Source organism: Bos grunniens, chromosome 27, assembly GCF_055505025.1.
Source record: "Bos grunniens cultivar Pamir isolate PY7600 chromosome 27, Bosgru_T2T1.0, whole genome shotgun sequence".
NCBI classification, from domain to species: Eukaryota; Metazoa; Chordata; class Mammalia; order Artiodactyla; family Bovidae; genus Bos; species Bos grunniens.
This window is the reverse complement of record NC_141191.1, coordinates 8,649,401-8,721,489: the sequence shown is the minus strand read 5'-3', so window position 1 is coordinate 8,721,489 and position 72,089 is coordinate 8,649,401. Positions and strand designations below refer to the sequence as shown.

Genomic DNA, 72,089 nt, shown 5'->3' with positions numbered 1-72,089 from the left:
CCCCATGAATCCCAGCATGCCAGGCCTCCCTGTCCATCACCAACTCCCAGAGTTCACCCAGACTGAAGTCCATCGAGTCAGTGATGCCATCCAGCCATCTCATCCTCTGTTGTCCCCTTCTCCTCTTGCCCCCAATCCCTCCCAGCATCAGAGTCTTTTCCAATGAGTCAACTCTTCACATGAGGTGGCCAAAGTACTGGAGTTTCAGCTTTAGCATCATTCCTTCCAAGGAAATCCCAAGGCTGATCTCCATCAGAGTGGACTGGTTGGATCTCCTTGCAGTCCAAGGGACGCTCAAGAATCTTTTCCAACACCACAATTCAAAAGCGTCAGTTTTTCGATGCTCAGTCTTCTTCACAGTCCAACTCTCACATCCATACATGACCACAGGAAAAACCATAGCCTTGACTAGATGAACCTTTGTTGGCAAGGTAATGTCTCTGCTTTTGAATATGCTATCTAGTTTGGTCATAACTTTCCTTCCAAGGAGTAAGCGTCCTTTAATTTAATGGCTGCAGTCCCCATCTGCAGTGATTTTGGAGTCCAGAAAAATAAACTCTGACACTGTTTCCTCATCTATTTCCATGAAGTGATGGGACCAGATGTCATGATCTTAATTTTCTGAATGTTGAGCTTTAAGCCAACTTTTTCACTCTTCATCTTCACTTTCATCAAGAGGCTTTTGAGTTCCTCTTCTCTTTCTGCCATAAGGGTGGTGTCATCTGCATATCTGAGGTTATTGATATTTCTCCCAACAATCTTGATTCCAGCTTGTGTTTCTTCCAGTCCAGAGTTTCTCATGATGTACTCTGCATATAAGTTAAATAAACAGGGTGACAGCATACAGCCTTGACGAACTCCTTTTCCTATTTGGAACCAGTCTGTTATTCTATGTCCAGTTCTAACTGTTCCTTCCTGACATGCATACAGATTTCTCAAGAGGCAGATCAGGTGGTCTGGTATTCCCATTTCTTTCAGAATTTTCTACAGTTTATTGTGATCCACACAGTCAAAGGCTTTTGCATAGTCAATAAAGCAGAAATTGATGTTTTTCTGGAACTCTCTTGCTTTTTCCATGATCCAGCTGATGTTGGCAATTTGATCTCTGGTTCCTCTGCCTTTTCTAAAACCAGCTTGAACATCAGGAAGTTCATGGTTCACATATTGCTGAAGCCTGGATTGAAGAATTTTGAGCATTACTTTACTAGCGTGTGAGATGAGTGCAGTTGTGCGGTAGTTTGAGCATTCTTTGGCATTGCCTTTCTTTGGGATTGGAATGAAAATTGACCTTTTCCAGTCCCGGGCCACTGTTGAGTTTTCCAAATTTGCTGGCATATTGAGTGCAGCACTTTCACAGCATCGTCTTTCAGGATTTGGAATACCTCAATTGGAATTCCATCACCTCCACTAGCTTTGTTCTTAGTGATGCTTTCTAAGGCCCGCTTGACTTCACATTTCAGGATGTCTGGCTCTAGGTCAGTGATCACACCATCGTGATTATCTGGGTCGTGAAGATCTTTTTTGTACAGTTCTTCTGTGTATTCTTGCCATCTCTTCTTAATATCTTCTGCTTCTGTTAGGTCTATACCATTTCTGTCCTTTATCGAGCCCATCTTTGCATGAAATGTTCCTTTGGTATCTCTGATTTTCTTGAAGAGATCCCTAGTCTTTCCCATTCTGTTGTTTTCCTCTTTTTCTCTGCACTGATCGCTGAAGAAGGCTTTCTTATCTCTTCTTGCAAACTCTGCATTCAGATGTTTATATCTTTCCTTTTCTCCTTTGCTTTTCACTTCTCTTCTTTTCACAGCTATTTGTAAGGCCTCCCCAGACAGCCATTTTGCTTATTTGCATTTCTTTTCCATGGGGATCGTCTTGATCCCTGTCTCCTGTACAATGTCACGAACCTCAGTCCATAGTTCATCAGGCACTCTATCTATCAGATCTAGACCCTTAAATCTATTTCTCACTTCCACTATATAATCATAAGGGATTTGATTTAGATCATACCTGAATGGTCTAGTGGTTTTCCCCACTTTCTTCAATTTAAGTCTGAATTTGGCAATAAGGAGTTCATGGTCTGAGCCACAGTCAGCTCCTGGTCTTGTTTTTGCTGACTGTATAGAGCTTCTCCATCTTTGGCTGCAAAGAATATAATCAATCTGATTTCGGTGTTGACCATCTGGTGATGTCCATGTATAGAGTCTTCTCTTGTGTTGTTGGAAAAGGGTGTTTGTTATGACCAGTGCATTTTCTTGGCAAAACTCTATTAGTCTTTGCCCTGCTTCATTCCATACTCCAAGGCCAAATTTGCCTGTTACTCCAGGTGTTTCTTGACTTCCTACTTTTGCATTCCAGTCCCATATAATGAAAAGGACATCTTTTTTGGGTGTTCGTTCTAAAAGGTCTTGTAGGTCTTCATAGAACGGTTCAACTTCAGCTTTTTCAGTATTACTGGTTGGGGCATAGACTTGGATTACTGTGATATTCAATGGTTTGCCTTGGAAACAAACAGAGATCATTCTGTGGTTTTTGAGAGTGCATTCAAGTAGTGCATTTTGTAAGCGTCTTTTAATTTCATGGCTGCAATCACCATCTGCCATGATTTTGGAGCCCCAAAAAATAAAGTCTGACACTGTTTCCACTGTTTCCTCATCTATTTCCCACGAAGTGATGGGACCAGATGCCATGATCTTAGTTTTCTGAATGTTGAGGTTTAAGCCAACTTTTTCACTCTCTTCTTTCACCTTCATCAAAAGGCTGTTCATTTCCTCTTCACTTTCTGCCATAAGGGTGTGTCATCTGCATATCTGAGGTTATTGATATTTCTCCTGGCAATCTTAATTCCAGCTTGTGCTTCTTCCAGCCCAGCATTTCTCATGATATACTCTGCATATGAGTTAAATGAGCAGGGTGACAATATACAGCCTTCACCTACTCCTTTTCCTATTTGGAACCAGTCTGTTGTTCCATGTCCAGTTCTAACTGTTGCTTCTTGAGCTGCATATAGGTTTCTCAAGAGGCGGGTCATGTGGTCTGGTATTCCCATCTCTTTCAGAATTTTCTACAACCTAATACAGCCTAAATAAATAAACAAAACAAAAATTGGTGTGTTTTAGTGATCTATGGTTTGCAGCACAGCAGATTTTTTTTCTTTTAAGGAAGCTGATGATGCGGTTTTATGTGCAAGACCAGGCATGACTTTTCATAGAAGGGCATTTCGAAAAGGGGTCAGGGTGCCATGGTGAGTTTCAAGGGAGTTTCTTGCCAGGGTCCTCACCAGTGGGACACGGCCCTTGTTGGAAATTGCACAATTGCAATGGCTTATTTTTCCTTGGCAAGGTCTAAAGATGAGTCCTTTGCAGCTATGTTAATCCTGGAGATAGTGCCCAGGGGCATCTCTGTCCATCAGGGAAGGGTCCTGTTGACTCACCAGGGAGGTCACATACCCAAGACACCATGGGGTAGCTCACCAGAAACCAGAGGTGAGTTCATATAGGGTAGAGGGAAGGGTTAATTTTAGGTCAAGTCTACATGAATTGTTAGTTTTCCCAGGTTCAAAGCCAAACAAGTCCATGTGGATTGTGATTGCTTCATGCCTGGGCTGAGAGATAACTCATGGTTTCATTCTTGAAAGGGAAGATAAATGCTGTGTCCCCAAACCCTTAACCTGTGAGTAGGAAATTGAGGCAGGCTCTTTCCAGCAAAGCGCCTCAGTTCTTCAGGCAAGAAGGGGTGTCCCAGTCCTAGAGATAAGGTTTTCAAGAGCAAAGCCCTTCACATCTATGACTCCACATCAGGTGTTCTCAGCACAGACCCCTGGGTGTTAATGGGCAGAGGCCATTGTCCCCAGTTCCCTTGTCCTATGGATGGGGCGGGCGCCATGGCTTCTGACAGTCATGTGGAGACCTGCCTTCAGAAGGGGACCAAGGCTTGGTCTAATGCTGTGCTTTCCCACTGACACTTTTACTAGTTTCTTCTTTGAATTTGTCCCACAATTATATTTTGCAATGAGCCTTGCTCAGTAGCTGGCTACTTGTATTCAAATTATCTCTTTGAATTCCCCTAAACAAACCCGCCAGGTAGGTATGACCCAAGGTTTATACAAGATGGCCCCGAAGACTAGAAAGCCATGTCTGAGGCCACAGGCAAAACTGACTTCAACAGTCGATTAAAATTGGCTGCAAATCCAACAAAAAGATGTGTCCAAGGCCGCAGTCTACTAAGTGGCAGTGATGTAACTTGGAGCAAAAGCGACCTCTCTTCCAATGTTACTGCCTGCCTCCTGCAGTCACCACAGTGTCCTGAGAGCTTTACCAGGACATTCTCCTATAACTCGAAAGCTTGAATAGCTCTGTCAAATGCCAGCTATCTGGTGCTAATGAGACCGGAATTGGGCGGAGCACAACCTTTAAAAGAATGATGGGAACTTCCCTGGTGGTCCAGTGGTTAAGAATCTGCCTTGCAGCAAAGGGATGTGGATTCAGTCCCTGGCCTGGGCACTAGGATTCCACATGAAAGAAAGAAAGTGAAGTCGCTCAGTCCTGTCCGAATCTTTGCGACCCCATGGATTTGGCCCACCATGCTTCTCTGTCCATGGAATTTTCCAGGCAAGAATACTGCAATGGTTTGCCATTTCCTTCTCCACATGCCATGAGGGGACTAAGCCAGTGTGCTGAGATGTATATCCTGCATACCGCAACTAAGACCTGAAGTAAATATATATTTTTAAATCCCTTTGTAACATGGCAGCTAGGTGACACACCCAGAGGTGCCATGACAATTCCAAGGCTGACCATAAAGGTCAAAAAGTAGGTGCTGGCCCAGTTCCTGGAAATCCTCACACTTTCCACAAAATAGCTGAAATACTCGTCCCACTCATTAGCCTATGAAATGACCCACCCCTATAAACACCGACAGCCCCATACCCTGGTGCAGGGCTTGCTTTCCAAGATGGCCCACACTCTCTGTGTAGTGTGTTTCCTCCCTGGATTGACCTTCCTTCACTACACTGTGACTCACTCTTGAGTCCCTGCCTGTGTGAAGCCAAGTACCCACATTCAGCAGCCATCCCAGTGATTCGGACGTGACCTGAGATGCGACCATCTTTTCTCACCCCACTCTCTTTCCCACAACACTGCTACCATCTCCTCCAGCCTCAGAGATCACTGGAGCATTAAAAGTTCACTGTCTTTTTAGTTTGTCCATTGTTTCCTTTGCTGTGCAGAAGCTTTTCAGTTTGATGGATCCCACCATTTAGCTTTGTTTTTGTGGCTTGGGTGTCAAGCTCAAAACCATCCTTGTGAAGACCCACACCAAAGAACTTTTCTCCTATGCTTTCTTTTAGGAGTTTTGTGGTTTCAGAAGTTTTATGGTTTTTGTAAACCTTTAAATATCTTGCGTTGAATTTTGTGTATGGTATAAGAGATCTTACTTGCTCAACCAGGGATGGAACCTGTGCCCCCTGCATTGAAAACTTGGAATCTTAACCACTGGATTGTTAGGAAATTCCCATTGTAACTGCTAATTTGTCTGTCTCTCCAATTATTCCTGTAAGTTTTCTTTAAGAATTTTAAAATTCCTTTGCTAACTACATTCTGATTCAGTATTCATATGTATTCTTGATGAATTAAGCATTTTGTCATTAGGATAAATACGCCTCTCCATATCTGGTCCTTGTCCTAAAAGTTACTTGATTGTGCTGTGCTTAGTCACTCAGTCGTGTCTGACCCTTTGTGACTCCATAGACTGACAGGCTCCTTGGTCCATGGGGATTCTCCAGGCAAGAATACTGGACTGTGTTGCCATGCCCTCCTCTAGGGCATCTTCACAAACCAGGGATCAAACAAGGTCTTCCACATTGGAGGTAGATTCTTTACCATCTGAGCTACCAGGAGGTCTGTCAATTAACCAATATAGCCTACCATGTTTTCTTTACTGTTTCCATAGCAAATCTGTCAGCTCAACAGTAAAGAATCTGCCTGGGGTGCAGGAGATGCAGAGACATGGTTTTGATCCCTGGGTCAGGGAGATTCCTTGGAGGAGAGCATGGCAACACACTTCAGTAATCTTGACTGGATGATTCCATGGGGGTCTCAAGAGTGTTGGACACGAATGAGGGTCTAAACAATGACAACAGCAGATCTGTTTCCATCCTTTCATTTTAAATCCATTTGCCTTTATATTTGATATCTCAAGTGGGTTTTTTATAGTTAGTTTATATCTGATTCTTTTTTTTTTTTACTGAAATGACCATCTCTCTCCTTAAGATAGGGTCTAGAATATTAGCATCACACTTTATCACATCAAGCTGAACCAAAATTCCATCTAGTATCATAGACTTCGTTTTTCAGAGCAGTTTTAGAATTGAATGAAAAGCACAGAGTTTTTAGGCAGGCTACACAGGCAGGCTACAGTCAATGGGATCACAAACAGTCAGCACCTCCACAGTCCACAGAGTAGCAGAGTTGGACACAACTGCAGCAACTTAGCACACAGGCACACACCCCTGATCCTGACGCCCATTGCTGGTTTTCTGTCCAGAAGTGAAGATGCCTGCACTCTCTGAACTTTGACCCCACTCTCTTCGACTCAGAAGTATTGATGGTCTGTTTGGGTTCTTGTTGCCTGAGCTTTAGGCCTGGAAATCTGTAGAGGCTGGAGATGCCATCAGTCTCACTTCACTTGTTTTCTTTTCTTTTTTTAAAAATGGTTAAGCACATAACATTTAATTAGCAAATTCATTAATTTGGCAGCCTTGGACTTTAATCATGGCAGGCAGGATCTTAGTTGTGGCATGTGGGATCTAGTTCCCTGACCAGGGGTGGACCCAGGCCCCCTGCATTGGGAGCACAGAATCCCAGCCACCAGACCGCCAGGGAAGTCCCTCACCTCACTTGTTTTCTTCTCTCCTCAATTACGGTCCTGGACTGCTTGTGCCAGAGTCTGAATCAGTAGTTTCACAGGTTTTGCCTGGTTCCTTAGTTGTGTACTGTAGGAGGGCAGTATACAGTCCCATCACAGTCCTTTTTTTTTTTTTTTTTTTTTAATGCTGAATTGTGGGGTCCAAGCTCTTGTCTTTGAGGGTGTGCCTTTTCTTCCTGAGAACTCTGTTCCTTGACTGGGGGCTCACGGTGTGGGTGATGGGCCTGCCACCACGTTTGCTGGAATCGTTCTGTATCAACCTCCAGAGACCACTAAATACTTACAACATGACGCCTCCAAGTCCTTGGAATGTACTTCAAATCACTAAAAGGGCATGGAAACCAACTCCATGTCTTCTTGCCTGAAGAATCCTATGGACAAAGGAGCCTGGTGGGCCCCAGTCCATTGGGTCATGATAAACACTTGTTGAGCAGCTTTTGTGTCCAAACACTTGGGCCAGGGGTGATTAAGCGATGAAGTGCACTTCAAAATCCTGCAACCAAATATGGAGATTGGAAATATGCAAATGTAGTGAATGTAAAAATCTAGTGGGGCTCATAGATGGAGCACTCAGATCAGAACCCTTTTAAAAGGAAAGATCATATTTGTTGGGGAAAGCAGCTGTATTTTTAAAAAGGAGGTAGAATTTGAGGTGTCCCTGAGAGATGGGTTTGGAGACATAGCTGGAGGAGAGATTTCATCCAGGCCTGAGGTCAGTCAAAACAGAGGCAAGAGTGAGAGGAAAGCAGAGGGCAGGGTCAACAAGGAGCCAGGTTCCCCGTGTCTCTGAGCTGTAAAGTGCTCAGAAGGACATGGGAAGACCCTTAGGGATGCCCTGAAGTTTCAGAGATGGATTTGGTGGGGAGATGCTATGACAGATGGACAGACTGCAAAGCTCAGATGGGTGACAGAAGGCAAAGGAAGTGTTTCAGAAAGAAAAAGCAGTCCAGTGTCATTGGAGGGTGAAAGCTGTGAAAGAGGAATAAAATCTGACAATCTTTGGAACATCAGTTTAGACCCTCTCACATGGATTATACTTTATTTGAATTAAAGGTGAGTCATTAACACTTTCTAAGTTGCCTGTTTGGTAACAACTAGCACAATAAACAGAATGTTAAAAAATAATAATGATAATAATCAAGCTTCTAATTTTTTGTAGAAAGTCTTTAATTTGAATGGCTTCTGGAGGAGGCATTTTCACGCTTTGTGACATTCTCCTTGTATTTCTGGAATTTTCATTTCTTCTTCCGGCAGCATTTTCGGCCCCTCAGGGAACAGCAGTCTATCTGTTCCTCCTTTGGAAGACAGCCAATCAGAGCACACTGGCCGCTTCTTATTTTGCAATAATACTTTTGTAACCCACTTATGATGCTGCCATTGCCTGCAGGAAAGAAACGAAGCACACGGGAAGGTTTTAGGAAGGCCGTGGTACAAGTCCAAGGCTTTTGGAATCCCTCTAATAAGTTATCTGGTGCCATTTTTTATTCTTTAATGTCTTTTTCCTTTTTCTTTACCATCTGGAGTAAAGAAGAAGGTGGGGCTAGCTACTAACAATGTGTCTGTAGGTTTGGCTCAGCTGGAAAAGTAGTGTGACCATGGCAGCCCCCTTGTGAACTGTCCCCTGGGAGGCAGTGGCCGCGATGGTCCCCCGGGCCCTTAAGAGGCCGAAAGAATGTACCTCCAACCGCTAAGCTAATAAAAGGGAATCTGTGCTTCTGTCCTCAGATTAAGTTCATTTTTCCTGTTGGTATGAAAGATTTACATCACTTTCTTCCTGTCTCATGAACAGGTATAACAATTCTCCCATGGATGGATGGTTTGTGAGCTGATAAGTCTCTTAAGAGTGAATCAGAAGGGATGGAGACCCTGCTTTGAGGTTCTTGATGATCTTTGTCAAGAAAAACAAAAACAAAAACTGGTAATGTCTAGTTCCCAGACAATAAATCTACTTTATCTAAAATTCCCAAATGAATGGAGAGGGCTGACTCTGAATGACAAATTCTCAATCCATTCAGCCCTTTCATTTCCCAGCACATCTTACCTGGAACAGGCAGCAAGAACAAGAAGAGCAATGCAAAGAGAAGGTAGTAGAGCCTTATGGCTGGCTGGCTTCCCAGCTGAGACTGGAGAGGATGGTGTGGTCGCTCACTTTTTAAAGGCTCCAGATCCGCAGCCATAGGGAGAAACATTCAGCAGCTGCAATTCCTGTAATATTATCAGATCAGGTCAGATCAGTTGCTCAGTCCTGTCTGACTCTTTGCAACCCCATGAATCGCAGCACGCCAGGCCTCCCTGTCCATCACCAACTCCCGGAGTTCACTGAGACTCATGTCCATCGAGTCAGTGATGCCATCCAGCCATCTCATCCTCTGTCGACCCCTTCTCCTCCTGCCCCCAATCCCTCCCAGCATCAGAGTCTTTTCCAATGAGTCAACTCTTCGCAGGAGGTGGGCAAAGTACTGGAGTTTCAGCTTTAGCGTCATTCCTTCCAAAGAAATCCCAGGGCTGATCTCCTTCAGAATGGACTGGTTGGATCTCCTTGCAGTCCAAGGGACTCTCAAGAGTCTTCTCCAACACCATAGTTCAAAAGCATCAATTCTTCGGCACTCAGCCTTCTTCACAGTCCAACTCTCACATCCATACATGACCACAGCAAAAACCATAGCCTTGACTAGACGAACCTTTGTTGGCAAAGTAATGTCTCTGCTTTTGAATATGCTATCTAGGTTGGTCACAACTTTCCTTCCAAGGAGTAAGCGTCTTTTAATTTCATGGCTGCAGTGACCATCTGTAGTGATTTTGGAGCCCAGAAAAATAAAGTCTGACACTGTTTCCACTGTTTCCCCATCTATTTCCCATGAAGTGGTGGAACCAGATGCTATGATCTTCCTTTTCTGAATGTTGAGCTATAAGCCAACTCTTTCACTCTCCTCTTTCACTTTCATCAAGAGGCTTTTGAGTTCCTCTTCACTTTCTGCCATAAGGGTGGTGTCATCTGCATATCTGAGGTTATTGATATTTCTCCCAGCAATATTGATTCCAGTTTGTGTTTCTTCCAGTCCAGCATTTCTCATGATGTACTCTGCATGTAAGTTAAACAAACAGGGTGACAATATATAGCCTTGATGTACTCCTTTTCCTATTTGGAACCAGTCTGTTGTTCCGTGTCCAGTTCTAACTGTTTCTTCCTGACCTGCATACAAATTTCTCAAGAGCCAGATCAGGTGTTCTGGTATTCCCATTTCTTTAAGAGTTTTCCACAGTTTATTATGATCCACACAGTCAAAGGCTTTGGCATAGTCAATAAAGCAGAAATTGATGTTTTTCTGGAACTCTCTTGCTTTTTCCATGATCCAGCAGATGTTGGCAATTTGATCTCTGGTTCCTCTGCCTTTTCTAAAACCAGCTTGAACATCAGGAAGTTCACGGTTCACATATTGCTGAAGCCTGGCTTGGAGAATTTTGAGCATTACTTTACTAGCGTGTGAGATTATAGTGATGACAATATGATGTATTTCCTGATGCTTCATGCCAAGGTTCCTTACAAAGCAGACCACGCCCATTCCCCCCCAGGAATTAATTGCAAACCTAAGGGAGATTCAGAGCTTGATGTGAACACAGGGCTATTCTGATGCCTCTGAGCTCTGGGTGCTCCTGTAGGGCTGGCTCATGTCTGGCTGTCTGATATGGGAAAGACCTGCCCACTCCTGGATACAGTTCTGGAGCGTGTAGTTGGGAGCTCACCTGTGCCACTGTGGTCCTTCTAAGCTTATGCCTTCTTTCTAAAGTCCTGAGAGAACCCGAACCCCATCAGTCAGGTCCAAGGCTGCTGTGTTCGGAATCTAGGTGTAAACTGGGGCTGGGTCATGCCCTGAGCCTGCACAGATACGCCCAAAATGGGATCAGCTTTTAAGTAGTTTGGGAAGGGAGGGAAAATGGGCTGCATTCCAGAGACCCTGCCCTGTGTCCTTGGCCTGTGATGAAGTGTAACATCTCAGGTCAAACAGAGCTTACACTTCGCTGCATTCTGAAAAACCACCAAATTCGTGAGTCTGGAAGGTGTCTCATTTTCCCTCATCAGAGACAGATGGATGATGTAATTTATAGGCAGGTGTTTCCTCACTGATAGTGTCACTCTCTCTACAAAAATGGGGCTTCAGAAGATATATTTACAACACTCGGTTACAGCTGGCTTGTGACATACAAGGAAGTCGAGGATTGGGGATTTCCACTAGATACAGATTCAATGTTTAGGAAGCCAACAGCCTTTACAAAAAATTATTAGGCTTAATTAAATGTTATCGAATCTAACAAGGGGATTATACACAAGAGGTTATTTTCTTGGACGCTGAAGTACCCATGGAGGTGGTTGGCTATTATTTTGTGTGAAAGCAATTGTAATGGATCCACCAGAGTTCTGGGGTGAACCCCAGGGTCTAGGACTGTAGGTTCAGACTCCTGTTGTACCTATTGGATTCTGTAAGCAAACTCTGAAGTCCTACCATAGATAAAGTACCATGGGCTTGGGGTAGGTGAGGGGATAGAAAGGTGAAATACAGAGGGGCCAGTTCTGCCTCTTTCTCTCAGGGAACACTTCATATCTTTAAAACCTAACTTTCCTCATCAGTTCAGAATATGAGACAAAGTAGACATTTTTATTTTAATTAATTAATTGAACTATAGTTGATGTACAATATTATATGTTACAGGTGTACAATATTGAGATTCATGCTTTTTAAACTATAACATATTGGCTATATTCCCCATGTTGTACAATATCTCTTTGTAGCTTATTTTATACATAATAGTTCACAGCTCTTACTCCCCTAGCCCTATGTTGGCCTCTGCTCCTTCCTCACCACAATGGTAGCCACAAGTTTGTTCCTTATATCTGTGAGTCTTCTTTTTTTTTTGGTTATGTTTACTAGTTTGTTACATTTTTTAGATTCCATGTTTACCCAATTTCATACATCATTTGTTTTTCTCTGTCAGGCTTATTTCACTGAGCATAATGTCTTCCAGTCCATTCATATTGTTGCAAAAGGCAAAGCTCCATTATTATTTATGACTGAGTAGTATTCCATTATATACAAATGCCACATCTCCCTTGTCTATTCATGGACACTTAGGTTGCTTCCACGGCTTGGCTATTGTAAATAATGCTTTAACAGACACTGGGTGCACGTATCTTCTCAAATAGTGTTTTTAGCTTTTTGAATATACACCCGGATGGGTCATATGGCATTTCTGTTTTTAGTTTTTTGAGAAACCTCCATCCCATTTTCCATGGTGGCTGCACCAGTTTGCAGTCCCAAGTGCAGACACGTTTAAATACGGAAGGAGGTAAGTGTGGGGCCAGCAGGCTCTCATACCTGGTCTCACATGAGATAAAAGAGAGGGTGGCTAGGGTGCTGTAGAGAGTTAGAACCAGCGCTTGGCCCAGGCTCAGGGCTGGCATCACTGGAGCTCTGCTTACCTGTAATGACGTACTTTTCTTGGAGACCAGACCTCCACGTGAACCCTGAGTCTCACCTGTCCCTTCAAAGACAGGAGGCCTTTCTACAGCAACAGGACTGTTTAATCAGAAGTTCTCTGAGAGTGGAAGGCACCTTTTCTTGTCAGTTAATTTGGAAGCTGGGTGCTGGGGAGTGGGCTATGGCTGTGGTACCTGTCCCACTCACAGAATGAATTGTGGGGAACATTTCTATATATTAAGATGTTTATAAAAGTTGGGTGAAACTTTCTGTGGTGAAAATTCACACAGCAGAAGAGTGAGACTGTTCTTCACTTCTCTAGCCTGGGGAAAAACTGCTAACTCTGGTTTGCCTCCTTTTTGTCTTATTGTACCGTTTTACATGTCACAAATACTTCTGGCCTCTCAATTAATAGGTGCACATTTACTGTTGAATAATTAATACATACCTATGAGTCTGACATTGACAAGAACTGAGGCCATGCCCCAGGCCCAGGGGCTTGAGTCACTGGGCTCAGAGATACAGACCCTCCCAACCCTCCTGCAGGACCAGCTGGGTTTTTTTCCTGGTAACTCTGAGCCAGCACTTTTTTAAATTTGATGTTGATTAGGTTGAGAGAGGATAGACTTATTTTCTCTCAGGTCAGACTTCTAATCTCCTCTAATCCTGTTTTGTTTTGAACTCTGTTTTTAAAATCTGGAGCAGAGTTCTGGTTGATCAAAGTTTTTGGTCCAACAGAAACAGACTCACAGACTTAGAGAACAAAGATATGGTTGCCAGGGAGAAGGATGGGGAGGGATGGTGGGAGAGTTTGGGATGGACATGTACACACTACTCTATATAAAATGGATAACCCAAGAAAGTTCTACTGTATATCACAGGAACTCTGCTGTATGTTCTGTAGCATAACATAACATATGGATGGGAGGGGAGTTTGGGGGAGAATGGAAACCTTTATACGTATGGCTGAGTGCTGTCCACCTGAAATTATCACAACATGGTTAATCGACTATATTCCAATACAAAATTAGAAGTTTAATTTTAAAAAAATTGGGAGCCCAAAGGCCATACCATGTAATTCTCAATGCTATCGTTTATTATCTGGATTTACTTGAATAAGTTTCATAAACTCTTTGACCATCTGTACCTCAACAATAAAGTACAGAGAGTAATAAATGTCCTATTTAGTCCACAGGGAAAGCCCTATGAGTTAATGATATGAAGTTGACCTGTAAACTGCAAATTACCACATGGCCCATTTATCACCCATGAGGCCCTGGAGAGGAATGACAAGTGGGGGCTGGTGAGCAATAGCAAGACAGCTTAAAGACTGTGGCATGGGCTCCTCACAAGGGAGCTAGGACTTCCCTTCTTTATCTTAATACAGTGTAAGTGGGACTCAGCCACTCTCCTCTGCAGCTGTTTAAAATTTGTCATGACCACTGCTATTTAAGGTTTATCAGCAAAGATAAGCATTAGCCCAGTTTTGCAGATGAAGAAACTGAGGTTCAGAGAGGTTGAGTGACTTTCCCTGGGCCACCCAGCTAGTTAATGGCAGTGTTGTAGGGAATGGCATGCATTTCCCATGCACTCCTGCCTCCAGGAACCATGTAGATTTGTCAAAGGGAGACACTGGTAGAAAATGAGAAGGCAGGAACTGGTAAGAAGCCAAGGTAATCGTCTTCCTGAGCCTCTGAAGGCATCTTCTCTGCACTTCCAGTTTCGGCTAGAATGCTGCTTCATCTGACGGCCTGGCTTTCCTCAGGCAGGTTTGCCACGATCCCAGCTTCTGTGGCGTGCTCCCTGTCCCAGGCTCTGGGAAGGTTTCCTCCTTCCTCCCTCTGCCCCTCTGGTCCCAGGGATAGTAGTGTCTTTATGCTATTGCAAAAAAATTTTCTGGCCAAACCATGTGGCTTGTGGGATATTAGTTCCTGAATCAGGTATTGAACCCAAGCCTGGGGAAGTGAGAGCTCAGAGTCCTAAGCCCTGGACCACCAGAGACTTCCCTGCTGTTACAAATTATGAGGTGACTCACCATACATTTATTTGATTTCTCAGCTCTCCTACCACTGCTATAACCAATTGCCTAATAAACTCCTCCCTTTTGAGGTCCTTATATTTACTTCAACTTCTCATATTTTCTTCAGTTGTTGGATTTTGACTATCTTCTAAGACCACAGGGCTCCCCTGGTGGCTCAGATGGTAATGAATCTGCCTGCAATTTGGGAGACCCATGTTTGATCCCTGGGTCAGGAAGATCCCCTGGAGAAGGAAATGGCTACACACTCCAGTACTCTTGCCTGGAGAATCCAATGGACAGAGAAGACTGATGGGCTACGGTCCATAGAGTTGCAAAGAATTGGATCAAAGCCATGCACTAAATCATAGCAATATTAAAGTTCTATTCATTCTTCCCCTTATGGTGGCAATACTGTGTTGTCGAACGTTATCAAATGAGTGTAGCTAGAATGGCACTTGGCTACACTCTCCCTCCTATCTACTTTATCAGCATCTTAAGTTTCAGCATCCAGCGGGAGCTTTGAGACAATGATATGGAGTTGCCAGTTGCTACCAACTTATTGTGGTCCTTTGTTGAAGCATCGCAGAATTGCATGCTTCCTGTTGCAGGTGTATATGTGAGGCAGTTTCTAGAATTCCAATTTATCAGTTATTTGAGCTTAACTCAGTTCAGCCGCTCAGGTGTGTCTGACTCTGCGACCCCATGAATCACAGCACACCAGGCCTCACTGTCCATCACCAACTCCTGGAGTTCACTCAAACTTACGTCCATTGAGTCGGTGATGCCATCCAGCCATCTCATCCAGCTGTGCTCCTCTTCTCTGTAGGAGATAATCAGAGAGGTGGGGGAGGAATGCCCTCACTGAGGGAGATGCAGCTTGGATGGTGGCTGAGGACCAGTCAAGAAGGAATGTCCCTTTCCCAGCTGACCTGAGGCTGCTCCAAGGTTGCATGAGCTTGTCGAGAGTTTCTGAGCCAAGTGACATCATCTATTCCCTTTGGTCGAACCACATCTGAAGATATGTAAAGAGAAAGAAATAATACACAATTTCCCTTATGTGTGGAACACAAAAGACAAACAAAAAGAAAACATGGAAAAAGAATTTTAAAGAAGACAATGTGGACATGATAGCAAATACAAAGATACACAGACCTGAGTAAAGGAAACCAAAAGAGGAGCCTCAAAGAAAATGGGGCAGCAAATAGTAACAGAGGAAAACTGCAGTTTTTGGTGCTGAAAAGGTGTGTGGTTCACAGAAATGTATGGTGATGCACCTAAGACTTCACTAAAATTATAATGCGATAATACCAAAACTTAAAACAATTAAAATAAAATTCTAAAGAAACTAGAGAATCCATCCCCAGCTGCCTAAAGCCACACCACTACATGATTTTACTCTTGTCCCATTTCCCTGAGGGACTAGCCAAACACCAAATTTAAACCACACAACCTGAAATGCAGCTTTGAGCCTCTAGTCTGTCAGAAGATGCTCAGAATCAGGAGTGCTGGACACTCCAGCTGAGGAGACGCAGCTTCCAGGGTGGCTGAGGAAGGTCAGGGGGGAAATTTCCCTTTCTCACTGACTTTATACTCCCTTAAGGTCACATGACCTTGATGATGTTTTCTTTCCTTTTTTTTTTTTTTTGATGAGATTTTCTTAACCAGTCAACATTTTGTAGGCTACAGTCAAGGAGGTCACAAGGAGTCGGACACAAGTGAGCGGCTGAACAGCAAAACTCACCCTGTAACTCTCAGTGTCTTGAACACCCATTTAGAAAGATAAATACCTTGTGAATTCACTTCGATGTGGAACATTAAACACAAGTTTCAAAAGCAAATAAGTCAAAACAAAAAGAAAGGAAAGCAAATGACACAAAAGCAAACATTCTCACAGAACAGAGCAGGGCATGTCAGAGGATAGTGGCAAGGGGACAGCTAACGAGTGAAACAGGTCCACAGGATGGTAACAGAAACACCCAAGTTGTTGGTGCTCACCAATTGTATGATCTACTGGAATTGAAATATATTTTTTGTACACATAACGTTTAATCTAACAAATTCACTGAATCAGTTCAGTTTAGTTGCTCATTGGTGTCTGACTCTTTGCAACCCCATGAATCACAGCAGCAGGCCAGCCTCCAAGTCCATCACCAACTCTTGGAGTTTACTCAAGCTCATATCCATTGAGTTGGGATTGCCATCCAGCCATCTCATCCTCTGTCGTCCCCTTCTCCTCCTGCCCCCAAACCCTCCCGGCATCAGGGTCTTTTCCAATGAGTCAACTCTTCGCATGACGTGGCCAGAGGATTGGAGTTTCAGCTTCAGCATCAGTCCTTCCAATGAACACCCAGGACTTATCTCCTTTAGGATGGAAAGGTTGAATCTCCTTACAGTCCAAGGAACTCTCAAGAGTCTTCTCCAACACCACAGTTCAAAAGCATCAATTCTTCGGCATTTGCCTTTCTTCAGAGTCCAACTCTCACATCCATACTTGATCACTGGAAAAACTATAGCCTTGACTAGACGGACTTTTGTTGGCAAAATAATATCTCTGCTTTTCAATATGCTGTCTAGGGTGGTCCTAACTTTCCTTCCAAGGAGTACGCGTCTTTTAATTTCATGCCTGCAGTCACCATCTGCAGTGATTTTGGAGCCCCCCAAAATAAAATCTGACACTGTTTCCACTGTTTCCTCATCTATTTGCCATGAAGCAATGGGACCAGATGCCATGATCTTAATTTTCTGAATATTGAGCTTTAAGCCAACTTTTTCACTCTTCTCTTTCACCTTCATCAAGAGGCTTTTTAGTTCCTCTTCACTTTCTGCCATAAGGATGGTGTCATCTACATATTTGAAGTTATTGATATTTCTCCCAGCAATCTGGATTCCAGCTTATGCTTCTTCCAGCCCAGCGAAGAGAAACCCTTTGCATAGGAACCTTGAATGTCAGATCCATGAATCAAGGCGAATTGGAAGTGGTCAAACAGGAAACGGCAAGAGTGAACATCGGCATTCTAGGAATCAGCAAACTAAAATGCACTGGAATGGGTGAATTTAACTCAGATGACCATTATGTCTACTCCTGTGGGCAGGAATCCCTTAGAAGAAATGGAGTCGCCATCATGGTCAACAAAAGAGTCCGAAACACAGTACTTGGATGCAATCTCAAAAACGACAGAATGATCTCTACTCATTTCCAAGGCAAACCATTCATATCATGGTAATCCAAGACTATGCCTCAACCAGTAATGCTGAGGTACCTGCAGTTGAAGGTTCTATGAAGACCTACAAGACCTTTTAGAACTAGCACCCAAAAAACGTCCTTTTCATTATAGGGGACTGGAATGCAAAAGCAGGAAGTTAAGAAACACCCGGAGTAACAGGCAAATTTGACCTTGGAGTACGGAATGAAGCAGGGCAAATGCTAATAGAGTTCTGCCAAGAGAATGCACTGGTCATAGCAAACACTCTCTTCCAACAACACAAGAGAAGACTCTACACATGGACATCACCAAATAGTCAACACCGAAATCAGATTGATTATATTCTTTGCAGCCAAAGATGGAGATGCTCTTTACAGTCAGCAAATAAGACTGGGAGCTGACTGTGAGTCAGTTCATGAACTCCTTATTGCCAAATTCAGACTTAAGGTGAAGAACGTGGGGGAAACCATTAGACCATTCAGGTATGACCTCAATCAAATCCCTTATGATTATACAGTGGAAGGGAGAAATAGATTTAAGGGACTAGATCTGATAGAGTGCCTGAGGAACTATGGATGGAGGTTCGTGACATTGTACAGGAGACAGGGATCAAGACCATCCCCATGGAAAAGAAATACAGAAAAAGGAAAATGGCTGTTGTAGTAGGCCGTGGAGATATACAGCCAAATAGCTGTGAAAAGAAGAGAAGCCAAAAGCAAAGGAGAAAAGGAAAGATATAAGCATCTGAATGCAGAGTTCCAGAGAATAGCAAGGAGAGATAAGAAAGCCTTCCTCAGCTATCAATGCAAAGAAATAGAAAAAAAAAAAAAAAAACAGAATGAGAAAATCACCCTACAAAAATCATGAACTGTAAACATTAAAGTATCCATACCCCATCGCCTAGACCACATCGGTATCTCTTTTGTCTACTGTCCTATTTTTCCAATGGCCACACACCACCAAATTTAAATCACCCTTAATCCCAGCCACATACCCCTTTCCTGTCAGTAAATGCTCAGAATGTAGGTGCTGGACACTTTGTGCACCTTTGAAGATGGCTAAGGAGGGTCAGAGGGGTCATTTCCGTTTCCTGCTGCCTTTGAGCCTGCTCCCACATCACCTGATCTTGAGGAGGTTGTATTAATCCAATCAAGGATAAGTATCACCTTTGATCTAACAACATCTTGCAGACACTTTCAGAAAAGAGAAATATCTTATAAATTCACTCATATATGGAACACTAAATACAAAGAAAAAGAAGGAATAAGTATAAAACATTATTAAGAAACAGCAAATGACACAAGAATAAACACACATTTACAGAACAGAGGTGTGTCAAAGGGTGGCAGTAAAAGAGGTCCACAGGATGGTAAAAGAAAAACCTAATTTTTGGTGCTGGTCAGTTTTATGGTCAGTTCTCGAACCACTCATGGTGGGCTCTGCTGGCCCCTTTTGGTCCAGGAACAACAGTCCCTGACACTTGCCTGTAGCCCCCTGCTGGGATACTCAGAAGCCTGCTGTCTGGACTCCCAGGGTTCTGGAGGAAGAGCTGGTACAGGGTACCTGAGGATGAGGGCTGAGCTGATTCTGGGGCTTCCTGTGGCTGTAGGCAGTGCACAGGCTGACCACATTCTCCAAGCAGGGGACTGACACGGAGGCATTGTTAACGTGCATAAGTGGCCCCAGGGATCTGGGAGGCCCTGATTCTGTGGTTTTCATACAGTCCTCCCATGCTCCTCTTTCCCCTCCATTACAAGATCTATCTTGATTCAAAATAGTATTAAGATGATCTTCAGGGGCGGTCCTAAGATAGCAGAGGAATGGGACGGGAAGACCACTTTCTTCCCCACAAATTCATCAAAAGAACATTTAAACCCTGAGTAAATTCCACAAAACAACTTCTGAATGCTGTCAGAAGACATCAGGCATCCAGAAAAGCAGCCCATTCTCTTTGAAAGGAGGTAGGAAAAAATATAAAAGACAAAAAAAGAGACAAAAGAGGTAGGGACAGAGCTCTGTCCCAGGAAGGGAGTCTTAAAAAGAGAGAAGTTTTCAAACACTAGGAAACACTCACTGCCAAGTCTGTGGTGAGCCTTGGAAACATAGAGGGCAACATAACAGGGAGGAAAACTAAATAAATAATTAAAACCCACAGATTACGAGCCCAACGGTAAGTCCCCCAGTGGAGAAGCAGCGCAGACGCCTGCACCCGCCACTAGCAAGAGGGGGCTGGGCACGGAGGCATGGGCTGCATTCAGGATCTGGCCTGAATGCTCCAAGCACAATCTGAGTGAACTAACTTGGGCTAGCAAACCAAACTGTGGGATAACTACCACGCGAAAAGCCAGCCCTAACCTAATACACCACCAGGCCCACGCACAGAACAAAGGACTGAACAGAGATAGCCCACTGAAGACCACCCCTCTCCGGTGACAGGCAGCCAGAGTCGGAAGTGGGCAATCACAGCCCCAGAGAGACATTATCTACAAAACTGTAAGCAGGCTTCTTTGCTAACTAAGACTTCTTGACGTTCTGGACGGTCAACATCCACCTGAGAAGGTTTGCCAGTTATACACCCAGAAAACTGATTGGCAGGCATTGGGGAGGTGATAAGTCACAGTGACTGGCGCTCGCCAAACACTTCATCACCTCAGCTGCTCAGACCTGGGAAGGGCACAAAACGCAGGCCCAACTGAGTCTGTGCCTCTGAGGACTACCCAAGTGCCTGAACCTGAGCAGCTTAGACCTAGGAGGTGCATGCACCCCAAGGCCGGCCTTGGACGGTTCCCGGTGGAGCAACCTAGAGCCTGAGCAGTGTGGGCACGGAAGGTACCTGTGCCGTGAGCGGGGGCAGGCCCAGTGTGGCTGAGGCACTGTGAGCACACGCCAGTGTTATTTGTTTCCAGCATCCCTCCCTCCCCCACAGCATGACTGAATAAGTGGGCCTAAAAAAAGTGTCCACCACCGCCCCCTTTGTGTCAGGGTGGAAATCAGACAATGAAGAGACCAGCAAACAGAAGAAGCTAAAACAGAGGGAACCACCTTGGAAGTGACAGGTGCAATAGATTAAAACCCTGTCGTTAGTACCGAATACATAGGAGGGGGCCTATAGATCTTGAGAAATATAAGCCAGACCAAGGAACTATCCAAAAATGAACTGACCCCACAATACCCACAACAACACCAGAGAAAATCCTAGATATATTTTTACTATTTTTACGATCTTTTTTTTTTTAATTTTTAAGTCCTCTATTACTCCTTTAATTTTCACTGTTATAACCTACTATTACTTTGCAAAAAAAAAAAAGACCATATTTTTTAAAAGCAAACTTCATGTGTGTGTGTGTGTGTATATATATATATATATATATATATATATATACACAAATATATAATATATATATTATACTTTTTTTGACTCTGCTTTTTTTTCCCTCTCTTTTTTTCTTCTTTACTTTAATATTGTATTTTTGAAATTCCAAACTCTACTCTAGATGTTTAATCTTTGCTTTTGGGTATTTGTTATCAATTTTGTACCTTTAAGAACCCAATCTTCAGTACCCATTTTTACTTGGGAACAAGATTATTGGCTTGACTACTCTCTCCCCCCTTTGGACTCTCCTTTTTCTTCACCAGGTCACCTGTGTCTCCTCCCTATCCCCCCTCTTCTCTACCCAACTCTGTGAATTTCTGTGTGTTCCAGATGGTGGAGAACACTTAGGGAACTGATTACTGGCTGCATCTGTCTCTCTCCTTTTGATTCCCCACTTTTATCCTCCTGGCCACCTCTGTCTCCTTCCTCCCTGTTCTCTTCTCTGTATAACTCCGTGAACATCTCTGAGCAGTCCAGCTATAGAGTGCACATAAGGAAGTGATTACTGGCTAGCTTGCTGTCTCCTCTATTGATTCCACCTCATCTCATTTGGGTCACCTCTAACACCCTCCTCCCTCTTCTCTTCTCCATGTAAATCTGTGAACCTCTCTGGGTGTCTCTCACTGTGGAGAAACTTTTCATCTTTAACCTAGATGTTTTATCAACGGTACTGTATAGAAGGAGAAGTCTCGAGACTACTGTAAACATAAGACTGAAAACCAGAAGCAGGAGGCTTAAGTCCAAACCCTGAGAACACCAGAGAACTCCTGACTCCAGGGAACATTAATTGACAGGAGCTCATCAAAATGTCTCCATACCTACACTGAAACCAAGCACCACCCAAGGGTCAACAAGTTCCAGAGCAAGACATACCATGCAAATTCTCAAGCAACACAGGAACACAGCCCTGAGCTCCAATCTAGAGGCTGTCCAAAGTTACTCCAAAACCACTGACATCTCATAACTCATTACTGGACACTTCATTGCACTCCAGAGAGAAGAAATCCAGCTCCACTCACCAGAACACTGACACAAGCTTCCCTAAGCAAGAAACCTTGACAAACCCCTGTACAACCCCACCCACAGTGAGGAAACTCCACAATAAAGAGAACTCCACAAACTGCCAGAATACAGAAAGAACACCGCAAACTCAGCAATTTAAACAAGATGAAGAGACAGAGGAATACCCAGCAGGTAAAGGAACAGGATAAATGCCCACCAAACCAAACAAAAAAGGAAGAGATAGGGAATCTACCTGATAAAGAATTCCAAAAAACGATAGTGAAAATGACCCAAAATCTTGAAATCAAAATGGAATCATAGATAAATAGCCTGGAGACAGGGATTGAAAAGATGCAATAAAGGTTTAACAAGGACCTAGAAGAAATAAAAAAGAGTCAATATATAATGAATAATGCAATAAATGAGCTAAAAAACACTCTTGAGGCAACAAATAGTAGAATAACAGAGGCAGAAGATAGGATTAGTGAATTAGAAGATAGAATGATAGAAATAAATGAATCAGAGAGGAAAAAAGAAAAACGAACTAAAGGAAATGAGGGCAATCTCAGAGATGTCCAGGACAGTGTTAAACACCCCAACATTCGAATCATCGGAGTCCCAGAAGAAGAAGACAAAAAGAAAGACCATGAGAAAATACTTGAGGAGATAATAGTGGAAAACTTCCCTAAAATGGGGAAGGAAATAATCACCCAAGTCCAAGAAACCCAGAGAGTCCCAAACAGGATAAACCCAAGGAGAAACACCCCAAGACACATATTAATCAAATTAACAAAGATCAAACACAAAGAACAAATATTAAAAGCAGCAAGGGAAAAACAGCAAATAACACACAAGGGAATTCCCATAAGGATAACAGCTGATCTTTCGATAGAAACTCTTCAAGCCAGGAGGGAATGGCAAGACATATTTAAAGTGATGAAAGAAAATATCCTACAGCCCAGATTATTGTACCCAGCAAGGATCTCATTCAAATATGAAGGAGAAATCAAAAGCTTTACAGACAAGCAAAAGCTGAGAGAATTCAGCACCACCAAACCAGCTCTCCAACAAATACTAAAGGATATTCTCTAGACAGGAAACACAAAAACGGTGTATAAACTCGAACCCAAAACAATAAAGTAAATGGCAACGGGATCATACTTATCAGTAATTACCTTAAACATAAATGGGTTGAATGCCCCAACCAAAAGACAAAGACTAGCTGAATGGATACAAAAACAAGACCCCTACATATGTTGTCTACAAGAGACCCACCTCAAAATGGAGGACACATACAGACTGAAAGTGAAGGGCTGGAAAAAGATTTTCCATGCAAATAGAGACCAAAAGAAAGCAGGAGTAGCAATACTCATATCAGATAAAATAGACTTTAAAACAAAGGCTGTGAAAAGAGACAAAGACGGTCACTACATAATGATCAAAGGATCAATCCAAGAAGAAGATATAACAATTATAAATATATATGCAGCCAACATAGGAGCACTGCAATATGTAAGACAAATGCTAACATGTATGAAAGGAGAAATTAACAAGAACACAATAATAGTGGGAGACTTTAATACCCCACTCACACCTATGGATAGATCAACTAAACAGAAAATTAACAAGGAAACACAAACTGTAAATGATACAATAGACCAGTTAGACCTAATTGATATCTATAGGACATTTCATCCCAAAGCAATGAATTTCACCTTTTTCTCAAGCACACACGGAACTTTCTCCAGGATAGATCACATCCTGGGCCATAAAGCTAGCCTTGGTAAATTCAAAAAAATAGAAATCATTCCAAGCATCTTTTCTGACCACAATGCAGTAAGATTAGATCTCAATTCCAGGAGAAAAACTATTACAAATTCCAACATATGGAGGCTGAACAACACACTGCTGAATAACCAACAAATCACAGAAGAAATCAAAAAAGAAATCAAAATTTGCATAGAAACGAATGAAAATGAAAACACAACAATCCAAAACCTGTGGGACACTGTAAAAGCAGTCTTAAGGGGAAAGTTCATAGCAATAGAGGCATACCTCAAGAAACAAGAAAAAAGTCAAATAAATAACCTAACTCTACACCTAAAGCAACTAGGAAAGGAAGAAATGAAGAACCCCAGGGTTAGTAGAAGGAAAGAAATCTTAAAAATTATGGCAGAAATAAAGGCAAAAGAAACAAAAGAGACCATAGCAAAAATCAACAAAGCCGAAAGCTGGTTCCTTGAAGGATAAATAAAATTGACAAACCATTAGCCAGACTCATCAAGAAACAAGGGAGAAAAATCAAATCAATAAAATTAGAAATGAAAATGGAGAGATCACAACAGACAACACAGAAATACAAATGATCATAAGAGACTACTATCAGCAATTATATGCCAATAAAATGGACAACGTGGAAGAAATGGACAAATTCTTAGAAAAGTACAACTTTCCAAAACTGGACCAGGAAGAAATAGAAAATCTTAACGGATCCAATCACAAGCACGGAAATTGAAACTGTAATCAAAAATCTTCCAGCAAACAAAAGCCCAGGTCCAGATGGCTTCACAGCTGAATTCTACCAAAAATTTAGAGAAGAGCTAACACCTATCCTGCTCAAACTCTTCCAGAAAATTGCAGAGGAAGGTAAACTTCCAAACTCATTCTATGAGGCCACCATCACTCTAATACCAAAACCTGACAAAGATCCCACAAAAAAAGAAAACTACAGGCCAATATCACTGATGAACATAGATGCAAAAATCCTTAACAAAATTCTAGCCATCAGAATCCAACAACACATTAAAAAGATCATACACCATGACCAAGTGGACTTTATCCCAGGGATGCAAGGATTCTTCAATATCCGCAAATCAATTCAATATAATATACCACATTAACAAATTGAAAAATAAAAACCATATGATTATCTCAATAGATGCAGAGAAAGCCTTTGACAAAATTCAACATCCATTTATGATAAGAACCCTCCAGAAAGCAGGAATAGAAGGAACATACCTCAACATAATAAAAGCTATATATGGTAAACCCACAGCACACATTATCCTCAATCTTGAAAAATTGAAAGCATTTCCTCTAAAGTCAGGAACAAGACAAGGGTGCCCACTTTCACCATTACTATTCAACATAGTTTTGGAAGTTTTGGCCACAGCAATCAGAGCAGAAAAAGAAATAAAAGGAATCCAAATTGGAAAAGAAGTAAAACTCTCACTGTTTGCAGATGACATGATCCTCTACATAGAAAACCCTAAAGACTCCACCAGAAAATTACTAGAACTAATCAATGAATATAGTAAAGTTGCAGGATATAAAACCAACACACAGAAATCCCTTGCCATTCCAATACACTAATAATGAGAAAACAGAAAGAGAAATTAAGGAAACAATTCCATTCACCATTGCAATGAAAAGAATAAAATACTTAGGAATATATCTACCTAAAGAAACTAAAGACCTGCATATAGAAAACTATAAAACACTGGTGAAAGAAATCAAAGAGGACACGAATAGATGGAGAAATATACCATGTTCATGGATTGGAAGAATCAATATAGTGAAAATGCGTATACTACCCAAAGCAATCTATAGATTCAATGCAATCCCTATCAAGCTACCAACGGTATTCTTCACAGAGCTAGAACAAATAATTTTACAATTTGTATGGAAATGCAAAAAACCTCGAATAGTGAAAGCAATGTTGAGAAAGAAGAATGGAACTGGAGGAATCAACCTACCTGACTTCAGGCTCTACTACAAAGCCACAGTCATCAAGACAGTATGGTAATGGCACAAAGACAGAAATATCGATCAATGGAAGAAAATAGAAAGCCCAGAGATAAATCCACGCACATATGGACACCTTATCTTTGACAAAGGAGGCAAGAATATACAATGGATTAAAGACAATCTCTTTAACAAGTGGTGCTGGGAAATCTGGTCAACCACTTGCAAAAGAATGAAACTAGAACACTTTCTAACACCATACACAAAAATAAACTCAAAATGGATTAAAGATCTAAATGTAAGACCAGAAACTATAAAACTCTTAGAGAACATAGGCAAAACACTCTCCAACATACATCACAGCAGGATCCTCTATGACCCACCTCCCAGAATATTGGAAATAAAAGCAAAAATAAACAAATGGGACCTAATTAAACTTAAAAGCTTCTGCACAACAAAGGAAACTATTAGCAAGGTGAAAAGACAGCCTTCAGAATGGGAGAAAATAATAGCAAATGAAGCAACTGACAAACAACTAATCTCAAAAATATATAAGCAACTCCTACAGCTCAATTCCAAAAAAATAAATGACCCAATCAAAAAATGGGCCAAATAACTAAATAGACATTTCTCCAAAGAAGACATACAGATGGCTAACAAAACATGAAAAGATGCTCAACATCACTCATTATCAGAGAAATTCAAATCAAAACCACTATGAGGTACCATTTCACACCAGTCAGAATGGCTGTGATCCAAAAGTCTACAAGCAATAAATGCTGGAGAGGGTGTGGAGAAAAGGGAACTCTCTTACACTGTCGGTGGGAATGCAAACTAGTACAGCCACTATGGAGAACAGTGTGGAGATTCCTTAAAAAACTGGAAATAGAACTGCCCTATGATCCAGCAATCCCACTGCTGGGCATACACACTGAGGAAACCAGAAGGGAAAGAGACACGTGTACCCCAATGTTCATTGCAGCACTGTTTATAATAGCCAGGACATGGAAGCAACCTAGATGTCCATCAGCAGATGAATGGATAAGAAAGCTGTGGTACATGTACACAATGGAGTATTACTCAGCCATTAAAAATAAATCATTTGAAAGAGTTCTAATGAGGTAGATGAAACTGGAGCCTACTATACAGAGTGAAGTAAGCCAGAAAGAAAAACAGCAATACAGTATACTAACACATATATATGGAATTTAGAAATATGGTAACAATAACCCTGTATACGAGACAGCAAAAGAGACACTTATGTATAGAACAGTCTTTTGGACTATGTGGGAGAGGGAGAGGGTGGGATGACTTGGGAAAATGGCATTGAAACATATGTAATATCATATATGAAATGAGTCACCAGTCCAGGTTCGATGCACGATACTGGATGCTTGGGGCTGGTGCACTGGGAAGACCCTGAGGGATGGCATGGGGAGGGAGGAGGGAAGAGGGTTTAGGATGGGGAACACATGTATACCTGTGGCACATTCATTTTGATATATAGCAAAACCAATACAATATTGTAAAGTTAAAAAATAAAATTAAAAAGAAAAGGAAAAAACCTTGATGCTGGGAGGGATTGGGGGCAGGAGGAGAAGGGGATGACAGAGGACAAGATGGCTGGATGGCATCACTGACTCGATGGACATGAGTTTGGGTGCACTCTGGGAGTTGGTGATGGACAAGGAGGGCTGGCGTGCTGCAATTCATGGGGTCACAAATAGTTAGACACGACTGAGAGCCTGAACTGAACTGAACTGAACTTTCTCTTTAACTAAAACAATGAAACTTTTGATGTCTTATCCCAAATATATTCCTCATAGCAATATTTATGGGGTAGGCCGTTTTACTTGATGGGATTAAGAAATGAAGTAATTTGTTCAAAGGAGTGCAGATTGAATGCAGGGAGCACTTGAACTCAAGCCCAAGTGGGTTTGACTCTAAAGACCTTGTTTTATTAAATATTCAACATTCCCAGAAAACTAATATACTTACTGAATTACATAAATTCAACAAATACTTTAGCTCAAGTGTGATCTGTGCATCACTTGGGACATACTTAGCCTACAAGGTTATGTGTTGCTCACCTGCAATTCAAGCTAAACTGGGTGTCCTGCATTTTCCCTGCAGCCCTCCTCAGGTTACAGCATGCTCCAGGCTGTGCTGTGGTGATAGCGCCTCCAGATCTTAGCATCTTCAAAGAGCCAAAGTTAATTCTTGCTCAAATGACGCCAACCCGGTAGGGCCCGGGAGGTCTGATCAGAACCGCGACCCCCGAGGAACAGCCACCACCGTGAGTGCTGCTGGCCCTGTGTCGGAGCAAAGCACTCTCAGGACTCTCGTGCTGGTGATTAAGGGCCCCAGCCCTGAAGGGAAACATCAGTTCTGCTCAGAATTCCTTAACCAAGCAGGTCCAGTTGTTTAGGCACTCGGTTGTGGTCCACTCTTTGCGACCCCATGGACTGTCGCCCACCAGGCTCCTCTGTCCATGGGATTCTCCAGGCAAGGATACTGGAGTGGGTTTCCATTCTCTTCTCCAGGGGATCTTCCCGACCCAGGGATCAAAACTGCATCTCCTGCATTGGCAGGTGGGCTGTTTGTCACTAGGGCCACCTGGGAAGGCCCTTATCTGGTATCCTTTGGTGCTTTGCACTCAAGAATACATTGATGAATTACCTGTATTAAGAAATACTCTAGCCCATAAAGCTTCACCTGATTGTGGTCTATGCAAAAGCTTGCTTAGGATGAATCAATTCTCTCTGTAAATGGTAGCAAAAAAAAGAAAATGTTGAGAGTGAAAAAAGATCATTTTAATTTCCAAAATTCCTTCTCATTTTTCAATTGTAAAAGGTGTATGTGTGTTGGGATGTTGTTGTTCAGTCAATCAGGAATGTCCAACTCTTTGCGACCCATGGATTGAGGGTGTTTATTCTGAAAGGAGAAATGGACAGATGCAGAGACATGAAATAAAGGTGAAAAAAAGAAATGAATAATTTTCTAACAGAATTCACTGTTTAATAATATTTTTCCAAAAAATGCACCAAACCTCAGAGCCATAAGCAGAAGTGAGAATCAATGTGGAAACCCTAACATCCTGCAAACCACTTCCTTTATGACAGGCAAACACTTGGACCATGTGTCCATAGAAGAAACATCCTCAAATTAGGCCCAGGCCCAGATGAACATCTCTGGTAGGAATACAAACACTTTATTTCCAGCTGAAGTTTTCAAACTCTCTCCCAGATTGCCTGCCCTGATTCAGGTGTGCCACCAGACCTTGGTTCTACTTGGAATTCCGAAACTCCTTTCCCATCATGAAGCTACTGTACCTTCTCTTCCTCTTACTTGTGTGTCTCATCCAGACAACATCGGGTAAGTGGCAGATGCAACTAGTCGGGTGATATGGAGGATGACCTTGGAGCCTAGAGTAGGGAAGGTCAAGTTGATTCACCTGAAGACAGCCTTCAGAACGGAAGAAAAAAATAGCATAATGAAGCAATTGACAAACAACTAATCTGAAAAATATACAAGCAAAGCCTGCTGCTCAATTCCAGAAAAATAAACGACCCAATAAAAAAATGGGCCAAAGAACTAAATAGATATTTCTCCAAAGAAGACATACAGATGGCTAACAAACACATGAAAAGATGTTCAACATCACTCATTATTAGTTCAGTTCAGTTCATTTCAGTTGCTCAGTTGTGTCTGACTCTTTGCGGCCCCATGAATCACAGTATGCCAGGCCTCCCTGTCCATCACCAACTCCCAGAGTTAACTAAGACTCTCGTCCATCGAGTCAGTGATGCCATCCAGCCATCTCATCCTCTGTCGTCCCCTTCTCCTCCTGCCCCCAATCCCTCCCAGCATCAGAGTCTTTTCCAACTCTTCGCATGAGGTGGCCAAAGTACTGGAGTTTCAGCTTTAGCATCATTCCTTTGAAAGAAATCCCAGGGCTGCTCTCCTGCAGAATGGACTGGTTGGATCCTCTTGCAGTCCAAGGGACTCTTAAGAGTCTTCTCCAACACCACAGTTCAAAAGCATGAATTCTTTGGTGCTCAACTTTCTTCACAGTCTAACTCTCACGTCCAAACACGACCACAGGAAAAACCATAGCCTTGACTAGACGGACGTTTGTTGGCAAAGAAATGTCTCTGCTTTTGAATATGCTATCTAGGTTGGTCATAACTTTCCTTCCAAGGAGTAAGTGTCTTTTAATTTCATGGCTGCAGTCACCATCTGCAGTGATTTGGAAGCCCCCCCCCAAATAAAGTATGGCACTGTTTCCACTATTTCCCCATCTATTTGACATGAAGTGATGGGACCAGATGCCATGATCTTCGTTTTCTGAAAGTTGAGTTTTAAGCCAACTTTTTCACTGTCCTATCTCACTTTTCTCAAGAGGCTTTTTAGTTCCTCTTCACTTTCTGCCATAAGGCTGGTGTCATCTACATATCTGAGGTTATTGATATTTCTCCTGGCAATCTTGATTCCAGCTTGTGCTTCTTCCAGCCCAGCATTTCTCATGATGTACTTACTCTGCATATAAGTTAAATAAGCAGGGTGACAATACACAGCCTTGATGTACTCCTTTTCCTATTTGGAACCAGTCTATTGTTCGATGTCCAGTTCTAACTGTTGCTTCCTGACCTGCATACAAATTTCTCAAGAGGCAGGTCAGGTGGTCTGGTATTCCCATCTCTTTCAGAATTTCCCACAGTTTATTGTGATCCACATAGTCAAAGGTTTTGGCATAGTCAATAAAGCAGAAATAGATGCTTTTCTGGAACTCTCTTCTTTTTTCCATGATCCAGCAGATGTTGGAAATTTGATCTCTGGTTTCTCTGCTTTTTCTAAAACCAGCTTGAACAACTGGAAGTTCATGGTTCATGTATTGCTGAAGCCTGGCTTGGAGAATTTTGAGCATTACTTTACTAGCGTGTGAGATGAGTGCAATTGTGCGTTAGTTTAAGCATTCATTGGCATTGCCTTTCTTTGGGATTGGAATGAAAACTGATCTTTTCCAGTCCTGTGGCCACTGCTGAGTTTTCCAAATTTGCTGGCATATTGAGTGTAGCACTTTCACAGCATCATCTTTCAGGATTTGAAATAGCTCCACTGGAATTCCATCACCTCCACTACCTTTGTTCATAGTGATGCTTTCAAAGGTCCACTTGACTTCACTTTCCAGGATGTCTGGCTCTACGTGAGTGATCACACCATCAGTGGCCGAGAGGAGCCACCCCACATCCAAGGAGTGGTGGCTGCACGGGTGCAGGAGGGCTGAGAGGAGCTACTCCACCTTCAAAGTCAGGAGTGGCAGCCATGATGAGATAGCCGTCGTACAAGGTAAGGAGTAGCGGCTGCTATATCTGGAGCAGCCGTGAAGACGTACCCCAAGTCCAAGGTAAGAGAAACCCAAGGAAGATGGTAGGTGTTGCAAAAGGGCATCATAGGCAGCCACACGGAAACCACAATCACAGAAAACTAGCCAATCTGGTCACACGGACCACAGCCTTGTCTAACTCAATGAAGCTAAGCCATGCCTTGTGGGGCTGCCTAAGATGGGAGGGTCATGGTGGAGAGGTCTGACAGAATGTGGTCCACTAGAGAAGGGAATGGCAAACCACTTCAGTATTCTTGCCTTGAGAACCCCGTGAACAGTATGAAAAGGCAAAATGATAGGATACTGAAAGTGGAACTCCCCCGGTCAGTAGGTGCCCAATATGCTACTGGAGATCCATGGAGAAATAACTCCAGAAAGAATGAAGCGATGGAGCCAAAGCAAAACAATACCCAGTTGTGCATGTTACCAGTGATAGAAGCAAGGTCTGATGCTGTAAAGAGCAGTATTGCATAGGAACCTTGAATGTCAGGTCCATGAATCAAGGCAAATAGGAAGTGGTCCAACAGGAGATGGCAAGAGTGAACATTGACACTCTAGGAATCAGCGAACTAAAATGGACTGGAATGGGTGAATTTAACCCAGATGACCATTATATCTACTACTGTTGGCAGGAATCCCTTAGAAGAAATGGAGTCACCACCATGGTCAACAAAAGAGTCTGAAATGCAGTACTTGGATGCAATATCAAAAACGACAGCATGATCTCTGTTCGTTTCCAAGACAAACCATTCAATATTATGATAATCCAAGCCTATGCCCCAACTAGTAAGGTTGAGGAAGGTGAAGTTGAATGGTTCTATGAAGACCTACAAGACCTTTTAGAACTAACACCCAAAAAACATGTCCTTTTAACTATAGGGAAAGTTTTGCCAAGAGAACGCACTAGTCATAGCAGACACCCTCTTCCAACAACACAAGAGAAGACTCTACACATGGACATCACCAGATGGTCAACACCGAAATCAGACTTATTCTATTCTTTGCAGCCAAAGATGGAGACACTCTTTAGAGTCAGCAAAAACAAGACTGGGAACTGACTGTGGCTCAGATCATGAACTCCTTCTTGCCAAATTCAGACTTAAAGTAAAGAAAGTGGGGAAAACCACTAGACCATTCAGGTATAACCTCAATCAAATCCCTTATGATTATACAGTGGAAGGGAGAAATAGATTTCAGGGATTAGATCTGATAGGCAGAGTGCCTGAGGAACTATGGACGGAGGTTCATGACATTGTACAGGAAACAGGGATCAAGGCCATCCCCATGGAAAAGAAATGCAAAAAAATGACTGTCAGAGGAGGCCTTCCAAATAGCTGTGAAAAGAAGAGAAGCCAAAAGCAAAGGAGAAAAGGAAAGATATAAGCATCTGAATGCAGAGTTCCAAAGAATAGCAAGGAGAGATAAGAAAGCTTTCCTCAGCAATCAATGCAAAGAAAGAGAGGAAAACAACAGAATGGGAAAGACTAGACATCTCTTCAAGAAAATCACCCTACAAAAATCATGAACTGTAAACATTAAAGTATCCATACCCCATCACCTAGACCACATCGGTACCTCTTTTGTCTACTGTCCCATTTCTCTGATGGACACACAGCATCAAATTTAAATCAGCCTGAATCCGAGCCGCATACCACTTACCTGTCAGTAAAGGCTCAGAATGTCGGTGCTGGACACTCTGTGCACCTTTGAAGGTGGTTGAGGGTCAGAGGGGTCATTTCCCTTTCCTGCTGCCTTTGAGTCTGCTCCCACATCACCTGACCTTGACGAGGTTGTATTAATCCAATCAAGGTTAAGTATCACCTTTGATCTAACAACATCTTGCAGACACTTTCTGAAAAGAGAAATACCTTATAAATTAACTCATATATGGAACGCTAAATGCAAAGAAAAAGAGGGAATAAGTACAAAAAATTATTAAGAGACAGCAAACGACACAAGAACAAACACACATTCACAGAACAGAGCAGCGGGTTTCCGAGGGTGGCAGTAAAACAGACCCACAGGACAGTAAAAGAAAAACCCAGTTCTTGGTGGTGGTCAGTTTTATGGCATGCCAGAGTTGAAATCTATTTTTATAGAAATAAAACATGTACTATTGTAACCCAAAGATACCCTAGAAAAATAAGTACTTAAAAATTACATTATCCATGCCTCAGTGCATCCCTTGTGACTCAGCAGTAAAGAATTTGCCTGCAAAGAGGGAGACCTGGGTTTGATCCCTGATTTGGGATGATCCCCTGGAGAAGGGAAAGGGCTCCCACTCCAATATTCTGGCCTGGAGAATTCCACAGACTATAAAGTCCATGGGATCGCAAAGAGTTGGACACAACTGAGCAACTTTCACTCACTTCACTGAGAGACAAGGGGGTGGTGACCCTCAGCCTGAGCAAGGGTAGATAAGTGCCTGATTGGTCAGGGAGTTCTCGAACCACTTGTGCTGCCCTCTGTTGGACCCTCTTGGTCCAGGAACAACAGCCCCTGACACTTGCCTGTAGCCCCCTGCTGAGATACTCAGAAACCTGCTGTCTGGACTCCCAGGGTTCTAGAGGAAGAGCTGGCGCAAGGCACCTGAGAATGAGGGCTGAGCTGATTCTGGGGATTCCTGTGGCTGTAGGCACTCCACAGGCTGACCACATTCTCCAAACAGGGGACTGACAAGGGGGCACTGTTAATGTGCATAAGTGGCCCTGGGGATATGGGAGGCCCTGATTCTGTGTTTTTCATACAGTCCTCCCATGCTCCTCTTTCCCCTCCATTACAAGATCTATCTTGAGTCAAAATAGTATTAAGATGATCCTCAAGGCTTAGAGATAAAAACCACACACAAAATGTTTTCTATGGTAAAACTTTATTAAAATTCAAACTTTTTCACTGGTAAATTTTATAAAATTTGTGGGAGACAGTATATCAATCCTACCAAAATTATCATTCAAAAGCAAGGCGGCAACCTATTCCAACTAGTCTTTCATACTAGGATGACATAATAGGGCTTCCCTAGTGGCTCAGTCTGTAAAGAATTTGCCTGCAGTGCAGGAGACCTGGGTTGAATCCCTGGGTTGGGAAGAGCTCCTGGAAGAGGGCATGACAACCCACTCCAGGATGCTTGCCTGGAGAATCCCCATGGACAGAGGAGCCTGGTGGACTGTAGTCCATGGGGTCCAAAAGAGTTACGCATGACTGAGCCACTAAGCATAGCATTCCATGATAACAAAATCACATGATACATAATAACAAAATCAAAAATTTTCTGATGCACATAAATACAAAAGATCTTAAAAAATATTAGCATATTACATTCAACAGTATTTAATTATATATACATATGAAATGGATCTTGACCTATTGCTGATTTGATTTAGGGCAGAAGGAAGACCCTGCAGGGGCTGGGTGCAGAGCATGCCTGACCAGGATGTTGAATGTGACCAAATGATCTTTCTACATCTCTTGAGAGGACTGTAAAAAAATTTTTGTTTATACTGAAAACACAGAAAGACAATTTTTAAAACAAAGCTTTGTAGTAACATTTAATGACACTTGATAAGCACAGCCACGGGAATTTTCCCCACTGTGATTTATAGTGCAAGACTCCACAGAGTCCACTAGACATCTCTCAGGACAGGGCGTGGCTGACCTTCTGTAGAGCAGAGTCAGGCCCTTTAGGCAGGTTCCAAATGTTCAGATACAGATACTACCATCCAACACAGACACTACCATCATCAACTACCGATACTACCATCACTTCCTATCTACACAATGGTTGAAAGTCACTCCTAGAATTTGCCTCAACTACTGATAATAGATTTAGGTTGACAGCTTGACATTTGGTTGGGTAAATTCCGTGGGACAGACTCAGATTCCATGAGGAGACAGTGCAGTGTGTGCAGCTGTGTGTCCCCAGGGTGGTCCGGTCCCACTGCTGTTTCGCCCACCAGGGTGGGGAGTCCTGCTTCACTGGAAACAGCCACTCCCTCTAACACCCAGCCCACCCGTCAAGGTCACAGTCATGACAGGGCACCTCCTGAGACTGGAGGACAAGGTTCAGTTGCCACTGGTGTCTTCGTTCCAGTCACTCTCTTCGGAGGAAGAAGACACCTGGAGGTCATCGTAGAGGATGCTCCAGGGCCCGGGGACAGCGTGTCCATCAGGCTCCTGGTTGACAGACGGGCTCTGATCAGGAAGGGCTGGCTGCTCCACAGGCGGCGGGGACGGGGGAGCTGTGTACCGGCAGCTCCAGCAGCCTTCACCGTCTCTCAGGAAGAGCATCCTGAGAGGCTGGGCTGGGACACGGATGATGGGCAGGGGTTGGGCTGCAGAGACGGCACCCACGATCCTGGAGGGAGATCTGTCCGCTAGAGGCTGAAGGTCAAACTGTTGCCCCTGGGCAGGTGTCTCCCTGGATACACGGGTGGCCACTCTTGGTCCACGTGCAGCTGTGCAGGGTGGAGGAGGGAGATTCAGGAAGGCCCCCAGATCTGCTGTCAGAGTGCTCTGCTGGGGGGTCTGGACGGGGCTGAGTCTAGGTTTCTTTGGGGGGTTCACACATGTCAGGCTGGGGGTCTGTGCACATCTCTTGCCTGGAGCCTCGATGTGGCCCTTGAAGGCCGGGGCCAAATTCCTGCCGATGAGAGGCACTGTGGGGAGGCTGGATTTCACATCATCTCTCCTCGTTGGTGACCCTCTTGGGTGATCTGGATCCTGGAAGGATTTCCTCTTGGATGTGTGGATAAGAACAGGCATGTTTCGGGGGGAGGAGCCAAGATGGCGGAGTAGGACGGGGAGAACACTTTCTCCCCCACAAATTCATCAAAAGAGCATTTAAACGTCGAGTAAATTCCACAAAACAACTTCTGAATGCCGGCAGAGGACATCAGGCACCCAGAAAAGCAACCCAACTCTTCGAAAGGAGGTAGGAAAAAATATTAAAGACAAAAAAAAGAGACAAAAGAGGGAGGGACGGAGTTCCGTCTGGGGAAGGGAATCTTAAAAAGAGAGAAGTTTCCAAACACCAGGAAACATTCTCACTGCCAAATCTGTGCTGAGCTTTGGAAGCACAGAGGGCAACATAACGGGGAGAAAAAATAAATAAACAATTAAAACTCGCAGATTGCGAGCCATAGGGTAACTCTCCCAGCGGAGAAGCAGCGCAGACGCCTGCATCCGCCATTAGCAAGCGGGGGCTGGGCAGGGAGGCGCGGCGCGGGCTGCATCGCTGAGAGTAAGAATCTAGCCTGAATACCCTGAGCGCTATCTGAGCGAAATAATTTGGGCTAGCAAACCAGACTGTGGGATATCTACCACGCGAAAAGCCAGCCCTAACCTAAGACCGCCAGGCCCGCGCACGGAACAAAGGACTGAACAGAGATAGCCAGCTGCAGATCTTCCCCCTCCAGTGACAGGCAGCCAGAGCCAGAAGGGGGCAATCGCAGCCCCAGAGAGACATTATCTATAAAACTGTAAGCAGGCTTCTTTGCTAACTAAAACTTCTTGGGGGTCTGGACGGTCAACATCTGCCTGAGAAGGTGCGCCAGTTTTACACCCAGATAACCGAGTGGCGGGGAGGCGATAAGTCGCAGCATTGGCACTCGCCAAACACCTCATCACCTGAGCTGCTCGGACCTGGGAAGAGCACAAAACGCAGGCCCAACTGAGTCTGCGCCTCTGAGGACTACCCGAGTGCCTAAACCCGAGCGGCTTGGACCTGGGAGGTGCATGCAGCCCAGGGCCGGCCTCGGATTGTTCCCGGCAGAACAACTTAGAGTCCGAGCAGTTGTGGACAGGGAGGCTACATGCGCTGTGAGCGGGGGCAGACCCAGGGTGGCTGAGGCACTGCGAGCCCACGCCAGTGTTATTTGTTTGCAGCATCCCTCCCTCCGTCCCCACAGTGCGACTGAACAAGTAAGCCTAAAATTAAAAAAAAAAAAAAGTGTCCTCCACCGTGCCCTTTGTGTCAGGGCGGAAACCAGATACTGAAGAGACTAGCAAACAGAAGAAGATGTAACAGAGGGAAACGCCTTGGAAGCTACAGGCAATAGATCAAAACCCTGTGGTTACTACGGACTACATAGGAAGGGGCCTATAGATCTTGAGAAATATAAATCTGACCAAGGAACTAGCCAAAAATGAACTGAACCCACAACACCCACAAAAAAAACACACAAAAAAGTCCTAGATATATTTTTATTATTTTTACGATCATTCTTTCTTTTTTTTTTTAATAAAAAAATTTTAAGTCCTCTATTGTTCCTTTAATTTTCACTTTTATAACCTATTACTTTGCAAAAAAAAAAAGACCCTATTTTTTTCTTCTTCAGCAAACTTCATATATATATATTTTATAATTTTTTGACCTTGTTTTTTTTTTGTTTTTGTTTTTTTCTTCTTTTCTTTAACATTGTATTTTTGAAATTCCAAACTCTACTCTACTCTAGATTTTTAATTTTCACTTTTTGGTATATGTTATCAATTTTGTACCTATAGTTTTTTTCTTTATATAATTTCTGTGACTTTTTTTCTTCTTCTTCTCTGTTTCTTTCTCTTCTTCTTTTATATAACATTGTATATCTGAAATTCCAAACTTTACTCTAGATTTTTAATTTATGCTTTTTGGTATTTGATATCAATTTTGTACCTGTATTTTCTTTATAATTTTTGTGACATTGTTTGTATTTGTTTGTTTGTTTTCTCTCTTTATTTTTCTTCTTCTTTTTTTTTTTTTAACATTGTATTTTTGAAATTCCAAACTCTACTCTAGATTTTTAATTTTTGCTTTCTGGTATTAGTTATCAATTTTGTACCTGTACTTTCTTTATAATTTTCGCGACCTTGTTCGTTTTTGTTTGTTCGTTTTTTCTCTCTTTCTTTTCCTTCTTCTTTTCTTTAACATCGTATTTTTGAAATCCCAAACTCTACTCTAGATTTTTAATTTTTGCTTTTATGTATTTGTTACCAATTTTGTACCTTTAAGGACCCAATCTTCAGGACCCATTTTTCACTAGGGAGTGAGATTACTGGCTTGACTGCTCTCTCTCCCTTTGGACTCTCCTTTTTCTCCACCAGGTCGCCTGTGTCTCCTCCCTAACCCCTCTCTACTCTACCCAACTCTGTGAATTTCAGTGTGTTCCAGACAGTGGAGAACACTTAGGGAACTGATTACTGGCTGGATCTGTCTCCCTCCTTTTCATTCCCCCCTTTTATCCTTCTGGCCACCTCTGTCACCTTCCTCCTTCTTCTCTTCTCTGTATAACCCCGTGAACATCTCTGAGTGGTCCAGTTGTGGAGTGCACATAAGGAAGTGACTACTGGCTAGCCCACTCTCTCCACTATTGATTCAACTCATCTCATTTGGGTCACCTCTAACTCCCTCCTCCCTCTTCTCTTCTCCATGTAACCCTGTGAACCTCTCTGAGTGACCCTCACTGTAGAGAAACTTTTCATCTTTAATGTAGATGTTTTATCAATGGTGCTGTATAGAAGGAGAAGTTTTGAAACTACTGTAAAAATAAGACCGATAACCGGAAGCAGGAGACTTAAGTCGAAACCCTGACTCAGGGAACTCCTGACTCGAAGGAACATTAATTGACAGGAGCTCATCAAATGCCTCCATACTGACACTGAAACCAAGCACCACACAAGGGCCAATAAGTTCCAGGGCAAGACATACCAAGCAAATTCTCCAGCAACAAAGGAACACAGCCCTGAGCTTCAAGATACAGGCTGCCCAAAGTCACCCCAAAACTATAGACATCTCATAACTCATTACTGGACATTTCATTGCACTACAGAGAGAAGAAATCCAGCTCCACTCACCAGAACACCGACACAAGCTTCCCTAACCAGGAAACCTTGACAAGCCACCTGTACAAACCCACACACAGTGAGGAAACGCCACAATAAAGAGAACTCCACAAACTGCCAGAATACAGAAAGGACACCCCAAACTCAGCAATTTAAACAAGATGAAGACACAGAGGAATACTCAGCAGATAAAGGAACAGGATAAATGCCCACCAAACCAAACAAAAGAGGAAGAGATAGGGAATCTACCTGATAAAGAATTCCGAATAATGATAGTGAAATTGATCCAAAATCTTGAAACTAAAATGGAATCACAGATAAATAGCCTGGAGACAAGGATTGAGAAGATGCAAGAAAGGTTTAACAAGGACCTAGAAGAAATAAAAAAGAGTCAATATATAATGAATAATGCAATAAATGAAATTAAAAACACTCTGGAGGCAACAAATAGTAGAATAACAGAGGCAGAAGATAGGATTAGTGAATTAGAAGATAGAATGGTAGAAATAAATGAATCAGAGAGGATAAAAGAAAAACAAATTAAAAGAAATGAGGACAATCTCAGAGACCTCCAGGACAATATTAAACTCTACAACATTCGAATCATAGGGTTTCCAGAAGAAGAAGACAAAAAGAAAGACCATGAGAAAATACTTGAGGAGATAATAGTGGAAAACTTCCCTAAAATGGGGAAGGAAATAATCACCCAAGTCCAAGAAACCCAGAGAGTCCCAAACAGGATAAACCCAAGGAGAAACACCCCAAGACACATATTAATCAAATTAACAAAGATCAAACACAAAGAACAAATATTAAAAGCAGCAAGGGAAAAACAACAAATAACACACAATGGAATTCCCATAAGGATAACAGCTGATCTTTCAATAGAAACTCTTCAAGCCAGGAGGGAATGGCAAGACATACTTAAAATGATGAAAGAAAATAACCTACAGCCCAGATTATTGTACCCAGCAAGGATCTCATTCAAGTATGAAGGAGAAATCAAAAGCTTTTCAGACAAGCAAAAGCTGAGAGAATTCTGCACCACCAAACCAGCTCTCCAACAAATACTAAAGGATATTCTCTAGACAGGAAACACAAAAATGGTGTATAAACTCGAACCCAAAACAATAAAGTAAATGGCAACGGGATCATACTTATCAGTAATTACCTTAAACATAAATGGGTTGAATGCCCCAACCAAAAGACAAAGACTGGCTGAATGGATACAAAAACAAGACCCCTACATATGTTGTCTACAAGAGACCCACCTCAAAACAGGGGACACATACAGACTGAAAGTGAAGGGTTGGAAAAAGATTTTCCATGCAAATAGGGACCAAAAGAAAGCAGGAGTAGCAATACTCATATCAGATAAAATAGACTTTAAAACAAAGGCTGTAAAAAAAAAAAAATACAAAAAAAAATAAAATAAAACAAGTCTTTAAAGTCCTAGTGTACATTCTGGAAACTCAAGAGCCAAACACAAGAATGTAAATCTATTGTGAGCTAGATCCATCGTGCAAAATATGATTCTTTGCCAGAAAGGAACTTGAGAAGGCACAAAATCTACACATCTGAATCTGTGTAGGCCACATATCAATAATGAACCTTTTAGTCCTTAAAGGCACCACAGTAGAAAGAGCATGACTTTTGTAATCAAATAAATAGAGATTAATCCAGGCTCTGGCACTGACAGTGTGTTCTTGGACAAATTATTCAGTTTCTGTGATTTGTAATTGCCTGACTTGTAAAAAATAAAATAAAATAAAATAAAATAAAATAAAACAAAGGCTGTGAAAAGAGACAAAGAAGGTCACTACATAATGATCAAAGGATCAATCCAAGAAGAAGATATAACAATTATAAATATATATGCACCCAACACGGGAGAGCCACAGTATGTAAGACAAATGCTAATAAGTATGAAAGGAGAAATTAACAATAACACAATAATAGTGGGAGACTTTAATACCCCACTCACACCTATGGATAGATCAACTAAACAGAAAATTAACAAGGAAACACAAACTTTAAACGATACAATAAACCAGTTAGACCTAATTGATATCTATAGGACATTTCATCCCAAAACCATGAATTTCACCTTTTTCTCAAGCGCACATGGAACCTTCTCCAGGATAGATCACATCCTGGGCCATAAAGCTAGCCTTGGTAAATTCAAAAAAATAGAAATCATTCCAAGCATTTTTTCTGACCACAATGCAGTAAGATTAGATCTCAATTACAGGAGGAAAACTATTAAAAATTCCAACATATGGAGGCTGAGCAACACGCTGCTGAATAACCAACAAATCACAGAAGAAATCAAAAAAGAAATCAAAATTTGCATAGAAACGAATGAAAATGAAAACACAAAAACCCAAAACCTGTGGGACACGGTAAAAGCAGTCCTAAGGGGAAAGTTCATAACAATACAGGCACACCTCAAGAAACAAGAAAAATGTCAAATATATAACCTAACTCTACACCTAAAGCAACTAGAAAAGGAAGAAATGAAGAACCCCAGGGTTAGTAGAAGGAAAGAAATCTTAAAAATTATGGCAGAAATAAATGCAAAAGAAACAAAAGAGACCATAACAAAAATCAACAAAACCAAAAGCTGGTTCTTTGAAAGGATAAATAAAATTGACAAAGCATTAGCCAGACTCATCAAGAAACAAAGGGAGAAAAATCAAATCAACAAAATTAGAAAAGAAAATGGAGAGATCACAACAGACAACACAGAAATACAAAGGATCATAAGAGACTACTATCAACAATTATATGCCAATAAAATGGACAACGTGAAAGAAATGGACAAATTCTTAGAAAAGTACAACTTTCCAAAACTGGACCAGGAAGAAATAGAAAAACTTAACAGACCCATCACAAGCACGGAAATTGAAACTGTAATCAAAAATCTTCCAGCAAACAAAAGTCCCGGTCCAGATGGCTTCACAGCTGAATTCTACCAAAAATTTAGAGAAGAGCTAACACCTATCCTGCTCAAACTCTTCCAGAAAATTGCAGAGGAAGGTAAACTTCCAAACTCATTCTATGAGGCCACCATCACTCTAATACCAAAACCTGACAAAGATCCCACAAAAAAAGAAAACTACAGGCCAATATCACTGATGAACATAGATGCAAAAATCCTTAACAAAATTCTAGCCATCAGAATCCAACAACACATTAAAAAGATCATACACCATGATCAAGTGGGCTTTATCCTAGGGATGCAAGGATTCTTCAATATCCGCAAATCAATCAATGTAATACACCACATTAACAAATTGAAAAATAAAAACCATATGATTATCTCAATAGATGCAGAGAAAGCCTTTGACAAAATTCAACATCCATTTATGATAAAAACCCTCCAGAAAGCAGGACTAGAAGGAACATACCTCAACATAATAAAAGCTATATATGACAAACCACAGCAAACATTATCCTCAATGGTGAAAAATTGAAAGCATTTCCTCTAAAGTCAGGAACAAGACAAGGGTGCCCACTTTCACCATTACTATTCAACATAGTTTTGGAAGTTTTGGCCACAGCAATCAGAGCAGAAAAAGAAGTAAAAGGAATCCAAATTGGAAAAGAAGAAGTAAAACTCTCACTGTTTGCAGATGACATGATCCTCTACATAGAAAAACCTAAAGACTCCACCAGAAAATTACTAGAACTAATCAATGACTATAGTAAAGTTGCAGGATATAAAATCAACACACAGAATCCCTTGCATTCCTATACACTAATAATGAGAAAACAGAGAGAAATTAAGGAAACAATTTCATTCACCATTGCAACGGAAAGAATAAAATACTTAGGAATATATCTACCTAAAGAAACTAAAGACCTATATATAGAAAACTATAAAACACTGGTGAAAGAAATCAAAGAGGACACTAATAGATGGAGAAATATACCATGTTCATGGATTGGAAGAATCAATATAGTGAAAATGAGTATACTACCCAAAGCAATTTATAGATTCAACGCAATCCCTATCAAGCTACCAACAGTATTCTTCACAGAGCTAGAACAAATAATTTCACAATTTGTATGGAAATACAAAAAACCTCGAATAGCCAAAGCGATCTTGAGAAAGAAGAATGGAACTGGAGGAATCAACCTACCTGACTTCAGGCTCTACTACAAAGCCACAGTTATCAAGACAGTATGGTACTGGCACAAAGACAGAAATATCGATCAATGGAATAAAATAGAAAGCCCAGAGATAAATCCACGCACATATGGACACCTTATCTTTGACAAAGGAGGCAAGAATATACAATGGATTAAAGACAATCTCTTTAACAAGTTATGCTGGGAAATCTGGTCAACCACTTGTAAAAGAATGAAACTAGACCACTTTCTAACACCATACACAAAAATAAACTCAAAATGGATGAAAGATATAAACATAAGGCCAGAAACTATAAAACTCCTAGAGGAGAACATAGGCAAAACACTCTCCGACATACATCACAGCAGGATCCTCTATGACCCGCCTCCCAGAATATTGGAAATAAAAGCAAAAATAAACAAATGGGACCTAATTAACCTTAAAAGCTTCTGCACATCAAAGGAAACTATTAGCAAGGTAAAAAGACAGCCTTCAGAATGGGAGAAAATAATAGCAAATGAAGCAACCGACAAACAACTAATCTCAAAAATATACAAGCAACTCCTACAGCTCAACTCCAGAAAAATAAACGACCCAATCAAAAAACGGGCCAAAGAACTAAAAAGACATTTCTCCAAAGAAGACATACAGATGGCAAACAAACACATGAAAAGATGCTCAACATCACTCATTATCAGAGAAATGCAAATCAAAACCATTATGAGGTACCATTTCACACCAGTCAGAATGGCTGCGATCCAAAAGTCTACAAATAATACATGCTGGACAGGGTGTGGAGAAAAGGGAACCCTCTTACACTGTTGGTGGGAATGCAAACTAGTACAGCCACTATGGAGAACAGTGTGGAGATTCCTTAAAAAACTGGAAATAGAACTGCCTTATGATCCAGCAATCCCACTGCTGGGCATACACACTGAGGAAACCAGAAGGGAAAGAGACACATGTACCCAAATGTTCATCGCAGCACTGTTTATAATAGCCAAGATATGGAAGCAACCTAGATGTCCATCAGCAGATGAATGGATAAGAAAGCTGTGGTACATATACACAATGGAGTATTACTCAGCCATTAAATAGGATACATTTGAATCAGTTCTAATGAGGTGGATGAAACTGGAGCCTATTATACAGAGTGAAGTAAGCCAGAAGGAAAAACATAAATACAGTATACTAACGCATATATATGGAATTTAGAAAGATGGTAACAATAACCCAGTGTACGAGACAGCAAAAGAGACACTGATGTATAGAACAGTCTTATGGACTCTGTGGGAGAGGGAGAGGGTGGGAAGATTTGGGAGAATGGCAATGAAACATGTAAAATATCATGTAGGAAACGAGTTGCCAGTCCAGGTTCGATGCAGGATGCTGGATGCTTGGGGCTGGTGCACTGGGACGGCCCAGAGGGATGGTATGGGGAGGGAGGAGGGAGGAGGTTTCGGGATGGGGAACACATGTATACCTGTGGCGGATTCATTTTGATATTTGGCAAAACTAATACAATTATGTAAAGTTTAAAAATAAAATAAAATTAGAAAAAAAAAAAAAAAAGAACAGGCATGTTTGGGTGCTGGAAGACAAGACCACACAGAGAGGCCAGATGTGAGAATCTCCTCTCCATCCAGTAAAACACCTCACATGCATTCATTTTATATGATAAGATCCTCAATATTAGTGTGCTCATGTGATCTTGATACATTTATACATCAAATGGAAATGTTCAAACCATGTCTCTTGTTAAGTAAGGGGAAGCAAGCTTTTGGTAGACCTTCTATTTGAGACTGTACACAGATTGGTGATTTGCAGGCACCTTGATGGCAAAATGAATTTTCCTGTCCAGTTTTGGAGGATGAATCACAATTTACAGATTCCTCTTCTAACTTAAAGGATTTCACAAGGAAGCCGCTGATAAAATCACTTCCATGTCTCTGCCAGCTTCTCACCAGACATACGAGTAAGAATGCAAAATCAAAGGCACCGTGAAAAATGGCATCTGAAAAATAAATGATGCCATTGGTCAGGAAAGAATATGACCGGTTTCCTCCCACAGACAGGACTGAGGCCAGTGGATTAAAGAGGGGGCCCAGCAGAGACTGACCCTCAGGCAGAGGCCGGGCTCTGGCTCCTCCTTCCAGCTCTGTGGCTGCCGACGGCAGGGCCTCCTGGGAAATCGCTGCAAGAGCTTTCTCTGCTGCTCCTCTTTCCTGCAACACAAACATGTCAAGTGTCAGAAACCCAGTGTTCTTGTCATAGTTGGGACCAACGGTGCTGTCTGTGGCCCAGCCCCTTTCCTAATTTGGGAGTGACACCAGACCTGAACCCCTCTGCCTTTGTGCTGAACCCCCATGTCCTTCCCCGACTCCAGAGACCCCTCCAGGGCTTCAGGGCCGGTCAGCTGCAAAGTTGTGTGTTCCACACTCTCTTTAGTGACTTCAGGGCCTAGTGTGAGCCCCTGAGTGTGGCCCCTGAGGACGTCATTCCTGTCTCTGTCTCCCGAGTTTCCCTGTCCTTTCTAGACATGGTTCAGCACAGTGTCGACAAGGAGAGGAACAGTCTCCAGATTGCAACCCAGACCTTGGGTCCCACCTCCCCGCCACTCACCTCTGCCTTTCCTCCTTCTCTCTCTCAGTCGTTTCAGGGGTCCCTGGGGTCGGTGTGTCCTGCAGCTTCCACACCAGGTTCTCCTTACCGAATCTGGACCCCAAGGGCAAGGGGACCAGCGCCCCTTGCCAGCGCTTCATGGGGCACCTGAGGCTCCTTGCTGTGTGCCCAAAGTCTCCACAGTCCTTACACTTCACCTGTGGGTGGAGAAGAACCAGGTAAGTGAGTCAGCAGAAGCCTCAGGCACGAGGCCAAAGGGAATGCAAGAACGGGTGGAGAGCATTGCATGCTGGTTCTGAAGAAAGGACGCGGTCCCACAGGTACCGGGATAGTTACAATATTGTGGTTCCCAAAGCCCTTGTCAGCACCATCAGAGGAGGAGGGTCTGGCGGTCTAAGGTAAACAGTAAGAGCCCCATTGAAAGATCTGGATGAAGCCAGGGCAGACATAACCCTGAAGAGCCCTGATGGTTCCTCCCAGGCTCTGAGTGGCTCAATCTGCTGGGGACGGAGGTCGAGGCAGCTATCTTTGGATGCAAATTCACTAGTTAGTTATGGACCCAGAATATTCCAGGTCTAAACCCTGTCTCTGCAGTTCATGCCACCCACAGATTCCCTGCAGGTCCAAGCCTTCACTCACCATGGAGTCTTTCTCCTGTGGTGGGGGAGCCATCTGCCTCCCAGGTCCCAGGTTTTGCTTCCTCACTTTCTGGTCTTGAAAGAGTTGGTAGGCTCTCAGCCATCTGTAATGACCACCCATCTTCCACACCTACTGGAGATTCTCCTCAATCTTAATTTTTGTATCTCCTCTGTGAAACGAAAGAAGAAACTGTCATTTTGATGCAGAGACACAGAGACATTCCTGCCCTATCGACCCTAAATGGGAATCATGACATCAGGACCAGGTTTCTGACATATTGACTTCTCCTGCCCAGATCTTTCTCTTTACAGAATGTGAAGAACAACTAAAGAGCCTCTTGATGAAAGTGGAAGAAAAGAGTGAAAAAGTTGGCTTAAAACTCAACATTCAGAAAACTAAGATCATGGTAAAAGGATAGGGAAACAGTGACTGACTTAATTTTGGGGGTCTCAAAAATCACTATAGATGGTGACTGTGGCCATGAAATGAATAGACACTTGTTGCTTGGAAGAAAAGCTACGAGCAATCTAGACAGCATATTAAAAAGCAGAGACATTCCTTTGCTGACAAAGGTCCATCTAGTCAAGGCTATGGTTTTTCCAGTAGTCTTGTATGGATGTGAGAGTTGGACTGTAAACAAATGCGAATGCTGAAGGATTGATGCTTTTGAACTGTGATGTTGGAGAAGACTCTTGAGAGTCCTTTGGGCTGCCAGGAGATCAACCAGTCCATCCTAAAGGAAATCAGTCCTGAATATTAACTGGAAGGACTGATGCTGAAGCTGAAACTCCCGTACTTTGGCCATCTGATGTTAAGAACTGACTCATAGGAAAAGACTGGATGCTGGGAAAGATGGAAGGCAGGAGAAGAAGGGGACGACAGAGGATGAGATGGTTGGATGGCATCACCGACTCGATAGACATGAGTTTGAGTAAGCTCCCAGAGGTGAAGATGGACAGGGAAGCCTGGTGTGCTGCGGTCCACGGGGTCCCAAAGAGTCAGACATGACTGAGAGATTGAACTGAGCTGTCCAGACATTTCTATATTCTCCCCTGATTCCCGACACACAGATTAAGACCCAGAATATCATGCATTTGGATTTGTATCCTCGGAAGACTAAATTTAGAGACTTGGGTTACATGTATCACAGTCTAGGAGATAAAAGATGTCCCCACATGTATACAAACATTTGTGCTAGGGGGAAGCTACACTTAATATTGAGGAATAGGCATTTGAAAATCAAAAATAAGTGTGGTTAATTTTGAAAACTGGACTCTCCCATTCGACATCAGGGAAGGCAATTTTCAAGTACAAATTCACTTCAAATTATCTTCCTCTCTGCTAGCTTAGATGATTCACGTCTGAGGGTCTGTTTTCTGGAACTTTTGTCCTCAGCATCTCATTTGTACCTAGCTCATGTGAAATACATGTTTAAACTAAGGATGAACAAATAATGTTTTTGGATTTTAATAGTATGCCTATTCAACGGAAATCTAATCAGCCAGAAAAAGAAAAACAGTTGAGATGTTATTATTTTCCAGAACATGGAGAGACCTTAGTGCTATGATGCTGATGAATTAAGTCAGAGACTGAAAGCAAAGACAGGAGGATTTCCCTCTTGGGTAGAAGAGTGAGAGCAGACACAGAAGGAACAAACCAGCACAGACAAACACAGCAGAGACAGAGGCAACACACAGATATGAGAACAGGCAGCGTACAGTAGGGAGGAGGCTTCCTCATCCACTGGATCACCATAAAAGCAAGAGGGTTGCAGAAAAACATCAACTTTTGTTTTATTGACTATGCCAAAGCACTTTGACTGAGTGGATCACAATAAACTCTGAAAAATTCTGAAAGGGCTGGGAATACCAGACCACCTGTCCTGCCTCCTGAGAAATATATGCAGGTCAGGAAGCAACAGTTAGAACCAGACATGGAACAGTAGACTGGTTCCAAACCAGGAAAGGAGTACATCAAGGCTGTATATCGTCACCCTACATATTTAACTTACATGCAGAGTGCATCATGAGAAACTCTGGGCTGGATGAAGCACAAGCTGAGATGACAATTGCCAGGAGAAATATCAATAACCTCAGATATGCAGATGACACAAGCCTTATGGCAGAAAGTAAAGAACCAAAGAGCCTCTTGATGAAAGTGAAAGGGGAGAGTGAAAAAGTTGGCCTAAACCTCAACATTCAGAAAACTAAGATCATGGCATATAATCCCATCACTTCATGGCAAATAGATTGGGAAACAGTAGAAACAGTGGCAGACTTTATTTTGGGGGGCTCCCAAATCACTGCAGATGGTGACTGCAACCATGAAATTAAAAGACATTTTGTCCTTGGAAGAAAATTTATGACCAACCTAGATGCATATTCAAAAGCAGAGACATTACTTTGCCAACAAAGGTGCATCTAGTCAAAGCTATGGTTTTTCCAGTAGTCATGTATGGATGTGAGAGTTGGACTGTGAAGAAAGCTGAGTGCCAAAGAATTGAGGCTTTTGAACTGTGGTGTTGGAGAAGACTCTTGAGAGACCCTTGGACTGCAAGGAGATCCAGCCAGTCCATCCTAAAGGAGATCAGTCCTGGATGTTCATTGGAAGGACTGATGCTGAAGCTGAAACTCCAATTCTTTGGCCACCTCATGTGAAGAAGTGACTCACTTGAAAAGACCCTGAAGCGGACAACAGAGGATGAGGTGGTTGGATGGCATCACCAACTCAATGGACATGCACTTGTGGAAACACCGGGAGTTGGTGATGGACAGGGAAGCCTGCCGTGCTGCAGTCCATGGGGTCGCAAAGAATCAGACACGACTGAGTGACTGAACTGAACTGAACTGAGGGAGGAAGTTTCAGGGGAGAAGGCAGGAGAGTCATGGTGGTCAAATGTGACGCCAGCGACAGAGGAAAAATCTGGGAGTGAGCATGAATAAGGCTCAAAAAGCTGAAATATAATAATGTACAAAAGGGCAGAGTCGCTGCAGTCACCATGATGTGAGGTAACCAGAAGGAGCTTGCCTGCCAGAAGAATAAGAAAAGGCAGAGCAGCTCAGTTAAGGGAAAGCACTGAGCTGCTGGGGCTATTGTCCCCCAAGCAGAGGGACATGCAGATCATGCAGCAGAAGCTGAAAAAGGCAAAAGGGAAGGGGGAAGCCAAGTAGCTTTGGGGCTTTGTGTGCAACCCTCTTGCCCTTGGCCTCTGTGCCTGAAGCCAGTGCCCCCACACTGGGGTTTCCTGCCACAGGGCTCCCGGGCCCCAGGACTGATGGTGTTCCCTTTGCCCTGAGTCTGCAGCAGGTCCCTTTTGTGCTTCCTTCCCCTCAGGTAGCCTCTCTCCCTTTTGGCCACTCTCAGAGGGTGAGGGGGTTATCCTTTCCCAGTCTTTTTTATTCCTGTGGAGTTCACCCCAAAGTTTTAAAATTAGCTTTGTGATTGCAAAAAAAAAGTACAAATGAAACGTCTAATATTAACATCAACGTTTACTCAATTAAAAAAATGATATCATAAAGTTCAGGACACCTTCCCCTCTTGCCAGTCCACACCACTACATAAGTTTACTATGGACTTTTTTCTGAATAATATGCTGAACACCAGGTTTAAAAAGAAAGCCATCCTAAAATCCAGCTGTGCTCCTCCTCTCTGTAGGAGATGATCAGAGAGGTGGGGGAGGAATGCCCTCACTGAGGGAGATGCAGCTTTGAAGGTGGCTGAGGACCGGTCAAGAAGGAATGTCCTTTTCCCAGCTGACCTGAGGCTGCTCCAAGGTTGCATGAGCTTGTCGAGAGTTTCTTAGCCAAGTGACGTCATCTATTCCCTTTGGTCGAACCACATCTGAAGACATGTGAAGAGAAAGAAAGAATTCACAATTTCACTCAGGTGTGGAACACAAAAGACAAACAAAAAGAAAATAAGAAAAAAGAATTTTAAAGAAGACAACATTGACATGATAGCAAATACAAAGATACACAGACCTGAGTAAAGGAAATCAGAAGAGGAGCCTCAAAGAAAATGGGGCAGCAAATAGTAACAGAGGAAAACTGCAGTTTTTGGTGCTGAAAAGTTGTGTGGTTCACAGAAGCTGAAATGTATGGTGATGCACCTAAAACTTCACTAAAATTATATTGGGATAATACCAAAACTTAAAACAAGTAAAATAAAATTCTAAAGAAATTACAGAATCAATCCCAGGCTGCCTAAAGCCACATCACTACATGATGTTACTCTTGTCCCATTTCCCTGAGGGACTAGCCAAACACCAAATTTAAACCACACAACCTGAAATGCAGCTGTGAGCCTCTAGTCTGTCAGCAGATGATCAGAATCACGAGTGCTGGACACTCCAGCTGAGGAGGTGCAGCTTCCAGGGTGGCTGAGGAGGGTCAGAGGGGAAATTTCCCTTTCCTGCTGACTTGAGACTCCCCTAAGGTCACATGACCTTGATAAGGTTTTCTTTCCTTTTTTTTTTTTTTTTTTAATGAGGTTTTCTTAACCAATCAATGTTATGTAGGCTACAGTCCAGGGGGTCACAAGGAGTTAGACACAACTGAGTGACTGAACAGCAAAACTCACCCTGTATCTCTCAGTGTCTTGAAGACCCATTTACAAAAGAGAAATATCTTGTGAATTCACTTCGATGTGGAACATTAAACACAAATTTTAAAAGCAAATAAGTCAAAACAAAAAGAAAGGAAAGCAAATGACACAAAAGCAAACATTCTCACAGAACAGAGTAGGGCATTTCAGAGGATAGTGGCAAAGGGACGGCTGATGAGTGAAACGGGTCCACAGGATGGTAACAGAAACACCCAAGTTGTTGGTGCTCACCAGTTTTATGATCTACTGGAATTGAAATATATTTTTTGTACACATAACGTTTAATCTAACAAATTCACTGAATTAGTTCAGTTCAGTCGCTCGTTGGTGTGCGACTCTTTGTGACCCCATGAATCACAGCACCAGGCCAGGCCTCCATGTCCATCACCAGCTCTCTGAGTTCACACAAGCTCATGTGCCTCGAGTCCGGATTGCCATCCAGCCATCTCATCCTCTGTCATCCCCTTCTCCTCCTGCCCCCAATCCCTCCCAGCATCAAGGTCTTTTCCAATGAGTCAACACTTTGCATGAGGTGGCCAAAGTATTGGAGCTTCAGCTTCAGTATCAGTCCTTCCAATGAACACCCAGGACTGATCTCCGTTTGGATGGACTGGTTGGATCTCCTTGCAATCCAAGGGACTCTCAAGAGTCCTCTCCAACACCATAGTTCAAAAGCATCAATTCTTCAGCGCTCAGCTTTCTTCACAGTCCAACTCTCACATCCATACTTGACCACTGGAAAAACCATAGCCTTGACCAGATGGACCTTTGCTGGCAAAGTCATATCTCTGCTTTTCAAAATGCTATCTAGGTTGGTCCTAACTTTCCTTCCAAGGAGTAAGCGTCTTTTAATTTCATGGCTGCAATCACCATCTGCAGTGATTTTGGAGCCCCCCCAAAATAAAGTCTGCCACTGTTTCCACTATTTCCCCATCTCTTTGCCATGAAGTGATGGGACCAGATGCCATGATCTTTGTTTTCTGAATATTGAGCTTTAAGCCAACTTTTTCACTCTCCTCTTTCACTTTCATCAAGAAGCTTTTTGTTCCCCTTCATTTTCTGCCATAAGGGTGGTGTCATCTGCATATGTGAGGTTATTGATATTTCTCCCAGCAATCTTGATTCCAGCTTGTGCTTCCTTCAGCCCAGCGTTTCTCATGATGTACTCTGCATAGAAGTTAAATAAGCAGGGTGACAACAGCCAGCCTTGATGTACTCCTTTTCCTATTTGGAACCAGTCTGTTGTTCCATGTCCAGTTCTAACTGTTGCTCCCTGACCTGCATATAGGTTTCTCATGAAGCAGGTCAGGTTGTCTGGTATTCCCATCTCTTTCTGAATTTTCCACATTTTATTGTGATCCACATAGTCAAAAGCTTTGGCATAGCCAATAAAGCAGAAATAGATGTTTTTCTGGAACTCTCTTGCTTTCAATGATCCAGCAGATGTTGGCAATTTGACCTCCGGTTCCTCTGCCTTTTCTAAAACCAGCTTGAGTATCTGGAAGTTCTCTTTGCACGTATTGCTGAAGCCTGGCTTGGAGAATTTTGAGCATTACTTTCCTTGTGTGTGAGATGAGTGCAATTGTGTGTTCGTTTGAGCATTCTTTGGCATTGCCTTTCTTTGGGATTGGAATGAAAACTGAACTTTTCCAGTCCCGTGGTCACTGCTGAGTTTTCCACATTTGCTGACATATTGAGTGCAGCACTTTCACAGCATCATCTTTCAGGATTTGAAATAGCTCCACTGGAATTCCATCATTTCCACTAGCTTTTTTCGTAGTGATGCTTTCTAAGGCCCACTTGACTTCACATTCCAGGATGTCAGTCTCTAGGTGAGTGATCACACCTTCCGTGGCCAAGAGGAGCTACCCCACACCCGAGGTCAGGGGGGCCTCCAAGAGGAGCTACTACACATCTAAGGTCAGAGGAAGCGGCCGAGAGGAGAAACCCACATTCAAGGAGAGGCGGCCGTGCGTGCCCAGGAGGGCCGAGAGGAACTACTCCACCTTCAGGTCCGGAGGGGCGGCCCTGAGGAGATAGCCCTCATCCAAGGTAAGGAGCAGCGGCTGCACTTTCTGGAGCAGCCATGGAGAAATACCCCCCGTCAAAGGTAAGAGAACCCAAGCAAGATGGTAGGTATTGCGAGAGGGCATCAGAGGGCAGACACACGGAAACCACAATCACAGAAAACTAGCCAATCTGATCAAACAGACCACAGCCTTGTCTAACTCAATGAAACTAAGCCATGCCCTGTGGGGCCGCCCAAGGTGGGAGGGTCATGGTGGAGAGGTCTGACAGAATGTGGTCCACTGGAGAAGGGAATGGCAAACCACTTCAGTATTCTTGCCTTGAGAACCCCATTAACAGTAGGAAAAGGCAAAATGATAGGATACTGCAAGAGGAACTGCCCAGGTCAGTAGGTGCCCAATATGCTACTGGAGATCCGTGGAGAAATAACTCCAGAAAGAATGAAGGGATGGAGCCAAAGCAAAACAATACCCAGTTGTGGATGGGACCAGTGATAGAAGTAAGGTTTGACACTGTAAAGAGCAATATTGCATAGGAACCTGGAATGTCAGGACCATGAATCAAGGCAAATTGGAAGTGGTCACACAGGAGATGGCACGTGTGAACATTGACATTCAAGGAATCAGCCAACTAAAATGGACTGGAATGGGTGAATTTAACTCAGATGATCATTATATCTACTCCTGTGGGCAGGAATCCCTGAGAAGAAATGGAGTAGTCGTCATGGTCAACAAAAGAGTCTGAAATGCAGTACTTGGATGCAATCTCAAAAGCCACAGAATGATCTCTGTTCATTTCCAATGCAAACCTTTCAATATCAGAGTAATCCAAGCCTATGCCCCAACCATTAAACCTGAAGAAGCTGAAGTTGAACAGTTCTATGAAGACCTATAAGACCTTTTAAAACTAACACCCAAAAAAGATGTCCTTTTCATTCAAGAAACACCTGGAGTAACAGGCAAATTTGGCCTTGGAATACGGAATGAAGCAGGGCAAAGGCTGATAGAGTTTTGCCAAGAGAACGCACTGGTCATAGCAAACACTCTCTTCCCACAACACAAAGGAAGACTCTACACATGGACATCACCAGATGGTCAACACCGAAATCAGATTGATTATATTCTTTGCAGCCAAAGATGGGGACGCTGTTTATAGTCAGCAAAAACAAGACTGGGAGCTGACTGTAGCTCAGATCATGAACTCCTTCTTGCCAAATTCAGACTTAAATGGAAGAAAGTGGGGAAAACCTCTAGACCATTCAGGTATGACCTCAATCAAATCCCTGATGATTATACAATGGAAGGGAGAAATAGATTTAAGGGACTAGATCTGATAGGCAGAGTACCTGAGGAACTATGGACGGAGGTTCGAGACACTGTACAGGAGACAGGGATCAAGACCATCTTCATGGAAAAGAAATGCAGAAAAGCAAAATGGCTGTCGGAGGAGGCCTTCCGAATAGCTGTGAAAAGAAGAGAAGCCAAAAGCAAAGGAGCAAAGGAAAGATATAAGCATCTGAATGCAGAGTTCCAGAGAATAGCAAGGAGAGATAAGAAACCCTTCCTCAACAATCAATGCAAAGAAAGAGAGGAAAACAACAGAATGGGAAAGACTAGACATCTCTTCAAGAAAATCACCCTACAAAAAATCATGAACTGTAAACATTAAAGTATCCATACCCCATCGCCTAGACCACATTGACACCTCTTTCATCTACTGTCCCATTTCTCCCATGGACATACACCACCAAATTTAAAACAGCCTTAATCCCAGCCGTATCCCTCTTACCTGTCAGTAAATGCTCAGAATGTCAGTGCTGGACACTTTGTGCACCTTTGAAGGTGGCTAAGGAGAGTCAGTGGGGTCATTTCCCTCTCCTGCTGCCTTTGAGTGTGCTCCCACATCACCTGACCTTGACGAGGTTGTATTAATCCAATCAAGGTTAAGTATCACATTTGATCTAACAACATCTTGCAGACACTTTCAGAAAAGAAAAATGCCTTAGAAAATTCACTCATATATGGAACACTAAATACAAAGAAAAAGAGGGAAGAAGTACAAAACATTATTAAGAGAGAGCAAACAAAACAAGAAAAAACACACATTCACAGAACAGAGCAGCGGGTGTCAGAGGGTGGCAGTAATAGAGGCCCACAGGGTGGTAAAAGAAAAACCCAGTTTTTGGTGCTGGTCAGTTTTATGGCATGCCAAAGTTGAAATCTAGTTTTATACAAATAAAACATGTACTATTGTAAGCCAAAGGTACCCTAGAAAAAGAAGTAATTAAAAATTACATTATCCATGCCTCAGTGCATCCCTTGTGACTCAGCGGGTAAAGAATTTGCCTGCAATGCAGGAGACCTGGGTTCGATTCCTGAGTTGGAAAGATTCCCTGGAGAAGGGAAAGACCACCCACTCCAGTATTCTTGCCTGGAGAATTCCAGGGACTATACAGTCCCTGGGGTCGCAAAGAGTCAGGCAGGACTGAACGACTTTCACAGTGCGTAAAGCCACATGTGTACATATTTTATCTATGTCTTGTTTCTCCAGGGGATATACTGAACACCAAATAAAAACAAACAACCAGAAATCCAGCTGGGTACCTCCCATCTGTCAGTAGATGCTCAGAATGGTGGAAACTGGACTCCGTTCACTGGAGGGGATGCAGCCTCAGAGGTGGCTGAGGGTCTGTGGTGGAATTTTCATTTCTTAGCTGACTTGTTACTGCTCCAAGGTCATGTGACCTTGTTAAGACTTTCCTGACTAATCCAAGTCATATATCAGCTTTATTCCTTCCATGTCTGAAGACAGATTAAGAGAACAGAAACACCTATTGACTCTACTCATGTGTAAAGCAGGAAGAAACTAAGAAACAAAAAGAAATCAAGTGAAAAAAAAAATCAAGGAACAAAACAAATGACACAAGAACACATACACAGATACACAGAACTGAGTGGTGGATGCAGCGGGGAATTGGCAGGCGGGAGGGCCCAAGGGTAACACAGTCATGGAGAGTAAAGGAGGGAAGTTAACCTGTTGGTGCTGAGCAGGTGCACGGCATGCAGGAGCTGAAATATATTGTTGTAAACCTAAAACTCATCTAATATTATAACAGAATACCTCAGAAAAATAGAAATGAAAATTTTAAAAAATTAAAGAATCTTCACCCCATTGTCTAAAGCCACATCACTACATATTTTGACTGCTGTTCCATTTCTCTGGGGGTTTAGCTGAACACCACATATATTTCAAAGCAACCTGAAATCCAGCTGCACTCCTCCTATCTGTCAGTAGAATCTCAGAAAAATGGGTGCTGGACAAACTTCACTGGATGACATGAAGCTACTCAGGAGGCCGAGGATGTGTCCATGGGGAAAGTTGTCTTTGCAAACTGACCTTCATGCTACTCCAAGGTCACATGACCTTGTTGAGCCATTTGTACCCAAGGAATGAAATGCATGGCAATAGACAGACAAGACAATTGGTTTCCCCTTACCCTTGCTCAGTTTTACCACCTGGCTGTCCCCAGAATTCCTCGTGGAGATTTTGAAAGCTAATGATGGAGTGTCCCTGGTAGTTCAGTGGATAAAAATCCACCTGCCAATACAGGAGACATGGGTTCGATCCCTGGTGTGGGGAGATCACACATGCTACAGAGCAACTAAGCCCATGCGCCACTATTGAGCCTGCATTCTAGAGCCCAGGAGACACAACTGCATGCACCGTAGAGCCTGTGCTCTGCAGCAAGAGAAGCAATTGCAAGGAAAAACCTGCACAGGGCAACCAGAGAGTGGCCCTGGCTCGCTGCAACTAGAGAAAAAGCCCTCATAGCAAAAAAGACTCCGCATAGCTAAAATTAAATAATTAAGTAAGAAAAAAGAGAAAAGTAGTGAGGTATCAGTACCATCCTTGTGTGAGTTTCTGTGAGTGGACTCGGGCCTTCTTGGGGAATTGTGCTGCTTTGGCAGGAACACACCTCATCCGAGTGGATATCCAGGAAGATATCCACTTGGTCTTGTCTTAGTGCTTATTTTTTTCACGGAATTTCTTGTGCACATCAAGCTTGGGGCTTGGCCAAATGTTTGTTGACAGTTATCAAAGTCCTAGTTGTTCTCCACATGGAGTTGGCTCACATTGAACAATGATTATGAAAGAAAAACTAGGCATTCTTACCCTCTTCTCACATCCTCTAGGGTCTTTAAGGGTTGGGAGTTGTTGCTGAAAACACCCATATTGTATTTAGAGGGAGTTGTTCTAAGTTGGAGAAGGCAATGGCACCCCACTCCAGTACTCTTGCCTGGAAAATCCCATGGACAGAGGAGCCTGGTAGGCTGCAGTCCATGGGGTCGCACAGAGTCGGACACAGCTGAAGTGACTTAGTAGCAGCAGCAGCAGCTGCTAAGTTACCTGAGGTCAGGCCAATGACTAAAGGCTTTGCCACAGAGATAGTGCACATGTGGATCCTGTCCACAGATGATTCCTGTCTGGACCAAGGAGTGTGATGCCCGAAGGAGCCTCCATATTGATTACAGACAGTTACTTTACTGAGTGTGAACTTGGTGAGTTTAAATGCTAACGTTATGGCTGTTGTTCCTCCCACATTCCTCATGTGTGGAATGTGGAAGGAAGAGTATGTCACCTCAGGTGAGAAAGTCTACTGAGGGCCTTCCTGCTTTTCCCTCTGGTGCTGGATTCCCTCGGGTCATCTAAGGGAAGAGCTGTGACTACAGCACTTCCCACAGAGCTGACACTCATAGGGTTGCTCACCCATCTGTGTTCTCTCATGCCTTCTCAGGTTTGCATATTGACTGAAGGTGTTCCCACACCGCTGACATTTATAGAGTTTCTCTCCTGTGTGGGTTCTTTTGTGCCGAGTCAATCCAGAACTCTGACTGAAGGCCTTCCCACACACAAGACACACTTGAGGTTTCTCTCCAGAGTGGATTCTCTTGTGCTGACTAAGGCCAGAGCTTTGGCTAAAGACTCCCACACTGACAACATTCATAGTGCTTCTCTTTGGGATGGAGTTTCTCGTGTTTTCTAAGGAAAGAGATTTGATGAAAACTTTTCTCACACAGACAACATTTATAGGGCTTTTCTCCTGTGTGTTTTCTTATGTTCCAGGTAGGAACTTTGAAGAGTTTCCCACGCACGTGACATTCGAATCGTTTCTCTCCAGTGTGGACCCAATTGTGGTTTCTCAGAAAATAGCCGTTTCCACAGAGACCGCATTTGTTTGGTTTCTCTCCAGTGTGAATCATCCTGTGTCATCTGAGGCTAAAGTAATTATTAAGACTTTTCTACATAGAGGACATTCACATGATTTTCCTCTAGTGTGAATAGGACCGTGTGCATTAAGAAATGATCCTTGACTACATGATTTTCCACACTGTTTGCTGACATGTTTCATTCTTAAGTGAACTGATGAATGTTGAGGTGAAGATCTAGAAGCTAATTCATCTCTCAAATTAGTGCATGCAGCAGGATCCTCTTGCTGGTGAGAAACCTGTTTTGGGAAAGGAGATATGAGGCTGTTACTGGTTTGCCCATGTCCAGGCAGACACTTATTCTTCTACATGTTCACCCTAGAGCATCAGCCAGGAATAGTCTCCTGGTAAAATGTCTCCCGTGTTAGTTGCAAACATGTTGCGTTACTCCCCTTCAGGCACAAATATTCTCTTTTATAGTTTCCAAACCCCAGATATCAGATTAATTTTGAAACCTTCAGTGTGTTCTAAAGACTAGAAAATGAACAATGTTCATGCTACTGACTTTTTTCCTTACATTAGTTTTAAGCTCATATTCACTTAACCAATTTCAGAATATCCAAAAATTTGCTCTGAAAGAGCTTTATCTTAACTTACACACAGGCAACTGTGCTCAATTACCAACTTATCACACTGCTGGGTCTTTCTTTTGTATGACTGAGGTTCCCACCCCTGAAACTTACTACTGACATAGTAGAGGATATGTGCTTTCTGTAGACACTTTGCATAAATATGATTTCTTATTTTTAAGGGATCTTTCACTGCCTAAAAAATGGAAAAAATATAGATTTTAGAATGGCATTAGGGAAATTAAATGTAGACAACCACCAAGGTCCATGTATGTTTCAAAAATTGGCACTCAGTTGGAGAAACTGTGTATAGCAAGGAAATACTCAATGCAGCATTTGAAAGAAATATTTTAAAAGTCATTGTCTATTAGAAAAGAAAACCAGGATTGAAATATAACAATGTAAAGTGGTCACGAGACATTGGGTCAGAAAATGGTGGAAAAAACATGAAATGGCAGGATCAGAACAAGAATCACTATGTGAAAATTTAAGTGGGATAATTCCACAAGAACCCTTTCCTTAAAGAAGAGAAAATGGCAGGAAGTAATATGAATTGTGGTGATAGGGGCTCAGAATGATGACAACATGAGGAATATGCCCCAATGTCTTCACTTCCACTTTGGAATATATCCCTGCCTTCATCAGACTTTCATCTGGTGTCTCGAAGGACTTAACACACCGGCTGAAACTGTTTTGCTCTGAAGCCCAGGCCCCTGACGCTCACCTGGACTCTGACCTTGGAGGCCTCCTGCTGCTTCAGTCCACAGCTCTGTTCCTTGTTCCAGCTATGAAATCATATCTGATTTGCTAATTTGATAGCTTGTTTGGTTAAAAAAAAATACACGTGGATTTTGAGTGTAGGCTAATTACGCTTTGCTGTGCTCAAGTCGTGGGTAAGGTAGTGAAGACAATAAAGAGATAATTAAAGGTCGGTGCAAGGTAACATCTTCACCAGACAGAACAGTGAAGGTCCTTCAGCGGACCAGGAGGAAACCCAGAGCAGCAGCAAAGAACAGTGAGGCTGTCTAGGGGCTGATGCCCGTACACCAGTTTAGAGAAAGGCCACAGAATCCTCAGTCTTTTCCAAATGGAAAAGATCAAGAGACTCTACCGTGGGCTGAATATTTCTGTCAAACAAGATCCAGTAGTGATTCACCTTGCAGGAAGAATCAAAAATTATGTCATATACAGGACTCTGGTGTTAAGCCTTCATGAAGTGATTGGAACAAAAGAATTATTTTTTAAAATATTTGATCCTTTTATTTATGCATTAAAATGGCCATTGGATCCCCAGTCCTGTTCTGAACATTGAGACTAAGTATCAATAAAGATACTAAACCTGGCCAAGGTGCCCTTTCAGTGTGGTAATGAAAAGTGCCATGAAAAGGAATGTCTTCCTTTAAGTAATTAGGAGGACTATCAGAGAATCAGGAAGCAGCCAGAGTGGGACACAGGGAAGCTGTTCTAAATGCTTGTTCAGTGAGTGAATGAACAGAATGGACACAGGTGCAGGCACATCCCTGTTGACAGACTCACCTACAGAGACCAGGTGGGTGACAGTTTCCAGCATCACATTTCTGAACAGGTTTTTCTGGGACTTGTCTAGCAGGTTCCACTCTTCTGGGTAAAGTTGACTGCTACATCTTTAATGTCACCAAGTCCTAAAAAACTATGGAGGTTCTGGTTTAGACAGAGCAGCCCTATCACTGTCCAGAGTGGGCGGCTGAGCTGAGGAAGGATGGGGACTGGGTGCAGCTTCAGGAGGAAGCATCACTACTTACCAGGGGCTCCATCCTTGAGCTCAGTCACCGTGAGCCTTTCTTGGGATCTCACTCACAGCTGATCAAGCACTAGGCAGGCCAACCTGAGGATGGAGAAGCCACAAGACCCCAGTCCTGTGCTTCTCGACCCTCCTGAATTCAAGCCCCCAACCTTCACCTGGGCGTAGCCTCAGCCCAGCACTTGGAAACCGGTGGTACATCCAGGGAATACTATGCAGCTTCTGATCTCCCAGATCCCATGTGAAGAGCTAGAGCTGCTGTTGCTAACACAGAAAGTCAGAGTCTGCAAATAAGAACGTGCTAAGCATTGACTTTGTGTTCATCAGCCCGTGGCACCCAGAATCGCTCAGTGTCCTCCCGGGTTCCCACCCTCGGGGACCCTGACTCTCGCCAGAGTGGATGGTGGTTTACAGCTGTAGGTAAACACTCTGGAAGCCCCCAGATCATCTCCTGCCTTATGCGCCCACAGTGCTTCTCCAACAGCCCTGGCAGTCCTCTGGAAACACACTGCCTTCCAGCTCCCCTCAGCCCTGACATTAGTTCTGTCCCACATGCACATGAATATCAGTCACCTCCAGTACTTTGGCCTCCTCATGCGAAGAGTTGACTCATTGGAAAAGACTCTGATGCTGGGAGGGATTGGGATCAGGAGGAGAAGGGGACGACAGAGGATGAGATGGCTGGATGGCATCACTGACTCGATGGATGTGAGTCTCAGTGAACTGCGGGAGTTGGTGATGGACAGGGAGGCCTGGCATGCTGTGACTCATGGGGTCGCAAAGAGTTGGACACGACTGAGCGACTGAACTGAACTGAACTGAAGAACCTATTTTAGATAGAGTTGAATTGAGAACTTATTTCATTTGGAGAAACCATAGCACCTATCCGGCTAGCCTCGTCCTTAACATCCTCTGAACCAGAAGGTAGCCGGCATCCAGGAGTCACAGTGTTACTGTCATAGACTGTTGCAGTTCTCTAGATCAAGGATGTTCAAAAATAATGAAAAGCTGAGGTTTGCGAAGAAATTACTTTATTTGCCAAATTACCAATGACACCCAAAGATTCCAAAAACTTTTATATGACAGAGTTACACTAGAGGAAGGAGCAGCTGTCATTCAATTTTGCTCAGTGTCCTGTGATCAAATTCCTTTAGGGTAACAAAGGTCTCCCTGGTTTTACCTGTAATATGAACTCTAACATTAGCAATCAGAAGAAGCTCCCTGTAATCTCTCTTCATGTTTATCACCCAGTTTGGGAGGAACCTCTCCATATATCCACAGTCGATCCCTTCATCACATCCCCTCTGTCTTGAAACAGAAATCTCCCTAAAAATATTTGCTCTCAGGCTCCTGCTTTCCAGTCCTCCCTTCACAATCAAAGTGAAAGCCTCGGGATCATTTCATATCAGAAATGAATTCCTGGATTCATGCCTCTGCTAACTGTGGAGAGGAATCAAGTGTCTAGGAGAAAGCACAAACCCCAAAATCCACTGAAGAAAGTGACTGAATCACTGATTGGATTATCCCTGGGATAGACTGTCCCTGCGTGCTTGCTAAGTCACTTTAGTCGTGTCCAACTCTGCAACCCCATGGATCATGAGGGGCTGTCCAGGAAAACTGATCAAGATTTGCCTTTCATTTTGACTTAAAGATAATTTCAGAGTGAAGTGACATGTTCTTTTCCACTCTTAGAATTTTCCTTCTACTGATAAGAGGAACAGGTAAATTCCTATGATATCGAAGGAAGCCCCAGTCATATGCAAAAGGGCAGTCACACCAGTGGAGACATTTCAAGAGACCTTCTGTCTTGAAATAATTATTTCAACATAAAAATCTATCTCAAGTCACATAAGAAAGGAAGAAAATCGCTTGATGAAACCCATAAAAGGAGACTAATTCAGAGAGGCAGAAAATGAAGTATTTAGAAACAAATTAGTAAAAACATCAGATGGAGATCAACAGCCAGTAGAACTTTCCAAGATGAAGGGCATGCTCTATACCAGGGTTGTATGATACAGAAACTGCTGTGCCACATGTGTATCATGACAAGAGACTTGAAATCTGGATGGCACTACCAACGATGTGAAAGTTAGCTATTCGGTTGCAGGAATTTAAATATTCCAGCCACATGGGGCGTATTGGAGAGCACATGGCTAGGATCTTTGGTTAGGCAGATGAAATAATTAAATAGATTTAAGACAACAGTGTTGGAGCTGAAAAAAAGGGATGTGACCAGTCAAAGTTTGGAAATGAGAGTGGTAAAGAAAATGTTGACACAGTATGAGTCAGAGACCATAAGAGGCTGCTTTGACACCAGTGTCTAGAGACAGATAAGACATAACATTTAAGGGAAAGAAACACACTCCTATCTCAGTTTGGAGGACTCACTAAAACCCCAAATTGCAGGAGCCGGTGAAGCCAAGCGGATTCTGAGGACTCCACAGCAAGCAGCTGATTTCTCTTTCTTCAAGGTCCCAAGCAGTGCAGCTTCTTCTTCTCTGAACAGACACCTCCCTCTGTCTGTTTGACTTCCTTTTATACCTGAATAACAGCCTATAATCCAATCTAGGCTATGGTTCACCTTATCAGGAACCCTCTTCAATTTGATTATTGCTTTAGCTTTGCCTTGACTCAGTCGTGTCCAACTCTTTGCGACCCCATGGACTGTAGCTACCAGGCTCCTGTGTCCATGGGATTTTCCAGGCAATAGTACTGGAGTAGATTGCCATTTCCTTCTCCAGGGGATCTTCCCGACCCAGGGATCGAACCCAGGTCTCCCGCATTGTAGACAGATGCTTTACCGACTGAGGTACCAGATTAGGTTTCCCAAACTAATAGGAAAGTATAACCCTCAAGCATGTTGAAGAGCAAGGATGTAATGACATTGTCCAGGGACAGTGAGAAGATCCATCATTTCCTTCTTCATCCATAAATATTTTGAGTGCTTTTCTGTACCATGAACCATACTATGTCTTCAAAACAAGCAGGATACACTGGGATTCTGGGGAAATGAAGCTGGGATTCTCTGGGAGAAATTAAAAATAAAATGCAAGATGAAGCACTACGAACACTTGAAAGATAAATACTGAGGTGACCGTATAGGACCTACTGCTGGACTGCAGAGCATGACTCATTAAAGCACTGGCCACACAGGGTCTTCAAGAACATGTTAAAAATTTATTAACTGTGCACAGAAAATGGGAAGACAATTTTATCCTCTATTTGTTGGTTAGTGGGGAAATCAACAAAAAATTTTCCTACATAGTAAACTATTGTAATTTATTTTACTTCCATGCCATGCACAGTTGATTTCTATATTGGAGTAGAAATATTACTGGTGTGGCAATGGTTCTTTAAGCTAAAAGTTCCAGGTTCCCAAATGGAAAAAATTAAAACAGAGGACATAGTATTTCATTGTATCTGAGGACATTTTGCTTATACCCCATGTAATGCCTGGGAATCCTATTATTTCATGCATTTCAATTCCATCTCCCATGTTTATTAAAGAAATTTCATCTGAAGCTAGTATATTAAGGTAAATCCACTATATTTTAATTTTTTTAAAAAAAGAATATTTTAAACTTTCCCCATTACCACTTCAATCTTCAAGGGCTCATCCTTTCCTCTATGGTTCATCAGATTTTGTGTAGACCATTTCCTAAATTAAATAGATCGTTTTGGGAGTGGACACTTTCCACCACAAGATTTAAAGAACTCTTGAAGGATTATTCATTATTAATGCCATCTCCCACATAAAAGGAAAGGAGTTGCCTTTCATCTCACTCCAGAATTTATTTCTCTACCTGTGTTTTTCCCTATTCTCTCCTGCCACATCAGAATGTATGCTATGATTTAAAATGCATGCACTGTATTTTATTTTCATCTAGTTTTTAAAGATAGTTGATGTAAAATATGATATTCGTTTCAGATGTAGCATGGTGATGCAGTATCTTATAGATTATGCCCCACTAAACTTACTATAAAATATCATCTGTATTCCCTGTGTTTTGTAATATATACTGGCAGCTCATTTATTTTATACAAGGCAGCTTGTTCCTCTTAATTTCCAACCCCTAACCTGTGCCTCCCAGCTCCCCTTCCCCAGTGGTAACCACTGCTTTGTAGTCTATATCTGTGTGTTTGTTTTATTTTATTTCAGATTACACACATAAATGATAAAACAAGTGTTTGTCTTTCTCTGAGTTATTTCACTTGGCATAATATACAGTGCAATGATACTCAGCCATAAAAATGAAAGCAGTTTGTCATTTGCAGCAACAAGTGTGGATTGGAGGGTATTATCGGTTCATCTGTGGATGGACACTTAGGCGCTTCCATATCTGGGCTCTTGTGAACAATACTAATGTGAACATGAGAGGTGCATGTATCTATTAGAATTCATGTTTTCCTTTTCTCAGATTTTACCCAGGAGAGGAATTTTGGATGATACAGTAGTTCTGCTTAGTAGTCTGAAGAATCTCCATACTGCTCTCCACAATGGCTACACCAATTTGCATTCCCACCAACTGTGTAGGAGAGTTCCCTTCTCTCCATATTCTAGCCGACACCTACTAGCCATAGAATTCTGATGATAACTAGGACAGGTGTGAGGTGAAATCTCATTGTGGATTGGACTTCCATTTCTTTGATTAACATTGTTGAGCATCTTTTCATGTGCCTGAGGCCAAGTGTATTTCTTATTTATAAAAATGTCTGTTCAGACTTCTGCTCAATTGTTATTTGGCTTGTTTGTTTTTTTTGATATGAGATGTATGAGTTGCAAACCAACCATATACACTTTAAACCACTCCTTCTCTCTGAACCCTCCTCTTTGCATTTAAATATGTTATGGCATCACCCAACCTGAGATTTTAAATGAAACAAAAAAAAAGTATAAGCAAACAATTTGGATTCCTTTTATTTCTAATGGTTTCCCTCTCATACCCTCTTTAATCCAGGTTGAGGGTAGAGCTTATTAGCATTTCTCCCCACCTCAAACAATCTTGTGTTTTTCCTCATTAATTCATAGACATGATTCTTGCCAGCAAAGCTCATGTCCGATCAAAATTCAAGTCTCATGAGATGCCATCAGTCTTCATGTTATTTCCATCCTGAGCAGAAGTTGATTCCTTCTGTTGTGAGCCCCATTTTCCCTGGAATCTTATCACTTTCATCACAGTTTTGGATACCAGAGGGCAGAGGAGATGAAGTTTTCTGTGCTGAGTATTTATTCGGGAGTGATCTCAAGATAACCATGTTGGGAAAGGATGAGGAGGAGGAAATCCATGCAGTCAGGAAGCCCGGCTTCATCTCAGCCTGACAGCAAGTGCTGGCCAAGCACACAGTGACCACTGCACCTACACGGCCCTGCGTGTGTGTCCTTAGTCGGACCACAATGTCCAGGGCTGGACGTCCATCCCTGTGGTCAGCCCCACGAGGGAGGGTGTCACCTTGAGACAGGCACCTCTTTGCTGATGCATCCCCCCCTGCGCGTGCTGACGGGTAAAGTCCCCCAGGGAGTGTGGGCCCCATCACCCTGCAGCTCAGAGAGCTGTGAGGACAACACCCTCCATTCTCTGTGGCCAGAGTGGGCAGTCTCGAAGTCAGACCCTTGCAGGCCCAGTCAGGGCAGATGGCTGGAATTCAGCCACAATTAGCGGGACAGGGGGAAACAAAACTGGGAACTGCACATCCCAGGAGGCAGCCGCCCTGCCAGCCAGCTGTCCTCACTCCTGAGAGCTGGTGGTGTCCTGTGGGGTTCCCGGACCAGGTCTCTCTGTGCCCAGAAGCCCCTCCTTCCATGGCTGGCAATAGGGTTAGTGCCCCCATGCCCTCCTGTGGACATGGACTCCTTTCCCTTCCTCCTTTGCCCCAGAACATAGTTCTCTGTTAAATCTAGACCTCTGCTGCCTCGAGGACTGATATCACGACCTTGTCATGGACTCGGGGAAGCCTGTCCCTTCATCCCCTTTGCTACAGGTTTATCACCATCATTAATATAATAAGCACATCTCCCTCCACACATTCATCATCATCCTCACTGTTATTTTGTTAATCTGCATTATTCCCATTACTGTCTATTATAGTCCATTGTGGCTGTTAATATACAACACTGAGGGGACATGCTCTTTGGGGAAGTGTTTCCAGGAGCTTCCTGAAATACTCCAAACTGGCCTCCAGGAGCAGAATCAACACTCGATACTACTAACAGATAATCAAGGTATGAAACAGGGATGCAATGCACAGCATGGGGAATATAGCCAATATTTTATAATTATTTTATATGGAGTATGATCCATTATGGACCTCTCAGAGTCCCTTGAACAGCAAGGAAATCAAACCAGTCAAATTCAAGGGAAATCACCCTGAATACTCGTTGGAAGGACTGATGCTGAAGTTGCAACTCCAATATTCTGGTCATCTGATTCTAACAGCTGCTGCTGCTAAGTCGCTTCAGTCGAGTCCAACTCTATGCGACCCCATAGACGGCAGCCCACCAGGCTCCCCTGTCCCTGGGATCCTCCAGGCAAGAACACTGGAGTGGGTTGTCATTTCCTTCTCCAGTGCGTGAAAGTGAAAAAATAAAGTGAAGCTGCTCAGTCGTGTCTGACTCCTAGCGACCCCATGGACTGCAGCCCACCAGGCCCCTCCATCCATGGGATTTTTCAGGCAAGAGTACTGGAGTGGGTTGCCATTGCCTTCTCAGAATTCAAACAGCTGACTCATTGGAAAAGTCCCTGATGCTGGCAAATATTGAAGACAGAAGGAAAAGAGGGTGTCAGAGGATGGAATGGCTGGATGGCATCACCAATGCAACGGACCTGAACTTGAGCAACTTGGGGAGATGGTGAGGGACAGAGAGGCCTGGTGTGCTGCAGTCTATGGGGTCACAAAGTGTTGGACATGATTGGGTAACTGAACAACAACATGACCCATTATCATCATCCAAATATCAAAGTACTAAATTGGACACCTGAAAGTAATATCCTGTAGGTCAATTGTACTTCTACTTTTTAAAAAATCAATAAAAATAAGAGGTTTAAAAACAAACCAAAAAGAAAAAAACAAAACCCAAAAAATGAATGAACTTTATAAACTGGATTGTATCCCTTCCCCCAAATTCATATGTTGAATCCCTCACGTTGAAGAGACCAGAATGTGACATCCCTTATGGGGGATCTAGTGGTTAAGACTTCACTTTCCCATGTGGAGACAGCAGGTTTGATCCTTGGTCAGGGAACTAAGATCTCACATGCTGCAGGGTGTGGCCAAAAATTAAAAATAAATAAATAAAGATTGAAGGGACCAGAATGGGGCTGTCTATGGGGAAGGGGCAGATAAAACACTGATTAGGTTAAAGTCATCCCCAGAGGGTGGGTCCCTGATCCCAGCAGACTGGTGCCCTTAGAAGAAAAGCAGGAGACCCCAGAGCCTGAGGAGGGGCAGGCCGAGAAGGACACAGCAGGTGAGTGTTGTCCACACTCTAAGGATGGCGGCCTCAGGAGAAAACAAACCCACCTACACCTTCATCTGGAAACTTCCTGCCTCCAGGTCCGAGCCTCTGGCAGCAGTTGGAAACTTTTTCATGCTACGTGCTAAGTTGCTTCAGTCACGTCCGACTCTTTTGGACCCCATGGACTGTACCTGCCAGGCTCCTCTGTCCATGGGGATTCTCCAGGCAAGAACACTGGAGTGGGCTGCCGTGCCCTCCTCCAGGGGATCTTCCGAACCCAAGGATCAAACCCGGGTGTCCTATGTCACCTGCACTGGCAGGTGTGTTCTTTACCACTAGTGCCTCCTGGGAGATCCACTTTATTTAGATGGAAACTAGAGCGTGCACCTGTAAATTCAGCCTGGGGGAAGGTGCAGTTTCACATCAAACCCCTCAGGATATATTTTCCATTTCTCTGACCCAGAACGATCTGGTTCTCACTGGCCTCTCCTTCCCAGAACTCGTGTCCCAGGACACACAGGTACAGTGACAGAGGAGACTGCCCCATGTTTGTCATGGTCTTCAAGCTGACAGTCGGGTTTTCCCACAGTCAAGTAGCCAAACAGACCTATTAGCTTCAAAGAGCTGGAGGAAGGTGAGCTCTCTATTACATTCATTGTTAAACAGCCTCCAGGAATACCAGCAACTGTATTTTTCCCCTTTGACCATGTGTAAACGAAAGGTGTGTTTCTTGGGTGGGTAATTATGGTAGCACAAGTTTTAAAGTGAAGTGAAAAGTGATCTCAGTCCAGGCTCACAGAGGAGGATTATACTGTCAAGGGCAGAGCAAGGTCACCAAAGGCAAGGGCACGATTTTTACATTCTTTGTAACTTCACGTTTCATATAATAAGGTCTCAGGCTTGCTGTATGGAATGACAGTCATCCTCACACCTGGGGTTTCTGCCCTGAAGTCTCCACCCCAGCAAGAATGGGGTCACTTTTCCCCACTAAGAGGAGCAGCTCAAAACTGCTGCATCAGGCAAAGAGCCCAAGACACTTCCTTTGGGCAGGTCTGTGGGGCCTCACCCGGCTCGGGTCAGGCGTCTCCACGTGGGAGGAAGCAGGTGGCCCAGGGTCCAGAGAAAAGTGGCTCACCTCTGTGAGGGTGAAGGGTCAGTGCAGGAGGGAGAGGTCTGGGTATGTCTGCGTTCATGCCTCTGGCTTTCTGGAATCTGCTAGAAAGACTCTTAGTGAGCATGTAGATTTGTAGATAAGTTTCCTCTAAGCAGCAAAGCATGTTTCTGGTCAACTGATGCGTGGACCACAGCAGGGTATGTCTGAGGATGGGCTAGGTTGGGCCCCGGGCCTGCCCTGGATCTCTGCACTCCGAGGCCTCCCCTCCCACGTCAGGTGAAAGAATCTGGACACCAGGTTCATATCACAGTGTGGTTTGGAAATTAAACCAGAAAAAGTGAGGGGTGAAAATCCTTTGTAAAGTCCTTCTATAGGATTAAAAAAAAAAAGACTCAAATAACAGACCTGGGCTGCTGCAGGCCCCTAGATCCAGTTTAACAGGTTTTTCAACTCGCTCTAAAGACTGCAGACAGCAGGGTCCAGAAAATGAACAGAAATGTCTGTCAACCTCTTGTTTTAAGAGTGCAGGTGGCCGTGATCGAGATCTCACACAGAACCAGCCCATAGGCCAACTGAAGAGGTCAGTGCCTAGTGTCCCCTGGGCCAGTGTAGACAGCCAGTGACACACACTCAGCATGGGGAAAGAAGCCTGGGATTGGGAGGGAAAATCACAAACACACACACGCACATATTCACATACACACAGCCCTGCACACAGAGACATCTGTGCATGTATACCCACACTCACACACATACCTGTGCACACATGTGTGCATGTGCATGCACACACACAGACACACCTGGAGCACACAGATACCCGTGCCTGTACATACACACACACACACATGTGCACACACAAACACATGCACACACACACACCTGGAGCACACAGATATCCGTGCCTGTATACCCACATGCACACACACACACATGTGTGCACACACACATGCACACACCCTGAACTTACATTTTTCTGTTGAATAGTAGCAGGGCTGAGACATCTCTCATGGGAATCTGTTTCCACCCAGCTGGATTAGGGTTAGTTAGTCTACTTTCCAAAGAAGGCAATGGCACCCCACTCCAGTACTCTTGCCTGGAAAATCCCATGGACAGAGGAGCCTGGTGGGCTGCAGTCCATAGGGTCGCTAAGAGTCAGACACGACTGAGCAACTTCACTTTCACTTTCCACTTTCATACATTGGAGAAGGAAATGGCAACCCACTCCAGTATTCTTGCCTGGAGAATCCCAGGGATGGGGGAGCCTGGTAGGCTGCAGTCTATGGGGTCGCACAGAGTCGGACACGACTGAAGTGACTTAGCAGCAGCAGCAGCAGCAGCAGTAGTCTACTTTCTGGGCCACCACTCAACCCAGGGAGCTTTCAGGACTTAACCTTTAGATTCAGTTGAGTTTGCCTGTCTCAGTTGTGCAGGCAAGGGGGGTCCTTCCCAGGGCCTGTGTTTGCGGGGGTGGGGGAAGGGGGTCTCCTCTTTGGCCAGACCCATGTCCCTTCTTCCCTGTCGATCATTGTCTGGGTCCTGGTGACCCCAGAGTTACTGATCACCAAGAAGAAAGCGCACTGTCTCCATGAAGGAGCGCAGGAGACCCTTGGGGTGATGCGTGGTCTGGAGGGTATGACAAAAGGGAGGGCGTGCCAGCCAAGACATCTGCACTCCTGTCCTGGCCCATCCAGAGGGACTTTCAGGAGTCCTAGGACTCTGTCCCACCTGGCTCTCCTGGTTGCTGTGGATGTGTCTTTGTTCCGGTAGGGGGAAAGGACAGGACATAGTTTATTCAGCTAGCTTATTTGACAGTTTAATTTATAAAAGTAAGTATTAGTCACCTGTCACAGGAGCCTCTGTCTGTGCTCTTCCCAGAGCGCAGGAATATTTGGGGCACTAGGTTTCCTCCAGGGAAAGTGACTCACCTCCAGCTGGGGCAGGACTCAGCTTCCTGCCAACATCAATGCTGGGACACAACTCTAAGAAAATCGTGGGCTCCAATTGCCTAAGGCTGCGAACCTCAGGCCCTGTTGCTTCTCCTACAGCATCTCACTCCTCCCTGTGACCGGCTGCCAAGGGCCAGTGGGAGAGCGGCTTCCCACACCCCCACCCAGGATACCACATTTCTGCTGGTCTGTCTAATCTCTGAACACAGCTCTGTCCAGAGAGGCAGACGGTCCCGCCCGGAGCAGCCCCAGCCCTCAGCCCTTGTTCCAGGGGACTCAGCCCCTGTCCTGCGGGGCCACCATGAAGGGAGGCTCGGATCTCCTCTTGTTCAACAAAAACGCGGCCCACGACCACACCCCCGGAGGCTGGAGCAGAACAGACCCGGCGAGACCACCCTGACGGCGGAACCGCGGTCCAGACAAGTCTGTGGCCTGCAGACCTGACATCTGGGAATCCAAGTCCCTCAGTCGTCTGAAATACGTTTCCTCGAGATCCTGAACTACAAGAGGTTTTGGCAAGTTGGAAAACGGAGACTCGAACAGTCAGAGCGCTGGCTTTGAGCTACTGAGAAGGTCCTGCGCCAGAAGGTGCCAGCGGCCCTGGAGCCCGCCCTGCCGTGCGCGCCACGAGGCGGCGCCGGAGAAGGGACCCGGCGGTCCACGTTCCGGGCGTCAGGCGGGACCGGACTCTTCTTGAACGCGAGTCTGCAAAGAGCTTAGACAAACGGACTGTTAACGGAGAGACGCAGGTGCTCACTGACACGGCGGAGTGAGCGCCAGGCGGAACTTGAGATCTGCAGTCCTCTTTTGAAAAGTGCGAGAGGCGGGCGCTGTACACGGGCGGACCGGACGGGGTGCGCGCAGAGCCGCGGGGTCGGCCAGACGCCCCGGACGCGGGGCCCACACACTGCGGGCTTCCCGGCAGCCCTCAGCTCCCCTTGTCCTTTTCTTGGTGCAGTGGAGCCTGGCTGTTCACTGGGAAGAGCAGAGAGCAGG

General features: G+C 43.5%; 1 protein-coding gene and 1 pseudogene across 2 annotated transcripts; both read right to left on the bottom strand.

The window, feature by feature from the left end:
* Positions 1-35,084: 35,084 nt before the first annotated feature.
* LOC147343496 (protein FAM90A5-like) lies at positions 35,085-54,985 on the bottom strand. The gene is made up of 7 exons (XM_086379815.1): positions 54,753-54,985; positions 50,092-50,174; positions 46,335-46,503; positions 45,696-45,892; positions 45,193-45,298; positions 44,656-44,664; positions 35,085-35,881 (listed from the first exon to the last, which is right to left on the bottom strand). Exons 3-7 carry the CDS (start codon positions 46,452-46,454, stop codon positions 35,183-35,185), a joined length of 1,131 nt encoding a protein of 376 aa, XP_086235941.1. The 5' UTR covers positions 46,455-46,503; positions 50,092-50,174; positions 54,753-54,985; the 3' UTR covers positions 35,085-35,182.
* A 947-nt stretch (positions 54,986-55,932) lies between these two features.
* Positions 55,933-63,095, bottom strand: LOC147343495 (uncharacterized; annotated as a pseudogene). The gene is made up of 5 exons (XR_015156031.1): positions 62,969-63,095; positions 60,582-60,844; positions 60,337-60,469; positions 58,915-58,996; positions 55,933-58,470 (listed from the first exon to the last, which is right to left on the bottom strand). The product of XR_015156031.1 is annotated as an uncharacterized LOC147343495 (transcript).
* Positions 63,096-72,089: the final 8,994 nt, after the last annotated feature.

Bases quoted from the DNA above. Each gene is read 5' to 3' on its own strand.
- LOC147343496 (XM_086379815.1), bottom strand. From the start codon at position 46,454: ATGGGTGGTCATTACAGATGGCTGAGAGCCTACCAACTCTTTCAAGAC. The intron at 45,893-46,334 runs GTGAGTGAAGGC...CTCCACCCACAG, and splicing joins CACAGGAGAAAGACTCCATG to GTGAAGTGTAAGGACTGTGG. The intron at 45,299-45,695 runs GTGAGTGGCGGG...TTTGTGTTGCAG, and splicing joins GAGAAGGAGGAAAGGCAGAG to GAAAGAGGAGCAGCAGAGAA.